This window comes from Gorilla gorilla, chromosome 6, assembly GCF_029281585.2.
Source record: "Gorilla gorilla gorilla isolate KB3781 chromosome 6, NHGRI_mGorGor1-v2.1_pri, whole genome shotgun sequence".
NCBI lineage: Eukaryota > Metazoa > Chordata > Mammalia > Primates > Hominidae > Gorilla > Gorilla gorilla.
The window spans coordinates 8,850,261-8,912,200 of NC_073230.2; the positions used below are offsets into that span (position 1 = coordinate 8,850,261).

At 60.7% G+C, this 61,940-nt stretch overlaps 1 protein-coding gene across 7 annotated transcripts; it reads right to left on the reverse strand.

Annotated features, from left to right (window-relative positions):
- Positions 1-25,262: 25,262 nt before the first annotated feature.
- On the reverse strand, positions 25,263-51,524 carry MICALL2 (MICAL like 2). 7 transcript variants are annotated; one of them, XM_019031617.4, is made up of 17 exons: positions 51,166-51,524; positions 42,224-42,272; positions 40,584-40,725; positions 39,525-39,715; positions 38,614-38,729; positions 36,003-36,779; positions 33,863-34,131; positions 32,233-32,326; positions 31,565-31,725; positions 30,372-30,527; positions 29,826-29,890; positions 29,634-29,757; positions 29,427-29,517; positions 29,240-29,313; positions 28,425-28,539; positions 26,828-26,869; positions 25,263-26,400 (listed from the first exon to the last, which is right to left on the reverse strand). In XM_019031617.4, the coding sequence occupies exons 1-17, from the start codon at positions 51,306-51,308 to the stop codon at positions 25,821-25,823; spliced, it is 3,189 nt and encodes a 1,062-aa protein (XP_018887162.1). In that variant the 5' UTR covers positions 51,309-51,524; the 3' UTR covers positions 25,263-25,820. The 7 variants fall into 7 exon arrangements, 6 of the variants coding, with proteins under 6 accessions (XP_018887162.1, XP_018887165.1, XP_018887164.1 ...); XM_019031620.4 differs by having other exon boundaries at positions 26,823-26,869; XM_019031619.3 differs by having other exon boundaries at positions 42,224-42,384; positions 51,166-51,280.
- Between the last annotated feature and the right edge of the window lie 10,416 nt (positions 51,525-61,940).

Below are 61,940 nucleotides of genomic sequence, written 5' to 3' on the forward strand. Positions count from 1 at the left end.
ATTATTATTTTTTGGCTGGAAACTCCAGCAGCCATTATATAAATTACGTATAATTGAATACATCAGAGGCTGTTTCCTTTAAACAATCATGTTTTCCCTTCCCCGAGAACGGGGCTGTCCTTCCCTAAGAACTCGGCTCAGGGTTACAATATGAGGGCATCCCGGTCCGTCGAGGAGGTAAGAGGCCTCTGGATCACCCAGGCCATGTCACCCATAGGCAGTGGCCCAAGGAGGGGACAAGAGGCTTTGAAATCAGACCACCAAGAGCTCCAACCCCGGCTGCACCACGAGCTCGCTGTGTGATCTTGGACAAGTTGCCTAACCTCTCTGAGCCTGTTTCCTCATTAGTAACAGCCTCTGCCTAAAGAGGATGATGTCCTGAGACTATGCCTGGGGATCCCTCAGAGTGGCACCCATGTGGAGTGTCCACTTGGCACACAGTGTTGACACCCAGGCCTTGGGTGTTTTAAGGGTACCTGGGACTTGTTTTAGTCTGATGTGGTGAGACATGCAGATGTGGAAATGCTGTCACGAGGAGGAAGTTATGATGCTCACGGTCCCCTGGAAACAGGAGACAGAGTTCTCAGGGCCACCCGGGAAGCACTAGGCTGCGTCAGAAGGCAGCCTCTGTAGATGGGGCGAGGGGGAAGAGCATTTCCTGGGGTTTCCTCGGAAAGAAAGAGGCCAGGCTGGGGAAGCAGGCTTAGGGCTGGGGGGCTGGGATAATGTTGGCAGGTTTTGCCTGTAGAGGCTGCCTCTAGCTGCCTGGTGCCTGGCCGTGAGTGATTGGGGCATCTGGATGGTGGCCCAGGGTGAGAGCCCACCGAGGAGGTGGCGGAGGTGGGCTGTGGACCGGGTTCTTGCACATATCAAAGGTAAGCTTTCGGGGAGCTGTTTGCTGTCTCTAGGAACAGGAGGCCCCTGAGTCCCCATTGCCCCAGGTGTCAGAGCATCAGAAACATGGAAAATGGCCAGGGACAGTGACTCGCGCCTGTCATCCCAGCACTTTGGGAGGGGGAAGGATTGCTTGAGCCCAGTAGTTTGAGACCAGCCTGGGCAACGTAGCAAGGCCCCCAATACAAAATTAGCCAGGCGTGCTGACATGCACCTGTGGTCCCAGCCACTCGGGAGGCCAAGGTGGGAGGATTGCTTTAGACGCATAAGCTGAGGCTGCAGTGAGCCATGATTGTGCCACTGCACACCAACCCGGGCGACAGAGCAAGACCCTGTCTCAACAAACAAACAAAAACCCAGAACAGAAGTTTATAGTTCCACAGTCTGGAGGCCAGAAGTCCAAAATCAAGGTGTTGGCAGGGCCCCGTCCCTCCAAGCACTCTAGGGGAGCAACTGTCCCAGGCCCCTCCCAGCTTTTGGTGGTGGTGATGATGCTTGGAGTTCCAGGGCTGGCAGCCGTTATCACTCCAGCCTCTGCTTCCACCCTCACGTGGCCCTCTCCTCCCCATGTGTCTGTCGACACGTGGTTTTTCCTCTTATAAGGACACCAATCATGTTGGATTAGGGCCCACCCTAATGAGCTCACATTAACTTGAAGACAGCTACAATTGCTCTGTTTCCAATAAGGCCACATTCACACGTATCAGGAGTTAGGACTTCAACATATTTTTGGGGGGACAATTCAACACATAACATGTGAATTATAGCACAAGAAAGCTACTTTTTTTTTTTTTTTTTTTTGAGACAGAGTCTCACTCTGTCGCCTAGGATGGAGTGCAGTGGCGTGATCTCGGCTCACTGCAAGCTCCGCCTCCTGGGTTCATGCCATTCTCCTGCCTCAGCCTCCCAAGTAGCTGGGACGACAGGCGCCCGCCACCACTCCCGGCTAATTTTTTTATATTTTTAGTAGGGACGCAGTTTCACCATGTTAGCAAGGATGGTCTCGATCTCTTGACCTCGTGATCCGCCAGCCTCGGCCTCCCAAAGTGCTGGAATTACACGTCTGAGCTACCGCTCCCGGCCAGAAAGCTACTCTTTAAAAAAGAAGTTTTGCTGATGAGGTGGCTCACGCTTATCATCCCAGCACTTTGGGAGGCTGGGGCAGGAGGATTGCTTGAGCCCAGGAATTCAAGACCAGCCTGGGCAACATAGTGAGACCCCATCTCTACAAAAATTTTAAAATTCGCCAGGTGTGATGGTGCACACCTGTGGTCCCAGCTACCTGGGAGGCTGAGGTGAGAAGGTCCCTTGAGCCCAGCAGGTTGAGGCTGCAGTAAGCCGAGATTGCACCACCGCACTCCAGCCTGGGTTAACAGCAAGACCCAGTCTCTAAATAAATATAAATAAAAAATAGGCTGGGTGCAGTGGCCCATGCCTGTAATCCCAGCACTTTGGGAGGCCAAGGCGGGCAGATCACATGAGGTCAGGAGTTTGAGACCAGCCTGGCCAACATGGCGAAACCCTGTCTCTACTAAAAATATAAAAATTAGCCAGGTGTGGTGGTCTGTGCCTGTAATCCCAGCTACTCGGGAGACTGAGGCAGGAGAATCGCTTGAACCCGGGAGGCGGAGGTTGCAGTGAGCCAACATCACACCACTACATTCCAGCCTGGGCGACAGAGCGAGACTCTGTCTCAAAAAATAATAATACTAAAAATAAAAATAAATAAAATAAAAATGAAAAGTTTTAACTAATAAACTATTAAAAGAGAGAGAGAGAAAAAAAAAAAACAGACCCCATTGTGGGGAGCACAGCATCCCAGTCCACCCTGAGTGACCTCCTAGAGCAGGTGGAGTTCGGCTCAGGGAAGGCTTTGTGGCTGTGGCTCCTGGGCTGATCTCTGGACTAACGTTCCGGGGAACAACAGTGATAATAATATCCCTGGCCCTGTCTATGTCCCCTCCCTCCCTGAATCACCCAGGCCTTCCTCTAAGCCAGCCCTGGCCTGGCCCTCAGCTCTAACCCTCAGCGCCCCTCCCCACAGCCCCCTGGGGGGCTCAGATTCCGCTTAGAGCCGCGGAGTCAGGCCTGTCACGTGCCCACATCCCCAACTTGTAAAGTAACAACCCGTCGCACGCACAACCTCTTTGCACCCAAAATGTTCTCTGATCTGTGTAAACTGCAATTGATGCTGTGCCGCTTGATATTAATATCTTTTGTTTGTGTGTCAGGGTTCTGCAGAATCTAATTAAGAAGTGTTCTCTGCGTATCCGGGGTGTTCGAACAATTGTGCGGCGCCGACAATGCAAGCTGTTGACCTGCACAGATAAACTGTGCGTGCGGAGGAATCGGGGGCGGCGGACGGGGTGGGGGGAGTGTACACGGCTGTTCTTTTCTGCTGGGGCGCCCGGCGGGCCCTGCCTGTGGTTCGCCCTGTGTGCGGGCGGTGTGGGCGTCTTTGCCGCAGGGTGCTTGTCGTGGCAAGGGTTCTTTGTGTGTACTTCTGCGTTGACATGCATCACACCCACGAGCACAAGTACATGCGCGAGGCCTCCCTGGGCAAGTGACTCCTGTCTCAACAGCCCTTTCCCAGTGTATGTGTGTACCTCCCTCACAACAGCCCTGTGAGGCAGCATCACTGGCCCATTGCACAGATGGGAGGTTGAGGCTGCTGGTGCCGGGGAAGTCACGTGTGGAAAGGCAGACGCTCCAAAGGGTACCAGATAAACCCACCTATTGGGCTCGCCCCGGACAGATTATGACACGGGAACAGAGCATGCAGTCCGTCCTCAGGGGTAGGCTAAGCACTGCAATCCCACCGGACAGACAGGAAAACTGAGGCCCAGAGAGGGCAGGAGCTTGCCCACCATACGCTGTGGACTGGAGGCAGAGCTGGGCCCTTCCTGACCCTCCAAGCCACACCCTGGGGTCCCTTTGGAGGGAATCACTTAAGCCCAGGTGGGACCCAGAGGCCAAGGCCAAGTGTCCCTCCATCTAAGGTAACCTGGCTGTCCAGGGTGGCTTCGGAAGCCCCTGGACCTGGGGTCTTAGCCCCACCCATGGGTAACCCTGGCCAATGCCCACCCCTCTCCAACCTCAGTGGCAACCCCTGGGAAGTAGCGAACACCACGCAGGCACTCGGTAGGTGCAGGTGCTGAGGTCGATGTCACAGCTCTGGGGTCAGGGCCGCTGCCCTGGGATGGGTCTGAGCTGTGCACGGCATTGCCTGGTGCCCTCCCAGCTCAAGGCCTTGCCTGACTACAGATGCTGTCCCTGCCTCGGGCCTGCCTGGCTGACAGCGGGCATCTGGACCAGCGCTGCAATGCTGCCAGGTAGAAGTGCTCCCTCCAGGCTGGGGGGACCTGCAACTCCCGCCGGGGAGTCCCTCAGACTTGGAGTGCTCTGAAGAAAGCAAGCCAGCGGCCAAGTGGGCTATGGGCCAGGTGCGGGAAGGCTCCAGACCCGGGGCTGCAGGGTTGGAGAAGGGGTGCAGCAAAGGCCTGGAGACAGCCTGAACCAGGGATTCAGGATGGAATGGGTCTGGGTCAGGGAGCCAGGGTGATCGTGGGCTACACAGGCCTGCGCGCGTGGGTGCACGTGCGTAATGGATGCACACGCATGCAGCTGGTGTGCGTGCAGTCGGGCGCACCTGTAACCGGTGTGCACCCCGCGTCTGGCGTGCACGTGGGAGCATCTGGCCCAGCGCCCAGCGGGGCCTCGCCCGCCGCTTTCTTAGGAAACGCCGCAGCGCCACCTGCCGGCTACGCGGTCTCAGCTGGACGCGGGTGGGGAGGGCGCCGGGCCACGAGGCCCCGCCCACAGCCGGAGGCCCCGCCCCTAAAGACTATCCTGGTGCCCCGCCTCCTCAGACTCCGCCCGATTCCAGGCCACGCCCCTTGTAGGCGTGACCGAGGACGCTGGTACCCGGACCTGGACTTCGCAGGGTCTTGGAGGGGCGGGCAGTGGGGGTCTCCGCTTTGGGTCTCCTGGCTGCAAAGCGAGGACAACTATGAGCCTTAAACGCACACCAGGAGTGTAATAAGAGCATCTGCTGCGTCACTGACTCTTCCCATTTACCGATGAGGAAACCAAGACGGAGAAGTCAAGTCACCTGCCCAGGGTCACGCAGGAGAAAGTCGTAGGCCGGCTTTGAGCCCAGCATCCTAGTTGCTGAGTCTCTGCAATCAACGACTGCCCCCAACTCCTAGTAAATTCATCTTTATTTGTTAATTAATAGTTATTTACGAGAATAAACCCATCCAACCTCCCACCCCTTGCAATAGGTATCTGGGAAGTGATGGAGACAGGCATTCTGAGCTGTCACCAGTATCTTACATGGCCAGAAATATGGAGTGCAGGGAGAGGATTCTCAGGATTTGGGGGCAAAATGAGTTAGGAGACCGCACTGGAGTGGGCAGCCACCTCCAGGGCAGGCTGGGAGGCCGGGGCCCTGGGCTGCAGTGAAAACTCACTGAGCAGCCTTCAGCAGGTGCTTGACTCCCCGTGGGCCTCAGTTTCCCCATCTGTACAATGGGTTGGGGCGGGGTGGGAGATAAAACATCACTTTTCTCAGTTCTTCCCCAAACCCCAGACAGTGCAGGATTCCAGGAATCCCTGAAGGTCTGAGCCACTGCAGGGACTGGGGGCTCAGGGTGGTCCAGCCCCGCGTGGGGTCCTTCCTGGTGCCTGTGGCTGTCTTTGGTGGGAATCGAGTGCCTCTGTCTATGGCAGCCGCATCTCCAGCCACGCCCCCCACCCCCCCGCCACCTCCCCCAGCATCTCACTCTAAAGGGGAGGCATCTTGGGTGGAGAGTACCGGGCTGCCAGGGACAGATGGCATTGGCCCGGGTGCCAACACAGCAGGAGCCCCCGGACCAGCCGGGCAGAATCCACTGCTGTCCAGAGCCTCTGCCAAGCGCAGTGGCAGGCCCTGAACTCAGGCTGCACCTGCTGGGTGGGGAGGCCTTGCCGGGGGACCCTGGGGCGGGGTGGAGAAAAGCAGCCTGGCTTGGCCACGTCCCTAACAAGCATGACCTTGGGCAAGTGCGTCCCTACCTTTGCCCAGCCTCCTCCCCGCCTGCCCCCCAACCAGGCCTGCTGTCCTGAGTCTCCTGTCCCTCCCCCAGGACACAGTCACACACAGCTCTACGCACACCTGGCTGTGCCCCCAGCTGGCTGTGTGGCCTTGGGAAAGTCGCTTCCCCTCTCTGAGCCTTGTTAGCCTCATCTGGAAAATGGGCCCAGGTGTGGAGCATAGGAAGGCAGATCTGCAGGCCGGTCTGCACACAGCAGAGTCTCAGGGGCCCTCATGTGCTGGTGATACGGGGGATGCCATGTTACTACTTCATACCATCCCCACAACCAGCCTGAGGCCCAGGTCAGGTTGCCTTCCATGGTCCCGTTGCAAAGCTGGGGAAACTGAGGCTCTGAGAGGGGAGCCTGAAGTGGGCCTGTCCCTGAAGACCACAGCAGGCTGGACATGCCGTGGGCAGGAGTGGCCACCCCCACTCACTACCACAGGGCACAGAGCACACACAGTCACACCCCCACACTGACGCATGCACATGCCCCTCGGGGCCACAGATAACAGCAGAAGCAGAGTCAGAAACTTCTGTTCTCCATCCTTGGGTGGGGGTACTGGGGGTGTCAGACCCTTCCCACAGCTCAATCCTCAACTCTCCCCAGGGTGAGAAGTCCTGAGACCACAAGGCTCAGCACTGACCATGATGTCCCTTTAGGCTATCACCATATGCCTGACCCCACCCCTCACACACACACCAAACACACACAGGGGTATCCAGGCTGACATCTGTCCACCCACTTGGTCTTGGTCAGGTGTGCTGCTAGGCTGAGCTAAGTCAGGTACCTGCTTGTGTGTGTTCAAATGCTGGGCAGCCAGGATAACCCTGTGAACATCCACTGCAATTGCTGGATGGGGATGGATGGATGAATGGATGGATGAGTGGGTGGGTGGATGGAGGGAGGGAGGGAGGGAGGGAGGGAGGGATGGATGGATGGACGGATAGGTGGATAGGTGGATGGATGAATGGATGGAGATGGATGGATGAGTGGGTGGATGAGTGGATGGATGAATTGATGGATGGATGGGTGGGTGGGTAGGTGGGTGGGTGGATAGGTGGGCGGGTGGATGGATGGATGAGTGGGTGGATGGGTGGGTGGATGGATGGATGAATGGATGCATGGATAAATGGGTGGGTTGATGGGTGGGTGGATAGGTGGGTGGGTGGATGGATGGATGAGTGGGTGGATGGGTGGGTGGATGGATGGGTGGGTGGATGAGTGGATGAGTGGATGGTTGGATGGATGGATAGGGAGGAATAGATGGGTGAGTGGGTGGGTGGATGGGTGGATGGACAAGTGGGTGGATGGATGGATGAGTGGATGAATGGGGATAGATGGGTGGGTGGAGGGGTGGATGAGTGGGTGGATGGACGGATGGGTGGGGTAGATGGGTAGGTGGGTGGGTGGCTGGATGAATAGATGGGAATGGATGGATGGGTGGATGGGTGGGTGGATGGATGAATAGATGGGAATGGACGGGTGGGTGGCTGGATGAATAGATGGGAATGGATGGATGGGTGGATGGATAGGTGGATGGGTGGGTGAGTGGATGGATGGGTGGGTGGATGGGTTAATGGGTGGGTGGATGGATGGATGGATGGATGGGTGGATGGGTAGGTGAGCGAGTGGCTGGATGAATAGACAGGGATAGGTGGATGGATGGATAGAGGGTTACATGGATGGATGGGTGGGTGAGTGGATGGATGGGTGGATGGATGGATGGATGGATGGATGGATGGATGGATGGATGGATGGGTGGATGGGTGGGTGGATGGATGGATGGATGGATGGATGGATGGATGGATGGGTGGATGGGTAGGTGAGCGAGTGGCTGGATGAATAGACAGGGATAGGTGGATGGATGGATAGACGGTTACATGGATGGATGTGTGGGTGGATAAATGTGTGGGAGGAGGCATGGATGGATGGATGGAGGATGGATGGATGGGTGAGTAATGGATTGATGGATGAGTAGAAAACAGAAATCAACAGAGGCTGAGGGCACTATGAGTAACCCCCCGTTGTTCAGTAGTGGAGAGGGGTTGCTTGCCGGCTGCAATGAGCCCCATTCATCGATGAGGAAACTGCAGGAGGCAGGAGGTAACTGGTGCAGGGCCACAGAGTGAGCTCTCGGTGGAGCCCAGGATCCTGTCCTCATGGAGGTCCCTGCCTGACCCTAGGTGGCACAAGGCACACCAGTGCCACACAGACCCTCAGAGACTCCAGCTGAGACCCTGGCCTCAGACAGCCCAGGCTCAAGTGCCATACACAGAAGGGGTGTCAGGGGCACCCTCACCTGCACTTCTTGCAGTCCCATCCAGGGCTCCCACCTCCGGATCTGTCCCTCCTCCCCAGCCCTCATTTCCAGCCTCAGTGGCCTTGGGGAACCAGCTGCCCCACCTGGCTCTCCAGAGCCCCTCTGACAACTGGAGCTGGACACGAGGTGGGAGGGTTCCCCAGCCCCAGGTAATTAAAGCGCATAGTTATGTAGAAGTTTGTAATTAAACACTCGCACATCTTCAGACATCCCAGCATGGCGCCTGATGAATTAATTACGAGGATGCCAGACCCTCAGGTTTTCCTCCTCACTGAGTATGGAGGGGTGGCCGTGAGCCTTCATGTCGGGCAAACGAGTGGGGGGCAGGATGTCAGGGGAGCAGAGCCAGCTTCCACAGCAGGCCCTTCTCCTGGCCCCTGGCTCTGCCAGCAGCCCACCCCCACCCAAGCACCTAGACCAGAAACCAGACATCCTCCCCAACCGCTCCAGACTCAAAGCCGTAAGTTCCAGACCCGACGTCCTTGACCAGCACCCACCTGGCCACCACCCCAACTCCTCCCTCAAGCCGCTCCCACACCCAAGTCTTGTCCACCCCACCACCCTAAGGCGCCCACTCTCCCACCCCCTTTCCGCCCCTTCCTGTTGCCCCTTCTCCCGCCTCCCCAGAACCCAGATCCGATGATGCGCTAGGAAGGGCACGTCACTTCTGTGGTCTCCCTCCCCAAGCCCAGAACCTCAGTCAGACCACGAGAAAAGCCTCAACAAATCCAAGTCCGGGGACATTCTGCAAAATACCTGAGCAGACTCCTCAAAACTGTCAAAGTCACAGAACAGAGGAGCCCCAGGAGATCTGAGCATGCTGTGTCGCGTGGGCTCCTGGAGGTGGAGCTGGAGCAGAAAACGGGTAATAGGAGGCACAGGAAATCGGGAGAGAGTGTGGGGTTTCACGATGAGTCATGTGCTGATGTGGGTTTCTTCGCTGTGACAAACGCACCAAAGTAATGTAAGATGTTAGCATTAGGGGAGACCGTACTGGTGTACAGGAATTCTCTGCACTGTCTTTTCTGTACATCTAAATATTTTAAAATAAAAAGGTTCTTTTAAAAAGGGAGTTTGGGCCAGGCACGGTGGCTCACGCCTGTAATCCCAGCACTTTGGGAGGCTGAGGCAGATCACCTGAGGTCAGGAGTTCGAGACCAGCCTGGTCAACATGGCGAAACCTCGTCTCTACTAAAAATACAAAAATTAGCCAGGCGTGGTGGTGGGCACCTGTAGTGCCAGCTACTTGGGAGGCTGAGGCAGGAGAATTGCTTGAACCCAGTAGGCGGAGGTTGCAGTGAGCTGAGATCGCGCCACTGCACTCCAGCCTGGGTGACAGAGCAAGACTCCGTCTCAACAAAAAGAAAAAAGAAAAAAGGGAGCTCGGGTAAGAGATCTGGTCCAAATAGGGCACAGTGTTCGCATCTGCTTAGTCCTGGTGATGGGTAAATGGCTGTTTACCCAACAGAATAACTGTTTCCTGTGCTTTTCTGCATTTGAAATGCTACCTAATTAAACATGTAAGAAAGAACAAACCCAGATGGAACGTCACCCCTGCCTGATACTCTCCAAAGGCTTAGTCTTTAGAATCACGTCCAAAATTCTCACCCTGCGGACAGAACAAGAACCACCTGGCCCTCCATTACCGCTCTGATGTCACACAGAGCCTGGCCAATCCCTAGGGCTCCCACAGTCTGCCCTCCACCACCATCTGACGTCACACAAAAACCTGGCCAATCCCTAGGGCCCCCACACTGCGCTCCACCCTCATCTGACTTCACTATAAAACCTGATCGACCCCTAGGGCTCCGCATTCTACGCTCCACCCACAACTGACGTCACACAAAAACCTGGCCAGTCCCTAGGGCCTGGCATCCTGTGCTCTACCCCGATCTGACGTCACACAAAAATCTGGCCAATCCCTAAGGCCTGGTACCCTGTGCTCCACCCCCCCAGTGACGTCACACAAAACCTGGCTAATTCCTAGGGCCCCTGCACTCTGCTCCACCCCCATCTGATGTCACACAAAAACCTGGCCAATGCCTAAGCCCCAGCACTCTGTGCTCCACCCTACTGACGTCACACACAGCCTGGCCAATCCCTAAGTTCTGGCACCCTGCGTTCCACCTGCCTCTGATGTCATCCAGAGCCCGGGGCCTTCCCAGTCTGCAGCTTCTGTGAGTCTGGTGCCGGGAACCCTGTGGGTCGCAGCCAGCACCCCCAGAGGGGTCACCACTGTGTGCCTCACTGAACGTGAGCCTAGTGGTTCACAAAGCCCGCCCCATCCACCCAGGTCAGGGCTCAGGGCTGCCTGTGAGGTGAGCTTCGTTCTCCCATTTCACAGATGGGGAAACTGAGGCAGAGGGCAAACGCATCTGCCCAGTCCATTGAAGTGCTAGCGTTCTTCCACACTGCTCCCAGCCCTGGCTTCTCGCCTGTAAACTGTCTCGGACCAAGAATCCTGCCTGTACGCCCAGCCTGGCTGAAACACAGTCTCAAGGCACTCAGTGTTCCGGGCCCTGCTACCCCTCCAGCTCCCATGCCCCCGTCTCCTCCTCCTCCTCGCCCTCCTCCTCCTCGCTGTCTCTGCACCACTTCCACCTGCCCGGGCCTTTGCACCTGCAGGTTCGTACCCTACAGGGTGTGGCCTGCCTTGCCCTGACAGCACAGCACTGCCCGGCCTCTGCTCTTCTCCACCTGCCATGGGCCTTTCATGGGACCTGAGGCCACACGCTCTGTACATGTGTGCGTCTGTGCATTGCCTGTTCCCCTCTGCTGGGAGGTAAGCAGGCCATGGTCTCCATTGCTATACCTGCTCGGAGCAGCCCTGGCAGGTAGTAAGCACCCTGTTCTTGGAAGAAGCCATGTCCAGGTGGTGGGGGCAGGTGTTGGGGGAGGCCTCTGATTCCAGCTAGGGCAGGGGCAAGGGTCTGGCAAGGCTGACCAGCATGCCCACCATGTGCCCCTCATCCCTGAATGCACCCACCTCCTCTGCTGGCAGGGCCAGGTCGCCGCCTCAGCTCCTCCAGGCCTGTTGGAGCGGCAGAGTCCAGAGCTGGCCAGGCTGCAGGAAACCCACTAGTATGGCCAGGTGGCTCCCCTGGTGGCTGCTTCCTGCCCAGCCCAACCTGGCTGCCACCAGCTCCCTCCACATGCCTGCTCCGTGCAACCCTGGAGGGTCCCTGAACTCCTCGGAGCCCCGGTTTCCTCCTCCAAACAGTGGAGGCTCCTGTGTCCCAGTCCTGGTCTGGAGGAAGTTCCCTTAGCTGGGCCTGGCTGCTGTTCTGGGAGTTCATGGTCTGGGGACATTGCTACCACCTTGCTTTACAGAGCATGACCCAGGCTCCTCCCAGCAGCACCTGTAGTCAGAACTCGCTCCAACACAGGTGAGGAAACAGAGGGCCAGGGGACAGAAAGGATGACTCAGTGACTCAGTGCCTCTCCCCATCTATTTCTCTCTCTCTCTTTTTTTTTTTTTTTTTTGAGACAGAGTCTCGCTCTGTCGCCCAGGCTGGAGTGCAGTGGTGCGATCTCGGCTCACTGCAAGCTCTGCCTCCCGGGTTCACACCATTCTTCTGCCTCAGCCTCCCGAGTAGCTGGGACTACAGGCGCCTGCCACCACGCCCGGCTAATTTTTTGTATTTTTAGTAGATGTGAGGTTTCACCGTGTCAGCCAGGATGCTCTTGATCTCCTGACCTCGTGATCCGCCTGCCTTGGCCTCCCAAAGTGCTGGGATTACAGGCCATGCCCGGCCCCATCTATTTCTCTTGTAAGAACAGGCACATACATTTGCACTCAGGAAAAACCTCCATGAGCAGGGTGCGGTGGCTCACGCCTGTAATCCCAGCACTTTGGGAGGCTGAGGTGAGTGGATCACTTGAGGTCAGGAGTTTGAGACCAGCCTGACCAACATGGTGAAACCCCATCTCTACCAACAATACAAAACTTAGCTGGGCGTGGTGGTGCGTGCCTGTATTCCCAGCTACTCGGGAGGCTGAGGCAGGAGAATTGGTTGAACCCAGCGGGTAGAGGTTGCAGTGAGCTGAGATCGCATCACTGCACTCCAGCCTGGGCAACAGAGCCGGACTCCATAAAAAAAAAAAAAAAAAAAAAAACCCATGCATGAACACACGTGCTTGCATGAACACCCACGTATAATCATGAGTGTGCACACACTCCAGGGTTGGGGGTAACCCAGGCCCTGAGCCTGGCCTCCGTGGCTTAGCATGCACATGTGTGTGATGTGACTGATATGTAACACGCATCCCATGGGCGTCCCGTGCCAGGAATTGAGGGGGCCACACCCTACTCAACGCGGGTGACAGTCTCCGGGCTCCGTGGCTCATGGATGGTGGAGGGTGTCGTTTCCCGCATGTGACACAGAGTGCGGACTGTGCAGAAGGCGGCTCTGTGCCTCGGAAGGCAGGGTGCAGAGGCGTGCAGCGTTCACCATGGGGATGCGGCCGGCTCCTGGGACAGGACCTGGAACGCGGATGTGGCCGGATGTTTAGTGGGTGCCACGCACGGTGTCTGACACGTCAGATGTGATGGATACCTCACACGAAAGACGTTGTATTTATCAACAAATCAATTCAGTGACACTTTGCTGAGCACCTGCTATGTGCCAGGCCCCGGGTATACAGCAGTGAGTGGACAGATCAAGTCCCTGCCCTCGTCAAGGGTGGTCAGGGAGGCCCACTGAAGACTTGGGGAGGTCGGGGGCGACCACTCCAGGACAGAATATTGTGGACAGCAGGGCCATCAGGCAGAGTGTGCCCGGGTTGTCCGAAACCTGCAGAGGCCAGTGCTGCCAGAGTAAGCAAACGACAGGGCGTCCCGAGGGCCGGGGGGCAGATGGCAGGCCTTAAAGCCACACAGGTGCCCCATGCCCTGACACAGCCCTGGCCTCTGGGTGACAAGCGCCTGAGGGGCTGTCCGTGGTCCCAGGACATGGGAGGCCAGGCTGCTAGAGTCTGAGGACCGGCGGGGTCCTGGGTGCCCTGGTGCCCCTGCACAAGGCTGGTTCCCCATCTTTGGAGGTTTGCTAACTGCCCCCCATGCCACAAGACTGGCTGGCCCCGCAGAGGGATGGGAGTGGCACAGAGTGAGACCTGAGGGGGTGGCCAACAGTCTTCAGCATCTGTGCAGCCCAACTCCCATTGTACCAAAGGGAAACTGAGGCTTGAAGAGGGTGAGGCCTGGCCCAGACCCTTCAGAAGTGGGACAAGCTGTTGGGATGAGCTCTTGGGTCCTCAGTCTCCCTGGCCAGGTGTGCACAGGTAAATAGGCAGGTGTGTGGCTCAGCTGGAGGGCAGGTGTCCCCGGGCTCAGCCAGAGCATTTGGGTGGCAAAAGCTTGGCCAAAGCCACAGCTCCCAGCCAGTCCCCGCTGAAGGCCCTGTGAGGCCAGCTGGGCCGGACACCCAGGCTCCCAGAAAGGGAAACTGAGGCTCAGAGAGGGCCGCCCCTCGCCTAAGGTGCTCCAGTGCAACTGAGTCAGACTGGGTCCTCAATCTTCCCACCCTGTCCCCCCACCCCAGCCTCTGTGACAGAAAGAGACCAGGGCCCTGGCCAGGGGCCGAATCCCACCCCAGCCTCACTCTGCCCCAACCCCCCAAGGAACAATTTACCTTTCGGAGCTGGTCCAAGATATTAATTAAGATAAATCTACCTCAATTTTGAGATTCTCTTATCATGTAATTTATCAAAATTATGTTAATTATTTCTGTAGGGCAGCAAAATTATTACCTCTTTTGTGTCTGATTTGTATTAATATTCATAATTTAATAATTCAGCATCTTGGCCATCTGGTCCGGGAACAGGCTCCCTTCCCTCCCTCAGTCTGAGCCAAAGCTTCCCCATCACCCCCGCCGGTGTCCCCAGGGCCCCACCCGCCCTGTCCCCAGTGTCTTCCCTCCGTCCAGCCCTGCAGACGCTGCCCCCTGCCCCCTGCCCCAGCCCTGGTGGCCCTGCCAGCCCCGAGGCACAAACAGGTACTCGCACAGGTACGTGCACGCACTCGCCACCCCCGCTTGGCAGGTGAGCCAAGCTGAATTGACATTTTCCACACTTTGTGAGTTTTACACTGTAATTTGACATAATTAATGCCTACATTACTGCTGATAATTTAGCTAGTTAATTAAACTCGGAGGAGATAATTAAGGAAAGGCTACTGCTTGGATTGCTAATTGTTTTTGTCATTATTTCAGGGGGCCGACAGCTGCTGGCTGAGTCATCCTGTTTTGTCAGCTGATGGGTCATGTGACATAGGGGTCCCCCGGGGGCCCCCCACTTCCAGAGGAGGGAGGAGCGCAGCCGGCTACCTGGCACTGCCTGGAGCCTCGCCAAGCGCTGCTGGCTGCTCTGGTCTGGCCTCACCCGCTCCAAGCAACGACAGCTTCCCGCGGTCCCTGGGGCCTTCTGAGCCCGGCTGAGAGCTCTGGCCGGAGGCACACCCAGGTCAGCCTAAGCCAAGGAGAAGGGGGCACCCCCAGCCCCTGCATCCAACCCCAAGACACGAAGTGGCACCTGGCGGCATCTCAGCCTTCTGCAGTGGTCAGATAAGAAGCAGAACTTTCTGAGCCTGCTGGAAGCAGAATGGATGAGCCCACATTGCAGAGAATGACAGGGAGACTGTGGGAGTAACAGAGAGGGAGAGAGAAGGGGGAGTGGGGAGAGGAACAGAGAGGGGGGAGAGAGAAACAGACCGAGAGAGAGGGAGAGAGACAGAGAGGGAGAGAGGGAGAGGGAGAGAGGGACAGAGAGGGGGGAGAGGGAGAGACAGACAGAGAGGGAGAGAGAAGGGGGAGTGGGGAGAGGAACAGAGAGGGGGGAGAGAGAGAAACAGACCGAGAGAGAGGGAGAGAGAGACAGAGAGGGAGAGAGGGAGAGGGAGAGAGGGACAGAGAGAGGGGGAGAGGGAGAGACAGACAGAGAGGGAGAGACAGAGACAGAGAGATGGAGGGAGAGACAGAGGGAGGGAGCAACAGAGGGACAGAGAGATGGAGGAAGAGAGAGACAGAGAGAGAGGGAGAGACAGAGACACAGAGGGAGAGACAGAGAGGGACAGAGAGACAGAGACAGAGGCAGAGACAGAAGGGGAGGGAGAGACAGAGACAGGGACGGAGAGACAGAGACAGAGGCAGAGACAGAAGGGGAGGGAGAGACAGAGACAGAGGCAGAGACAGAAGGGGAGGGAGAGACAGAGACAGGGAGGGAGAGACAGAGACAGAGGCAGAGACAGAAAGGGAGGGAGAGACAGAGGGAGGGAGAGACAGAGAGGGAGGGAGGGAGACAGACAGGGAGGGAGAGAGGGAGACAGACAGAGGGAGGGAGAGACAGAGAGGGAGGGAGAGACAGAGAGGGAGGGAGGGAGGGAGACAGACAGAGGGAGGGAGACAGGGAGACAGATAGAGGGAGGGAGAGACAGAGAGACAGAGAGGGAGGGAGAGACAGACTGAGCTGGGAGTGAGGGGGAAGAGGCGGCAGGAGCAGCACGTGGAGAAGCTGTCAAGCTCACCTTCCCCAGCCCCATCCCGCCCACCCTCCTGGGGACTGGTTGACTCAAGGTCAGAAGAAGGGGCTACGCCTGGGGAGGCGTGTCATTGTCACTGTTGTCCTCACTTCCATGGAAAACGGGGTCTTGCAAAGGTCCCACAACAGGGAGGTGGCCCCAGACCCAGTGCAGGCCCGGGGAGGGCCATGGCGCAGGAGGACGCAGGAGGCTGGCCCAGTGGCTCTGCCCTGGTCGGGGATGGAACGGCAACTCTGCTTCCTGGGCCTCAGCGTCCCCACTGACTTCAAGAGAGTGGACGGGGCTGGACAACCCCCAGGCCCCAGCACAGACGGTGTGGGGAGTTGAAGGACATCCCGTCGGCGTGACATCAATGGAAACCACTAGGGTGTTGACTTGGCTCTCAGGAAATTCAAGTCAAGGAGGCTTTCATGACCCTGGATTCATTATCCTTCCCAACAAGAAATCTACACATAAGAAGGTTCTAGACTGGCTAATTCCAGGCTCAGTGACACCAACAGGAGGTCAGCAAAGACCCAGCAGCCTTCCCTGTTTCTGCCCAGCTCATCTCTGCTTGGCAGCCTTACCATCCCTCATGGTCCCAAACTGGCTGCTGTGGCACCGTGAGTCCTGTGTACCACCATGGCACCCCAAATACCAGATGGCATCCAGCAAAGTTGGGGGCTGTGTCTCCCTCATAATCATACTATGTTCTTAATGGCAGGTTTCCAGCGGACTTAGAATCCCAAGACTTTCTTCTGCTGAGCCCTTGATTTTCTTTCCTCTGCTGGTACCAGCTGTAGCTTGGACCACAACAACTGCCTTTCTCACCACAGCAAAGCACCGCCTCATGGAACCCTTAATCAGTAGATTCTGACTTCAGAAAGAAGGGTTCCCTTAGCAAATCCCTAATTCCTGCCTTGAGTTTTCAGATTGGCTACCTTCAACCTAAACTCAACCCTCTCTCTTTTTTTTTTTTTTTTGGAGATGGAGTCTCACTGTGTCGCCCAGGCTGGAGTGCAGTGGCACGATCATGACTGACTGCAGCCTCAAACTCCCAGGCTCTAGCAATCCTCCCCTCTCAGCTTCCTGAGTAGCTGAGACTACAAGTGCATGCCACCATGCCTGGCTAATTTTTTTTTTTTTTTTTTTTTGACACAGAGTCTTGCTCTGTCACCCAGGCTGGAGTGCAGTGGCCTGATCTTGGCTCACTGCCATTTCCGCCTCCCGGGTTCAAGCGATTTTCCCAGCTCGATCTCCAAATAGCTGGGATTACAGGTGTGTGCCAGCATGCTTCGCTAATTTTTGTATTTGTAGTCGAGACAGGGTTTCTCCATGTTGGTCTCAAACTCCCGACCTCAGGTGATCCACCTGCCTCGGCCTCCCAAAGTGCTGAGATTACAGGCATGAGCCACCACACTTGGCCTAATTTTTTAAATTTTTTGTAGAAATGGGGTCTCACTATGTTGCCCAGGCTCATCTCAAACTCCTGGGCTCAAGTGATCCTCCTACCTTGGCCTCCCAGAGTGCTGGAATGACAGGCATGAGCTTCCGCACCTGGCCTCCTGCCCACATCTTGATCTCAGACTCTGGCCTCTAGAAGTCTAACTGTTCCTTGAAGCCCACCATTTTCGGTACTTTGTCACTGCAGCCAGACATCACTCATGCATCCCCAATATCCATTCCCCACCTCCCCTTTTAGCGGCCACAGCAAGCCCCAGAGGGAACTACATTCCCCAGCATCCCTTGCAGCCCTGCCTGGCCATGTGACTATATTCTGGCCAATGAGGATAGAGCAGGCCACACCTGGTGGGCCCTGGATGTCAGCGAGGGGGTTATATGTCCTTGGTTTCTGCCCCCTGGACCTTCACACCCACAGCCAGAGCTGGCGTCGAAGACCACCCTGGTCTCATGTCTCTCCACCTAACGCCCTCCGGGCCCCACCCCACCATCTTGCCCCTCTGACCTCTCCCAGCCTTTCCACTCGGATGGAGTCCATGCCTGGCCAGAACTTGCAACCCTCCCTGGCCTCAGGGCCCCTGCCTGGCTCAGCTGCAGCCCTCCCACCAGGCTGCCTCTCCCTCCCCTCAGCACCCTCCCCAGGGCCCCACGTCCCTGCAGAGCCCCGGCCCCCAGGACTGCCATTCTCTTTATGCCTCCACCAGGTCCTCGAGGACAGGAGCTGGTGGGTCTCTTGCCGGTGTGGGGCTGTGGTACCAGCGGGTGGCCTGGCATGGAGGAGATGCTCAATTAAAAGAACGGAACAAAGCGTCCGGGTGTGGTGGCTCACACCTGTAATCCCAGCACTTAGGGAAGCTGAGGCCAGTGGATCACCTGAGGTCAGGAGTTCGAGACCAGCCTGACCAACATGGCGAAACCCCATCTCTACTAAAAATACAAAAATTAGCTGGGCATGGTGGTGCACGCCTGTAATCCCAGCTACTCCGGAGGCTGAGGCAGGAGAATCGCTTGAACTCGGGAGGCGAAGGCTGCAGTGAACCAAGATCGTGCCATTGCACTCCAGCCTGGGTGACAGAGCGAGACTCCGTCTCGGGAACAAAAAGGATGGAATGAAGGATGAAAGGATGAACAAACATTTCCGGGAGAGCGCTGACAGCGACCGAGGCTGCCCACCTGGACCTTCAATGATGTGGCCGTGGGCGGCGTCCACGGGACAGAATCTCCCCGCGACCAGCACCCACTAGTTTCATCCCATGGGGGTGTGTGTGGGCCTGGGGGGATGGGGTCCTGGGCGGACAGGGTCCTGCTGTGAAGCTGGACTTAGCCTAGAGTGTAACAGGAAACCCCAGAGGGCTTCTGCAGGGGCCACCAAAACACTGAGCTCACTTGGGTAGGGAGGGGAGGGTGGGGAGACACGGAGAGTCCTGGAGTCGGGGGCTGGTGGAGGGGAACGCTCAGACCCAGGAAATCGCGTGGGAGAAAACGGACAGGATGTGGACGAGGGAGGGGCTACCATGATGGTGGACACCCAGAAATGGAGAGCAGGATCTCAGGAGATCCTGCAGTGTGCCAGAACACCCCCGTCCACAGAAATGGAACCCGAGCCACAATGAATGGGCCACACCTGTCATTTTCAATTTTCTAGTAGCTGCGTTAAAAAAAAAAGAAAAAGTAAAAAGAACGAAGTGAGAGCCAGGCATGGTGACTCATGCTTGCAGCCTCAGCTACCTGGGAGGCTGAGACAGGAGGATCACTTGAGCCCAGGAGTTTGAGATCAGCCTGGGCAACATAGCAAGACCCCAGTTCTACAAAAAAATGCCTGTAATCCCAGAATTTGGGAGGCTGAAGCAGGAAGATCGCTTGTGTCCAGCAGGTCAAGACCAGCCTGGGCAACAGAGTGAGACCCCATCTCTACAAGAAGTTAAAAAATTAGCCAGACGTGGTGATGCACGCCTATAGTCCCAGCCACTCGGGAGGCTAAGGTGGGAGGATCGCTTGTGTCCAGCAGGTCAAGGCTGCAGTGAGCTATGATCACACCACTGGACTCCAGCCTGGGCAACAGAGCAAGACCCTGTCCCAAAAATAAATAAATGAATAAATATATTTTTATAATTGCGAGCCTGATGGCTTCTTTTCATCTCAGAGACCTCGAAACCCCCAACAGCTGCTCTTGGCTACCAGGGAAAGGGCCTTGTTGAAGCACAAAACTGAAGCAGAAAGTCTTTGCTTCCACGCCTGCCCCTGCAGGCCGAGTCCCTGTCCTCTAGAGGCCACCTAGCGTCAGACTCAGCCTCCGTCCCGCTGGCCCCAAGGGTGGCTTTCTGGGACTGTGTCCCCGGGCCTGCCTCCTCTGCTGTCCTCAGCTTTCAATTTGCTGTGACTTGTGTGACTGCATCCTCCTCCCTCTTAAATATTTAAGGTGGCCGGGCAGAGTGGCTCACACCTGTCATCCCAACATTTTGGGAGGCCAAGGCCGGCAGATCACCTGAGGTCAGGAGTTCAAGACCAGCCTGGCCAACATGGTGAAACTCTTGTCTCTACTAAAAATACAAAAATTAGCCAGGTGTGGTGGCGCATACCTCTAATCCCAGCTACTCGGGAGGCTGAGGCAGGAGAATCACTTGAACCTGGGAGGCGGAGGTTGCAGTGAGCCGATATTGTGCCACTGTACTCCAGCCTGGGTGACAGAGCGAGACCGTCTCTCTCTCTCTATATATATATATAATATTTAAGGTCTATATATATATATAATATTTAAGGTGGCAATTCTTAAAATGGGAACATGCGTCTGCTGAAATCCCTCCACCGTCCCTGGTATATCCTCGGACCCTGATCCCAGCCACCGCCTGTGTGCAGATGAGGCCAAGTCCATCTTGCCAGGCACTGACCCCGGGCCTGCTGCTCCTGCTCACAAAACCAATCGCCCCTTTTCCGGAAAGTTCTCCCCCATAAGTCGAGACTAGAAATGGCCCATATGGAAATATAATGTTGTTAAAACCACTGATTAAGTTTTACACAACTGTGTGAGAGCAAACGAAAAGGTTTTAGCTTTTTAAGAGGAATGTGATATAATTTCAATTTGTGATAAGATGAGATGTTCTCGATATTGCAGTTTCAATTGGATTATATCCTAACGTGCTTTATAAAGTGTCAGGCCGGCTGCCGACGAAGGTGTGTGTGTGATTATCTTTATTAATAATCCGGTGGGCTGGTGTTTTTTCTATCTGTCTTCATCAGTGTTTCCAGCCCACCTGGGAGACCTCGTTAGCGCAGAATCCAAAACTGTGACCTGAGACGGCAGGGCTGTGATCGTCACGGCAGGCCGGCCCGGGGGGAAACACCTAGGTGGACCGACAGACAGATGGGGTGTCAGGACCCGTCACAGCCAGCCGGTCAAAGGCCTCTGCCGGGAGGGTCCCCGGGGAGCAGGGCCCTGGGAGTCCGAGCTCCAGACCAGTAGGGGCCAGGGCAGCTTCAGGGTGAGGGAGGTTCCCCCAGCAGGAGGTCCGCAGACAGGAGCAGGGCCCGGACGTATGATCTGGCTGTGCCCCTCCTGGCGGGGTCTGCAGGGCCGAGGGGGCCACCCAGAGCTCATGTCCACCTCCCACCTGATGCCCCAGCACCCGGGACCCCACAATTCCCCGAGCGCACACCCCTGAAACCCCTTTCGTGTCCTCCTGAGGCCTTCCCAGCCCTGGTGTGGAGGCTCCCAGGCCCGAGGTGGGAGGCTCCTCCCTCCTAAAGCTAAACAGGGCTTCCGGGGAGGAGAAGTGGGGGGAGCTTCGGGCTCAACTCTCTCCGGGGCCCCACAAAGGTGAGGGTGGGCCTGGCAGGGAATGGCCGCTGAGGAGCAAGCCTGCATGGCAGCCGTCAGCCTCCTGCGTCTTGGGCTCCAGAGGAGGCCCCTTCAGCCCTGCTGCGTCTTGGGCTCCAGAGGAGGCCCCTTCTCCATGATTCACCCAAGAAGCAAGGCATGGCTGTCCCTGGGGTCCCTGTGAGGCCTTGGAAGGACGTGGAGGGGCAGGAAGAAGCCAGAAGACCCAGGAAAAGCTCCTCCTTCCCAGACACCCTCACAGCGGCCGCTTGAGGTTGGAAGGAGGCCAGGCTGCAGAGGTGCAGGCCACAGACATTTCTACCTGGGGGTAACTGTGGGCTTCCCAGAGCGCCCCCCTAGGGAGCCCCCCAACTGGGGCCGTGCAGCAGAGGCACATGGGGGGCCCTCACTGGGAGGAGTCTGAGCTCTGCTCCCTGCCTCCTCCCAGATGGAGGCCAAGGCACAAAAACCAGGCCCTGCCCACTCCTGCCATGGGGCCCTGGGCACTCCGTGACTCAGTTTCCCCTCCTGTCACAGGGACAGGGTGTTGCCCACGACTCCCTAGTTTCTGTGAGGGGCTTCATGGCACAGGACGTAGCCATGCCCCCATCGGAGACCCCTCCAACTCTTGCCCCAGCCAGGAGCTGCCCCTCTGTCCCCACCCCAAGCTGGGCCCACCTTGGCAGGCTCAGGGACTGGGAAGGTCCCTCCCCTCTCTGGCCTCAACACCCTCCTCTGAAAACGGGTCTGGGGGTAGCTGAGGTGCTGTGGGAAGGGCCAAGCCAGTTCCTGTGTATCGGGGCGGGGCTGGAGCAGGAGGCCTGGGCAGGGCAGACAGGCCGGCAGGGGTGAGAGGGCCCCGCCGTGGAAGTGGCTGGGGTCTGCTCTGCGGGTCAATTCCCCGCTCCCTGCCGGGCAGACCAGCTATGACATTCCCAGGCCCGGCCGGGCTGTGCTCATCACTCGGGGCCAGGACCAGGCTCCCTCTCTGGGCCCCAGGGAACAGGGCAGCCCCCCATTCTGGGATGCCCGGAAAATCCCCCAAGAGACGTTGTGCTCTCTTCCCGAGTCCCTCCCTGTCCCTCCCCTGCTCAGCCCAAGTCTGGGTAGGGCAGGAGGTGCCTGGTGTGTGCCCGCGGGCAGTGGCTCCACTGCCCACCCCACGAGACCTGATTTAATCCTCCCACCCCGGGCAGGGCAGGGGCAGCCCCGGGGGTCCCACAAGTACGACTTGTGGGGGTCCCACAAGTCAGGCTGAAGCAGGTCTGTCTCCCTGGACCAGTGGACCAGGTAGCAACCCTGGGCCAGGTGCTAGCCCCCTTGACAGGTGAGAAGACTGAGTCCTGGAGTGGCATTGAGCCCTGGTGTCATTCATTCATTCAACAAATCCTCATCAGGCTCCTGCTGTGTGTCAGGCACTGTTCTAGGCGCTGAGGATGGCGTGGCACAAAGACGGAGGAGCCCGGACCTCCGGAGGATCCGTCACAGAGAGGAAGCCCAAACAAGCATCTGAACACAGGTGCGTTCCGAGTGTTGGCAATAAACCAGGGTGGCCGTGTGCTCACGCCTGTCATCCCAGCACTTTGGGAGGCCAAGGCAGGAGGATTGCTTGAGGCCAGGAGTTCAACACCAGCCTGGGCAACATGGCAAAACCGTGTCTCCACAAAAAAAAACTTTGAAAATTAGCCAGGCGTGGTGGCGTGTGCCGGGTGTCCCAGCTACTCGGGAGGCTGAAGTGGGAGGATCACTTGAGCCCAGGAGGTCAAGGCTGCAGGGAGCCGTGATCACGCCACTGCACCCCAGTCTGGGCAACAGAGTGAGACCCTGTCTCTAAAAAGAAAGAAAGAAATCAGGGTGAGGGGCAGGAGCCTCTCTGAAGAGGGCACAGTTAAGCAGAGACAGCAGGATGCCAGCTGTGTGGAGTGCAGGGGCCCCAGCAGCACGACCAGCAAATGCAAACGCCCGTGGCCAAGGCCCAGCAGCCGGAGCGGAGGGGGCAAGGGTGACGGAGGTGAGGCTGGAGGAACTCCTGGGAATCAGCCCAAGCCTGCCCTGGCTTCCCAAGGGGTGAACACAAGTCCCCACCAGCTGCCCCCACCCTCCCACAGACCAGTGCCCTGTAATGGCTGGGCTGGCCCCCTGTGCCCGGCCTGGAGGGGCCACTCAAGTCCAAGTCCAAATTCCAAGCATCCCAGTGGAGACTCTGCTTGGTCCAGCCTTGCCTCCTTCCTTGTCCCTCCTGACGCAGCCACACGGGGCCAGTGTCAGCTCCCCACCCCAGAGCTCACCAGGACCACACCGGTCCCTGAGCCCAGAACACTCCTCAATCCAGCCCTTGCTCCCCAGACCTGAGGCTGTAGTATTGAGGCCAGTGCAGATACAGGGGCCGACGGGCGTGTGAGTCAGGGAACAGTTCCTCCCCTTCTCTGCAGCCCCACCTACCCGCCCCCATATCCATTCAGGAAGACTGGCTGTTCCTGGCCATGTCTGTAGAGAGAAAGCCTCTGATGTGCATGGACTGCCTGCAACGTGAACAGGCACAACACGATGGCCCGGAGTCTCTGGCAGGTGTGGGTGACGTCCAGCCAGGCCACTGGGGAGCTGCGTGCCTCTGCCCTCCCTGAAAGTTGTGGGGGGGTCATCTAGGGTGGGTGGGGCCCGGGCTGAAACTCTTCCACACTGGGGTTGGGGCAGCCTCTGCAGGAGCCGGGCAGCGGCGCAGCCAGCCCCACCTGTGCCCGAGTGGCTGCTCGGGGGGTCCCATGCCCATCCTCACAGCCTCCTGCAGCACAGGCATCACAGGGCCTGGCCAACGCCCATGGCCCCAGGGCTGCGTTCCTGCCTGTCTCTCCATGATGGTGTCACCGGGGTCTGCAGGTGCTGGGCCCCTGGTGGACAGCAAGGACATCCCGTAGGGCTGGCTTAGTGCCTGGCGGACCCGACCACTTGTTGCAGGGGCTCTGATCACTGAGCACCAACTGTGTGCCCAGGCTGGAGCACATCTGACACCCCAGGGCTGCTTCTGAGGTCCCCAGATGCAGGGGGCTGATGGTGGGGGCGGAAGCTTCCTGGCCCTGCGGTGGGACAACCCCGGGTGTGAGTCCGCAGCAGGACCGAGCCCCAGGTGCCCACGCCCCTAACTTGCTGGACAACACTCCCTTCCCTTTCCGGTCTCAAAAATGCTACGCAGCCCCCTGCCCTGGCCCCGCCTCGCTTGCTGTGTGACGTGGGAGAGCCGTAGCCCTCTCCCAGCCTCAGTTTCCCTGTCTGAAAAACGGAGCTATTCCGGGCTCCCGGCTGCCCCTCTCCGCTAAGTGGCTCTCTGCCTCCCCCTGGTGGTGAAGAGGCCACACTGCCACGGGTCAGGCCTTAGGACGTGAGCATGGGGCTGAGATCCCAGGGGGACCCACAGGCTCAGCTCCGGGACCCGGTCCAGACCGCCCTCCACGGCGTCATGCTCCTAACACAGCAGAGGCCCTGGGGCTTCTGCTCAGAACCACCCCAGGCGCCCAGTGCCTGAGGAACGAGGCCACATCGCTGCACCTGGAGAGTCCCTGCCGGCCCAGGCCCTGACGGAGCCCCTCTCTCTCCATCACCTGCCCCGCCCCACCCCGCCTGACCCCGGCCCCGCCCCAACCTGCCCCACCACACATCTTCAAGCTCCCAGACCACTGCCCGCAATAGGGCACACCCTGCCCATCCACCAAGGGACCCCTACTCCTCGACACCCAGGTGAGACCCCCCTGCAGAAGTCTCCTGGGGGCTCCAGGGTCCCACTGCTGCCAGCCACTGCCTCCCAGTCCTCGGAGGGCACAGGGAGTTTCCACCAACACACTCGGTCCCAGTGGCCTGACTTCAAGAGAGGCCTCGGGGCCAGGCAGAGCACGACCCCGTTCCCCACTCACTGCTGTGTGCAGGTAACCCATGGCCTCATCTGGGGGAGCCCCTTTCCCTCCGCCCCGAGTGGCTGGCAGAAGCAGGGGGTACAGAGGGAGGCAGCGGGGGTCTCGCTGTCAGCAGAGGGCAAGAGAGCACCTCTGTGCTCCTCCACCCTCATCACTGCCTGAGGCACACCGCTGGGCCCCTCCGATCCTCACAAGTCCCCCAGGCGGCCTATGTCACCAAAGGCTCAGAGAGGGCAGTGCCCTAGCCTGAGGCCAAACAGCTGCCAGGAGCAGAGCTGTGACTGCAGAGGCTGTATTCCATCCGTGCACCCTGGCCCACCCTCTCTTCCATGCCCCACACCCAGCTCACGTTCCAGGAGTCCTGAGACCCTCGAAGGCACAGTGAAGGCCATGGAACGCCACAGGCCTGCCCAGCACAAGCTCCCCAGGGCCCACGCGCACACAGCAGGGGCTCCAGGCTCTGAACCTGCTCTGGCCCTGCTGGGACCCGTGGGGTCCCGACCCCACCAGCCAGCAGGTGGAGAGCACTGGTGCTTTGCCATGGCTGAGGGTTCCCCAGGACCATCGCAGAGGCTCCTACAGCAGCTGAAACAGCGCAGCAACGAGCAGCTGAGGCCCGCCCCTCCCCGCACAGATGGGCAGGCAAACTGAGGCTTACAGGGACGCTGCACTCCTGACTCAGCGCTCCTCCCATGACATCCACTCTCAGTGGGGGTCAGAAAGGATGGAGCACCCCACATCCCGCCCTGGCCACCAAGAAGTCTCCCTGACCAGGGGCCACTGCTCACAATCCCCCATCCCAGCCCCAGTCCTGGGAGAACGAGGTCACAGCTCTCAGGCCACGGATACATGGCGACCCAGCACCCAAAGTCTCCAGTCTGTACCGACGTCTCCTCTGAGGCTCCCACCAGCCCATCTGTGCCAGGAAGCTATGAAAGGGCCCACCTTCGAGGGCCAGGCCCTGAGAGGGTCGGCTCCTGCCCGAGGCCACACAGCACGTCCGTCCTGCAGGCAAGAGCTGGGAGGCAGGCGAGACCCCAGGCAGGTGCGGGGCCGCCCAGGGGCACCAAGGCAAACATGGAGGCACGTAGGAGGCCGGGGCCATGTGGTCGGTTTCTTTATTGAGACCACAGACGGTAGCGCAGGTCCCTGCTGTCCACATGCCCTTTGTAGGGACAGGAGGCCCTTCCTGAGTCCAAGTCCGAATGCCGGGTCCGGGCCGAGCCCACGGCCCCGAGTCCAAGTCCGGGTGCTGGGTCCGGGCCAAGCCCACGGCCCCGAGTCCAAGTCCAGATGCCGGGTCCGGGTCCGGGCCGAGCCCACGGCCCCACTAGCTACTATTGGGAGGGGCTGCTTTTGCTTTTTGGTGACCAGATCTTGGACAATCGGAACTTGGACTTCTTCCTCTGGAGGCCTAGGGGACAGGTGGACAGTGAGGCCGTGCTCATCGCCGCAGCCGCACAGCCGTGGCCCACACAAGTCCCCCTGCCAGAAACATCCTTCCCTTCCACTGGCCACAGTCCACCCTGGGCCTCCGAGCCTGCAGGAAGCCCTGTGCCCTCCCACGTGAGAACCTGCCCCAACTGGGTGCCCCGGAGGGCTGGTCCCCACCATGACCACACGGTCACCAGCTGCCCCTGGCTCTCTTAGTGGCGGGAGGGACCTCTCACCCTCAGGGTGAACCTGCCTGTCCTGTCACCAAGGCTGAAGGGGGGCGCGGCACCCGCCCCCCCACCTGGACGCCCGGTCCACCCAGCCAGCCAGCCCAGCCCTCAGCATCCCCGGCCCACCCAGCCAGCCAGCCCGCCCAGCCCCTAGCATCCCTGGCCCAGTCACCCAGCTTCTCAATCATGTCCCGCAGCATCTGATCCTCCTCTTGTTCCCTGAAACGGGACCAGGTGGCCGTAAGCGACAACGGCAATGGCAAGGTGCCCTGGAAGGGCCCCCAGACAGTCTCCAGCAGTGGCACCCCAGCCCTGAGTCCCGCCTGGACCCATGCCACCTGCCCCTTCCTGCTGACAGGCCACACCTTGGGACCCTGCCCCCACCAATGCCAGGTCCCTGCCCTCTCCAGAGCCAGCCCCTCAACAGTGACATGGTACAGGAGGGCCCTGGGCCGACCACACAGGTGACCTGGGACAGGAGGGCCCTGGGCCGACCACACAGGTGACCTGGGACAGGAGGGCCTGGGCCGACCACCCCGGTGACCTGGGACAGGAGGGCCTGGGACGACCACACCGGTGACCTGGGACAGGAGGGCCTGGGCCGACCCATGCCAAGGCCCCTTCACACTCCCAGAGGGTCTCATAGAGGTGGACTTCAGATGCCGACCCGGCGTGCCATGTGCTGGACCCCTCATGAGACGAGACAGGAAAGCTGTCGGGGACAGTCACACAGTCCGTGCAGGAGCCAGGAGACGCACGTGGCCTTGGAAGTTCAAGTTAAAAACTAAGACTTTGGCCGGGTGCAGCGGCTCACGCCTGTAATCCCAGCACTTTGGGAGGCTGAGGCGGGCAGATCACGAGGTCAGGAGATCGAGACCATCCTGGCTAACATGGGGAAAACCCGTCTCTACTAAAAATATAAAAAAGTTAGCCGGGTGTGTTGGTGGGCGCCTGTAGTCCCAGCTACTTGGGAAGCTGAGGCAGGAGAATGGCGTGAACCTGGGAGGCAGAGCTTGCAGTGAGCCGAGATTGCGCCACTGCACTCCAGCCTGGGCGAAAGAGCAAGACTCCGTCTCAAAAAAAAATACAAAAAACAAAACAAAACAAACAAACAAAAAAAAACTAAGACTTTATGGCCAGTTACGGTGGCTCACGCCTGTAATTCCAGCACTTTGGGAGGCCAAGGAGGGCAGATCACCTGAGGTCAGGAGTTCAAGACCAGCCTAGCCAACATGGTGAAACCCTGTCTCTAACAAAAATACAAAAAATTAGCCGGGCATGGTGGTGCGAGCTTGCTACTCAGGAGGCTGAGGCAGGAGAATCGCTTGAACTCGGCAGACGGAGGTTGCAGTGAGCCAAGATCGCACCACTACACTCCAGCCTGGGCAACAGGAGCGAAACTTCGTCTCAAAAAAAACAAAAACAAAAACAAAAAATTAGCCGGGTGTGGTGGTGTGCGCCTGTAATCCCAGCTACTCGAGAAGCTGAGGCAAGAGAATCATTTGAACCTGGAAGGTGGAGGTTGCAGTGAGCCAAGATCGCACCACTGCACTCCAGCCTGGTGACAGACCAAGACTCTGTCTCAAAAAAAAAAAAAAAAAAGACTTTAAAAAGTTCCCGATGGCCACATGTGGCCCCTGGCTACTGTACCAGTCAGCATAGACAATAACCGCCTGGTCAGAAAGTTCTATGGGGCTGGCTGACCCTGAGGGCCGGGAGCATGGACCAGGCGACCTGGCCTGGCTGGGAGGGGCCCGAGGCACCTGCCCCTCACCGGAGCCGGTCCTCGTCCAGCGAGTCCACGATGTCACTGCGGTCGTTCACGGTGCTCACGTACCGCTCCAGCAGCTCCTGCTCCCGCCGCCGCTCCTGCAGTGACTTCAGAGCCTCTGTGGGGATGGCTCTGTCAGCAGGAGCACCCCCCTACGACTGCCATGCCCCTCACAGGACACAATGTCCCCACCACCCAAGCGCCAGGCTCCTCTTTTGGAGGAGGAAGGTGGGGTCTTGGGGGGATCCGGAGCAGAATGAATGAGTGAATGAATGAATGAATGAGTGAATGAGTGAATGAAGGAAGGAACGGCCACGTCAGAGCCCGTGTGCTGGGATCCTTCCCCATCATCTCGCAGAAACACCACTTGCTGCAGAGATATGGACACTGAGGCTCAGGACATCGCTGTCCCTGCAGCACAGCAAGGAAAGGGCAGAGGCAGACGGCCAGGGCCTGTGCCCTCAGCCAGGGCACCCTGCATCACAAGACAAATTCCCGTGGCTCACCCTGACTGCTGCTACACTAAATGCCTTGTGCGAATTGATTCGTTTAATCCTCACAACAGCTGTGTGAGGTGGGTGCTACAAGCATCCTCACTTTGCAGGGGATGAAACCCAAGCACAGCAAGGTTAAGTGCCTTGGCTGAGGACACACAGCCAGGAGGTGGGAGAGCTGAAACTCAAACGTGGGCCCGCCTGGCTCCAGGGAAGGTCTCACCACCAGGACAGTCAGGTGGCCTCACAGAGCCGGCCCCCAGACACCCTGGGCTCCGCGGCATCCCTGGCTGGGGCCCCTTGGCTGGCGCGCGGGGGACGCACCGGGCTTGGCCATGAGCCGGCGCAGCTCGTCCTCAATGTCCAGCTGCTGCTCCTCCAGACGCTGGGCCTTGGACCTGCCGCACAGACACGCGTCTGAGGCCTGACTCGCAGCCCGTCCCCCGCCTGGCCCACCCAGACCGCAACGAGGTCCTGGCCTTCGAGGAGGGGCCCACGGCTGGGCTCTCACTTGTACATCAGCTCTGACTCCTGTCTCAGCAGAAGCTGCTTCTCGTGAATGAGCCAGAACCAGTCCACCATGAGGCTATCCTCAGCGTCATCTGGGGAGAGGAGCCAGCTGGGGCAGGGGGGCCTGCCAGAGTTCATGGCCCCCAGCCCCAGGACTGAGGGTGTCTGTGGGAGTCGGGCTGGCCCGGGGCCAGGCCGAGGCGCTCACCTCCCTCGGCCGCCCGCAGTCGCTTCTCCAGCTCCACGCCGCGGAGCTCCAGGGCGTCCAGCCGCCTCTCGATGTCCTGCAGCTGCCTCTGTATCTCCTCCGGGGAGAGGTAGTCGGGGTGCAGCTGGGAACGGAGGGGCGGTGAGGATGCCGGAGGGCTGGGCCCCTGCCCGGCTCCCCACCACTACTCACCCTGACTGGGGAGGTCACCGTCTCGCCAGGCAGAGCAGGGACATTGGCCGGGGACAAGGGTCTCCCTGGAGAAGGAGCAGGGTGAGCCTCTGGGGCCTCGTCCACCAGGCCCAACGTGACCAGGACACAGCTTGGAAGGAGCCTGACCTCAGCACAGCTGGCCCCAGCCCTGCCTCCCTAATGCCCCGCACGCCCACTGGGCTGCCCTGACCCAGCCCCACAGACACCTGAGTGGCCTCCAGGCCCAGCCCCACCCTGCACCCTGCCCTCCTCCAGGTCAGCAACACCCCAGCCACCCCAGTCCCTCAAGCTGCCAGGAGCAGACATTCCATCATCGTCATGAGTCTGTAACAAGGTGCTCTGAAACAGCTAGGGTCTCTATTCATGAGCGCGGGCCTGGGGCGCAGGGCTGGGTCCTTCCTCCAGGCTTTCCCTCCATTCTAGGTCCTGTGAATGCATCCTCCAAAGCCCCAGCAGGCATTGCCTCCTCAGAGGAAGGCTCCCTTCACGTACACCCCAAACAGCAGCGGTGTCTCTGGGGCTGACCTGGTTTGCCCTGAAGGTGGGGTTTCTTCTCCTCCTCCTTCCAGCTCTGCACTCGGGCTTCCTGGCCAGGGGGCTCCGGCCGAAGCCAGTTGTCAGAAACGTCAAGGCTGGCAGGGACGGCCAGTCTCCTGCGGCGGGGTGGGGAGGGGGACCTGGCTGCCCCCAGGTGGGGAGACAGAGCCACGCTTCAGAGCAGGGCCACTGGGAGCCTGGGGTCTGTCCGGGCACAGCCAACAGCTCGCTGGGTAGCCCGGCCATCCCCATGCCCTGGGCCTCCCGACAGGCACAGGGTTGGCATCACAAGCCCTACACCCACGTCCTGCCCAACCTGGCCATGTCTCCCCAGGGGGCTAACCCAGGGGGCTGCTGGCTGCTCAAGGTCACACAGGAAGTGGCACGAGAGCTGGATATGGATCCAGTGCAGCTGTGAGTGCTGGGAATACATACAGAGATGTGTGTGCAAACACATGCATCACACACGAACACGGGTGCACACATGGACACACATGCATCACATGCATGAAACAGATCCACACATGGATACATGCATCACACACATGAACACGGGTGGCACATGAACACACATGAACACGGGTGGCACATGCACACACATACATCACACATGAACACGGGTGTACATATGAACACACATGCATCACATGTATGAACACATGCACACACGGACACATGCATCACAAACGGTTGCACACACATGCATCACACGGATGTACACGTGGACACATGCATCACATGAACACAGATGTACACATGAGCACACATGCATCACACGCACGGACACACACACATGCATCACATACATGAACACAGACACATGGACATGCATCACACGTGCACATGCACCACACACATGAACAGATGTACACATGCACACACATGCATCACACACGGACACACATGCACCACACACATGAACACAGATGTACCCAAGGACACATGCATCACACATGAACACAGATACAGGCATCACATACATGAACACACATGCACACATGCATCACACACATGCACACATGTACACACAAGCCTGCCCAGGACTACCAGCTTCTCTGGCTGACCAGAGCACCTCTCCGCACACCCCAGGAGGTGGCACTACAGGTCCAGTCCCGGGGCCCCCACCCAAGGGGGAGGGCAAGCTAGGCACCCGGGGGCCCCTGGGTCCCGTCCAGGAGTACCTGGGAGGCTGGGTCCTGGGCTGGCTGGGCGTGAGGTCCTGTCAGGCCTCACGGGGGTCAGGGTGATGTGGACACTCCCAGCAAAGCTGCCTGAGACCTTCCTGGGGGCCTCCCCCGCCCTCGGCTCTGCCAGGGCCTGTGGTTCCTTGGGCTTCAGAGTCCTGGGCAGAAGGCATGAGGTCGGAACCCGAACCACCAGCCCCAGGCCTGGCCCACCTGGAGGGGCTCCCAGGCCATATGCAGACCAGCCCGAGGGAGCAGGTGGCCTTCTGAGCAAATGCCACCTCCCAGCCCACCGACTACACCTGCTGGGACCCTCCTGCAAACACACGTGTCCACTGCTACCTGCCGTGGTGCAAAGCAGATTCCAGGCGTGAGCTCCGGGCCCCACGGGACCCACACATGGGGAGACTCCACCCCAGCTGCAGGCATGGTGCGTGAACCCACACGGGTGCTGCCATGCCCAGGTGAGACACGCAACAACGCTGCCCCCAAACCAGGGACAGCGGCCCCCATGTCCCTCAGGCAGGGGTGACCTGGCCTCTGCTACTCACAGGGAGGTGCGTCCATTCCTGGATAGGCGTGTCAATCGGTCGATTACATACTCACTGCATTTATTAAGCACCTATGGTGTACCAGGCCCTGGGCCAGCCCCACCCATCCCTAACCTCTCAGCTGGGCTTCTCCTGTCCACGGGCTTCAGATTCGCTCTCCATCCTGCCGGCCCGTCCTCCTGGCCTTCCTGGGGGCTGGCGCTCATGTCTGGGTGGGAGGCAAGGGGTCTGGGTGTGAGGAAGGAGTGCTGGGAATGGGGTGTCTCCAAGGGTGGCTGTGCCTCCCCCTGCCATCTTCCCATAGCCACTCCACCCTCAGACACCCCCACAGCCAGCCAGCCGGGGGGCATCAGGAGCACCAGGCAGGGAGTCAGGGGAGGGGCTCCCAGCTGGGTCTCCTGTGCTGTGTGTCCCTGGGGGAAGCTCTCCCTGCCTCTGGGCCTCAACTTCCCCTTCTGCCGAATGGGTGGGGACATGGCCGGGTGAGCCCCGTGGACTCTGATCCTCTGTCCACCTGTGCAAGGGGAACACCTGAGCCACGGCTGCCCGTCTGCAGGCTTTCTTGGCTCCTGGGTCCTGCAGGATCCAGGGCGTGGCTTTAACAATGAGAACTCAGCCGAAGAGAAGGATCTGGAAAAACCCTTTGCAGCCCAGCTTGTTCTCTGAGCCCAGCTGGATAAAGCCATGGGAACCTCTAGCTTTTTTCTACGCACACCCAGGTGGCAGGGACGGCCAGTTTCCTGCAGTGGGGCGGGGAGGGGGACTCGGCTGCCCCCAGGTTGGGAGACAGAGCCGTGCATCAAAGCAGGGCTGCCAGGAGCCTGGGGTCTGTCCTGGCACAGCTGACAGCTCACTGCGTAGCCTGGCCATCCCCGTGCCCTGGGCCTCCCAGCTGGCACAGGGTTGGCCTCACAAGCCCTAAGCCCACGTCCTGCCCAGCCTGGCCATGATCACCCAGGGGGCTAACCCCTGGTGGGTGACGGCCAGTTGCCTAGAAGAAAGCTCGCTCCCTGTTCCCGAAAACACGTGAGGCCATAAAACAGGACTGTGTGGTCCAGGGAGCCCCCAGGAAGAGCTCCCAGCCTAGGAGGCACCAGAGCCCTCAGGTCACAGGGCATCATCACCAGACCACCACCGGGGGGGACGGAGCACAGGGCGCTGTCACCTGGACACCACCAGGGGGGACAGGGCACACTGGGACACCAGCGGAGGGGACGGGGCATAGGGCACCGTCACTGGGACACCACAGGGGGGACGGGGCATAGGGCACCATCTCCGGTATGTGGTGACACAGAGTGCCACAGCCAACAGTGCGACATCGTCAAACAAAGCAACAGGCAGGAAGCACAAAACACCATGGGAGAACAGGAGGCCCCACAGACCACGGCCAAGCCAGGCCACTGCGAGCCACCGGATGTAACTGCCAGACCGAGCTGAGCGGGACGCTGCAGGGCTGGGCTGCAGGCACCTGCAGGACGTGCGGATGGGGTGGGCTGGGTGCTGGCAAACAGCATAGCCCTGAAGACATTTGCAGCCACCACACAGACAGTGCGCCAGGACCCCAGGAGGCTGTGAGCGGGTGTCATGGAGGATAGAGACGAGACGGAGAGGAAGGCGGGCGGGGCTGATGATGAAACCGCACACACTGCAGAGTGCGGCCAGGGGAGAGTCCCAGAGCTGCGGGCCCCCGCGGCCTCCTGTCTCCCAGCCCCTTACTCATCCTGCGTTAAGGTGGTGCTTTTACCCTTTGCCGTCGGGGCCTCTGGCTTCGGCCTGGAGCCAGCACCCACCCTGCCGACCCCTGAGGATTCAGCCAAGTTCCTCCTGCCTGCCGGGGGCAACGAGGATCCCTGAGAGGTACTGCTCATGCTCAGGGGGGCTGGCGGTTCCATCCTCGAAGGGAGGCCAAGCGCCCGGGGAGACGAGGACTGTAACGGCTTGGCTAAGGGACTTGCTTGTGGTGCTTCGGTTTTGGGCTGAGAACTGGGAACAGGGGCAGTGGCTGGGGAGGGCCTGTAAGTAAAAGAGCACGCATCAGGCACAGCTGGATCCAGGCGCCCTCCCACCATCACCCGAGGCTGCCCCTCTGCCTCCCTGCAGCTCGCTCCCAATGCCCAGCCTCCGGACGGACTCCCACCATCACCGCAGGCCACCCTCCCCCTCCCCCACCATTGCGCCAGGCCACCCCTCTGCCTCCCCCACCATTGCACCAGGCTGCCCCTCTGCCTCCCTGCAGCTCGCTCCCAATGACCACCCTGGCAAGGCACAGGCCACAGACACCTGTTTCTGGCATGAGCATATGCTGTGGCTGATTCTCCTCTCCAGTGTTGGCTGAGATTAAAATATCCACCCCCTAAACACACCACCCACCCAGGCTGGAGGCACCTGGGGCTTTGTCAGAGCCTGGGCCGGCCTGGGCTGCCAGGTTCAGTCCCATGTGACACAGTCTCTCTGGCCCCGCCAGACACACAGACACAGGGCCAGACACAAGGCCTCCATGCCTTCCTGCCTTCCCTCGGGCACACGCCGGGAGTGAGGCTGCCAGAGCCTGAGGTGGGGGCACCAGGTGCCTCCCCACCCCCGAGCCAGTGCCTCCATGTCCCCACCCCCCTCGACAACCAGTTTCCCTCCCCTCTTTCCCTTTACACTGGGCTCAGGTGTGCCAGGCCGGCTTCCCCAGAGGAGCTGGGATCCTCCCCAGCCACACACGCCCCCCGCCCCACCACCTAGGAAGCACTCCCTGGAGCACCGCCGCCACTCATCCTCAGTCCCTAGGATGCCCTGGACACCCCCCAGTACCAGGAGGAGCAGAGCGAACTCGCTCTTCTCCTGTCTGTGACCACCCCAGAGGCTCTGAGCACCCCCTGCTGACCAGTGTGGGGGCAGGAGGCAGTTCTGAGCAGGGGACGCCTGCACCCCACGATACGGGGCAGGAAACGGCGTTGTCAGCCAGGCTGCGACAAGCATTCTTACTCGCTAAGTGACTGTACTTGGTCGAATAGTGACCCCTAAAAGTCATGTCCACTGGGAAGCTCAGAGTGTGACCTTATCTGTAAACCGTCTTGGCAGTTATGATCATGTTAAGATGCACTCACGCTGGGTTAGGGTGGACCCTAGTCCAACAACCATGTCCTTAGAAGAGACAGAAGAGGAGAAGACAGACAGAGAGAAGGCCACATGGAAACGGAGGCAGAGACTGGAGGGAGGCGACCACAAGCCAAGAACGCTCAGAGCCGCTGGGAGCTGGAAGAGACAAGGACAGGTCCACCCCTAGTGCCCTGCAAGGGGACGCGGCCCTTCCCCCGCCTCAAGGTCGGACTTCTGGCCCGCAGAGCTGTGAGGGGGTGGATTTCTACTGTGTAAGCCACCCAGTGAGGGGGTCTTTGGAAACTGATGCAGCGCCCCCCCTCTACCCGTCCATGTCATCTGCTCAGGGTCCAGGCACAGGCAGGCGCGGGCCCCAGGCATGGAAGGTCAGGGCCCAGCTGGACTCAGTCAGACAAGGTGATGCTCAGCCCAGCCAGCGTGGGTCCTGCTCGCAACCTGTACCCGCATCCATGAAATGGGCGTAGGACCCTTGGGTTCCAAGGGAGTGCGGCACAGGGGGCTCCGGAGCGGCAGTGCCACCGCACCCATGACGCCCCGAGCACATGCAGACAGCAGCTTTTCCATAAGGACCTGGCTTCCACCACCCTGACCACAGGCACTGCCACCCTGGCTCCTCCTCCCCATTCCCCAGAGGAGGAAACAGGCTGGGGGAAGTGCAGTCCCCAGGGCCACACAGCCAGGGAGGTGCAGCGCCCCCAACCCCTCTGGCCTCCGGGGGCCCCGCTGGCTGGTGCATAGAGGCCATACCCGGGGTCCCTCGGTCCCCACACGCTCACCTGCCAGGCGCCGGAGCGCCAGCCTCTTCCAGCGCTGAGAGGGCCTGCTTGAGGAAGTTCCGCGCCTGCTCCTTGCTGCTGTCCTTGGATAGAGCAAGTGACGGGGTGGGACCTCTGCCAGCAAGGCTGGTGCCGGGGGGCAGTGCTGATGTTTGGAAAAACTTATTCCTGGCCTGCTGGGTCCTGGAGGCGGACAGGGTCCAGGCTGGGGGGTCCACCGTGGCTGCAGATGTGGAGCTTGAACTGAGCGTGGTTTGAGGAGCTGCCACTCGGGGGGCTCCCCCGCCCTGGGGTGTGGCCGGGCGAGGGTCTGGGGCACTCGGGGGCACAGCGGGATGGGAGGCAGCCGCTGCTGTGCATGGGGCAGCTGACGACCAGCCCATCGGGGAGCTGTTGGTCACACGAGGGCGGACTTTCCCCTCCGTGGGAGTGGGGGCCAGGCGGCTCTCAGAGGGCCTGGCTGGGCTCCTCACGTGGACGGACGTGGCGCTGGTGGCTGCAGGGTTGGGTGCAGCTGGAACGGAAGCCCTGCTAGGCGAGTTGCCCGCAGCAGGCTCCCAGGCCGACGGCCTGGCCTTGTTTGCCTCCTGGGCCTTCTGTGGGGAACAGGAGGTCCTGGAATCCACACCCATGGCCCCTGGCTGTCGGGGGACCAGACCCGTCAACTTGGGGCTTGCAGAGGCGGCTGCGGGGAGGTGGCTGGTGCAGACGAAGGTGCCCGGCTCTCCTGTGGCCCTGTAGGCCCCCGAGTGCAGCGTGCAGGAGCACTGCTTACACCTGGGGGAGGAAAGGCACAGGAGCCCCAGCTCGGCACCGCCCACCCCGCCACGCATTCACCACGTGCTCCTGAGGGCAGGCATTGCGGACTCCTGTGTCCACTTGTGAGGTTGCTGAACGCCCGCCCCGCCACGCATTCACCACGTGCTCCTGAGAACAGGCATTGCGGACTCCTGTGTCCACTTGTGAGGTTGCTGAACGCCCGCCCCGCCACGCATTCACCATGTGCTCCTGAAAGCAGGCATTGCGGACTCCCGTGTTCCACTCACGAGGTTGCCGATTCATTCAACAAACGCCTCTTCTCAGGGTCCTTAACCACTTACATCACAGACCCCACCAAAAACCTCGTTTGGGGTGCAAACCCCAGAGGGTGCTCGTGCAGGTCAGCAGACACACACCCACAGGCCACCCCAGGCCCCACCTCGGGGCTGACCCACCCTGGCCTCACAGCGTGGGGGATGGAACTGGGGGGACCGGCCCACCCCAGCCTTGCAGAGCTGGGGACAGAAGTAGGGGGAACAGCGCTTGTTTCCTAGGAGCCCCCACCCGGGGTGCAGGGTGGCAGGGAGGGGCTGGGGATGGCCACTGAGTACAACACCCCAGTGGGAAGGGCTGAGGCACAGGAGGGAGACTGAGGCAGTGTGTGTGGAAGGACAGTCGGGAGGGCATCTCGACGGGGGCACTGGAGGAGGCATCTGGATGGGGGCACAGGGGGACACTGGGGCTTAGGGGCATCAGGTCCTGGGTGTCTGGGAACAGTAGAACATCTTGGGCTATCAGCAACAGAGCGGGGGGTGGGGAAGAGGGTGAGGAGGCGGAGCAGTAGGGAGAGAAGAGTGAAGAGGGAGAGGAGGGGGGAGGAGGGGGAAAAAGGGGGAGGAGGTGGAGCAGTAGGGGAAGGAGAGTGAGGAGGGGAAGGATGGGGAGGGGGAGGAGGGAGAAGAGGAGGAGGGGGAGGAAGAGGAGGAGGGGGAGGAAGAGGAGGAGGGGGAGGAAGAGGAGGGGGAGGAGAGTGAAAAGGGGAGGAGAAGGGTGAGGACAGGGAAGAGGGGGAAAGGAGGGTGAGGAGGAGGGAGAGAAGGGAGAGAAAGGGGGAGAGGAGGGTAAGGAGGAGGGAGAGAAGGGAGAGAAAGGGGGAGAGGAGGGTAAGGAGGAGGGAGAGAAGGGAGAGGAGGAAGAGGAGGGGGAGGAGGGGGAGGATAGAGAGGAGAAGGAAAGAGAGGGAGAAGAGGGAGAAGGGGAGGAGAGGGGGGAGGAGGCAGGAGGGGGAGGAGGCAGGAGGGGGAGGAGGCAGGAGGGGGAGGAGGCAGGAGGGGGAGGAGGGGGAGGAGGGGGAGGAGGAGGAGGGGGAGGGGGGAGGAAGGGTGAGGAGAGGGGGAGGAGGAGGAGGGGAGACGGGGAGGGGGAGGGGGGAGGAGGGGAGAGGGGAGAGGGACGAGGAGGGGGGAGGAGGGGAAGAGGAGGGGGAGGAGGGGGAGGATAGAGAGGAGAAGGAAAGAGAGGGAGAAGAGGGAGAAGGGGAGGAGAGGGGGGAGGAGGCAGGAGGGGGAGGAGAGAGGAGGGGGAGGAGGGGGAGGAGGGGGAGGGGTGAGGAGGAGGAGGGGGAGAGGGGAGGAAGGGTGAGGAGAGGGGGAGGAGGAGGGGAGACGGGGAGGGGGAGGGGGGAGGAGGGGAGAGGGGAGAGGGACGAGGAGGGGGGAGGAGGGGAAGAGGAGGGGGAGGAGGGGAAGAGGAGGAGGAGGAGGAGGAGGCCGGGTGGGAGGCGATGGGAGCTGTGGGAGGGTTCTGGGAGGGGAGGTGCACACACAGGCGTGCGGGCAGAGGGCAGCCCCACCTGAAGCAGCTCCGGTGGTAAAGCCTCCCGTCGGCCAGGTGCCGCTGTACCAGGTGCACGTGCTTGCCGCAGACCCCGCAGGTGCTGCTGACCAAGCTGCCCGCCAATGCCTGGTCCTGGGGAAGATGCCAGCACCTCTCTGAGCAGCCGTCCACCCAGCCCTCCCTCCTGGTGGCAGCCCACAGGTGGCCGGAAGAGCCCATCTTACAGATGGAGAACTGGCCGGGAGAGGAGCCGCCAGCAGGGCTGCGGTCGGGGTCACACCCAGGTGGGCGGCAGCCCCAGTCCAGGGCCCCTAGCCCAGCCCTGGGGAGAGAGCCGGCGCCCGATGCTAGTGGTCCTTTGGTGGGGCTGGGGGCCAGGGGACAGATTCCAGGCCTCCTGCCCCATCTAGGGGCAAGGATCCCATCCAATTCCCACCATCCCGGGAGCCTGGAGTGGCAGTCCAGGCGTAGCAGGGGCTGCCAACCACCAGCTATTTGCCCACCGCCTTCCACCCCAACTCCGCTTCTGAGAAGTGGGGGTGCCTGGGTTCACTCTGCAGAGCCGGCCTTGGGTACAGGGCATAGCCCAACAACCCTTCTCTCCCCAGGAGGGAGGTATGCTGGGCCCATCTAGGTTCAAGCTCTGTCCCACCTTTGTGCTCTCCCTGGGACTCAGTTTACCCATCTGTACAAAGTGGGATCACAACCCCTGGCTTGATGGAGCCCTGGAGAGCCGGTCCCGGCGGCTCTTGCTAAGGCTGAGCCCTGGACTGGGGGAGCCGCACCCCACTCTGGGTTCTGTGGCTTAGAGGCCACACCCCTCTCTGGGTCCCGTGGCTTAGGGGCTGCACGTAGTCCCACAAGCCCCTTCTGCACCCGCCGGTGGAAAACCCAGGGAACCAGGCGGAGGGTGGGGTGGGAGCTTACAGTCTTGGGGGGTGGGCCCCCTGCACCCTCATTCCTCCTCTGGACCACAGGGTTTGTCTGGGCTGGAGATAGTGGAAGCTTCCGGGCTGGGGCAGGCGAAGGCAGCTTGGCCGCCTGGACTGGAGCCTTCTTCCCTGACGGCTCCTCCTCAGAGTCCTCCGAGGCCCTCTTCACGCCTGCCATGCCCCCAACTGGAGGAATCAAGCAGGGATCGGGAGGGTCCCAGGCCTGGCTCTGAAAGGGTCTAGTCCCTCCAGAGGTCCCAGTGCCCAGCACAGGCCTTGGTACCAGGCCTTGGTGCCAGGGGGGGACCTGGGGGCCCAGGGCTGGGGAGAGGTAACCCAGAGGGCACTTTTTCTGGCACAGCCCCGGGTCGGTCCCCACTCCTTCCCTCCCCACTCAGAGCCCCAGCTGGAGTCAGGGAAAAGGGACTTTTCTGTTTCTCCAGCAGGCAGGGCAGGCCCTGTGCCCAGAATGGTTCTGGGGATTTCTAAACCCTAGAAGAGGAATGTGGGGGTGGGGGGTGGGGAGCTGAGCTCTACACACACAAAGGCCGGGCCTGTCCCTCCCCTGCCCAGTTCTATCCGGGGGCCCCACCCTGCCAGGCCAGCCTGGCTTCCATAGGGTCCAAAATCAGGACAGATGAAGGTAGGCCCAGGAGCTGCCCCTGGTCAGCCAAGCCACCCCAGTGGGCACAGAAGCTCAGGGGTCCAGATGGGCAAACTGAGGCCCATGAGGGGCGGGGCGGCAGGAGCTGCTGGTGTACCTGGCACCTTGGGGAAGCAGCTGGGGCAGCTCTCCTGCAGCAGGATGAGGGCCCCGGTCCCTCCTGGTGAAGACACAGCCTGGAGCTTTGCATGGGGCCAGGGTTGGGGGTAGGGCGCCCACCAAGGCCTCTTGCTGCTTCACAGCCAGTGCACAGCCCCGGTGCCCATGCCAGGGGCCATTCTTAGGGGGGGGGGGCTGGGCGTGGACCCCAAAAAGTCCACAGGCCTAGGAGCCGGGCCAAGGGTGGGGGGCCTGGTCCTGCCTGGCTTGGCGGGCGAGGCAGGGACTCACTGGGGGAGCGGCCGTGGAAGTAGTTGTAATACTGGGACACGTAGGTCAGGATGCTCAGCCGGTCAGGCACCTTCAGGGCCACCATGTCCTCGGCATCCAGCAAGGCTGGGATGCCCAGGTGCTCCTCGGCCACGCGGAAGGCCTGCGAAAGGTGGGAGGGGGTCAGCGGGGCAGCTGGGAGCCCCCTCCTCCTCCACCAGGCCACAGCTCACCTCGACTCAAAGACACAGTCTTGGAGCCCAAAGAGGCATGGGTTGGAGGCCGGAGCTGAGTTCCACTCGCGTGGCCTCCCAGCCTCAGCTTACCCATCATTGCAGCGGGGATCACGGTCTCATCTGCACAGGACTGAGGTCATCAGGCTGGTGGGCACTCAAGGCCCTGTCCAGGTGAAACCTCAGGGGATCCTGCCCTTCACCGGGAGAATCCCAGGCCCCACCCAACCCAGACTTATGCAGTCTTGAAACAGCTCCCTCCAGAGGCAGGGCTGACATTGCTGAGCCCTCCCCGGGGGCCAGAAGGGACACAAAGGTCGCCATGTCAGGGCTTCCAGGCAACAGGTGGGGGCCGCTAGAGGCTGAGACAGGGACACGATAACCCACGCTGTCCAGCCCAGCACCCGCTGGCCAGGCATGGCTGTGAGCATGGGAAATGTGGCCGGCACACCTGAGGAACTGGACTTATTTATTTATTTTTATTTATTATTATGTTTTTGGAGACAGAGTCTCACTCAGTTGTCCAGGCTGGAGTGCAGTGTCAGCTCACTGCAACCTCCACCTTCCGGATTCAAGCAATTCTCCTGCCTCAGCCTCCTGAACAGCTGGGATTACAGGTGCACACCACCACGCCCCACTAATTGTTGGTATTTTTAGTAGAGACGAGGTTTCACCATGAACTTGTAATTTTAGTTCATTTTAATTAAGTTAAAGCTTAAATTCAAATTGTCCCTGTGCTGAGCAGGGCAGTGCCGGCCGGGCAGGTATGACTGTCTTCAGTGCTGACCACTGTCCCCGCTGAAGGCCAGCTCCGGGGGCAGGGACGTGGCCGGGGCCTGCCCGGCACAGCACAGGACACGCCTGCAGGGCGCGTGGTGAGTCTGCCGGTGCCTCTGCCCACGAGGGAGCGTGGTGCTTATTCTGCAGCAGGGAAACTGAGGCTGCACACAGGGAAGGGCCTGGAAGCTGGGGCGGGCAGGGCAGGGCTGGAATCCTGGCAGGGCCGGAAGGCAGGTCGCATGTGGTGGGAGTGGCAACAGGCCCACTGGGACCCATCCACAGCCCCCCACAGCCACCCCCAGACCCTTGTTCTGCCTGAGGCAGACTGGGCTGAGCCCCCTGCAGTGAAGTAGGGTCCCCAGCCACCTCCTGGCACCTTGCTCCCCAGCTGAGGAAAAGAGGGGACCAGTATGCCCTGGGTGCCAAGATAAGAGGCTATTTCTAGAACGCTAGGGTCACCCAGCCCAGGACACATTGCAGGGCTGGTCAGGGAGCCCCCGATTCCCAGGCAGGACTCCCAAGGCAGGTGCAGGGCCTGGGGGGAGTCCCTCGGTCCCTCGGACTTGGGTGGGGCTCAGCTGGCTGGCTAAGCCAGCTGTGAGGCCGGGGCGGGGAAGGAGGACGGGGGCCGGTGCGGGGGCCACTCACCAGTTTATTGTTTTCATAAATATTTTCCTTCTTGAGAGCATTGAAGTTTCTGGAAGATAAAAACATGATGTCCAAAGCAGCTCAGAGTCCACGAAGGGAAGGGCTGGAGGGCCTCAGAGGTCATCTTGCCCAAACAGAGAAACCGAGGTCAGGATGGGGGGCTGTGAAGGAATGAGGTGGCACAGGAACACAGGTGGGCAGAGGCCAGGGCTCCCGGCCCTGCTCCGGCCACGGTGATGCTGCTGGGACCGTGGTACGACATCAGATGGCCCCAGCTTCACCTCCTGTACCCTGGACAGGCCGCCCCTCACCAGTGCTCCTGCCACAGTCAGAGGTGGCAGGAAGCAGGCCTGGGAGGTGAGGTCACCAGCCCAGGGTGGTCCAGCACAGCTCAGCTCGGAGGGGGCTCTTCCCATCACAACGCTTGGTGACCAGGTGGGTCGCAGAGGCCTGATGCCCCCGGAGGACCACAGGGAACGGAGGAGAGAGGCTCCCAGGGCAGGGGACGACGCCATATGCAGAGAGGGCCAGTCACGCTGCCCCCGAGGGCAGGACAGGCCCCGGATCCACCTCGTCCCACACGTCATCGCTTCTGTTGTTGGAAGGGTGACTTCTGTTCACCCTGCAGTGAAGGGTGTCCTTCTCAGCGCTTCACAAATACCAACCTAAGGCTCACACCCGACCTGTGCAGCAGACACCGGTTATGTCTGCATCTCACAGAGACAGCGGCTCGGGGACCTGCCCCAGGTCACACAGCGGGGAGACAGCCGCCAAGCCCACTGAGGTTACATGGTTCTCTCTTTGGGTGGTGGAGTGCCTTCCTAGGTGCTCAGCGAGGGCCCAGCCTCACCCGACTCGCACACTAGACCACAGGGATGCAAGGGTCCCAGGAAGTTCCCGAGGTGAGGTCCCCGGCCAGCCTGGAGAGCAGGGCCCTCCTGGGGACGCCAAGAGGACAGCCCCACGTGACCTCCAGCTGGTCCTGGGACTCCTGATGGGCACCTTGGGAGGATACCCTGGGCAGAAAACACACCAAGATCCCACACAGGAGGCCCCAGCCCAGCCCCAGGCCCTCCGACAAAAACCACCAGGCTCCCAGCACGGGCTGCGGCTTCTGGGAGGGAGGGCTGGTTAAATCATGATCTGGAAGCCGGGTGCAGTGGCTCACACCTGTAGTCCCAGCTACTCAGGAGGCCAAGGCAGAAGGATTGCTTGAGCCCAGGAATTCAACATCAGCCTGGGTAACACACTGAGACCCCGTCTCACAAAAACAAAAATATAGTGATCGTGACCCGTCTGTCCACGTTGCTGCCTGTGGGGTCCCGGACAGCAGCTGCTGCCATGTCAGCGTGAACTGGACTGTTCTAGAAGCTTCCTGGTCCCACAGAGGGAGCTGGGGCTGCAAGCCGTGTCCTGCCTCACCCCGGCCTGCATGTCTGACCCCAGCCAGCCTCGGTCTCAGGGCCTCAGTCTCCCTGTCTGGGAGGACAACCGCAGCTCCTGGTGGCGAATCTGACGGCCGTAGCTGCAGCAAACAGGAAGGCTGGGCAGGTCTCAAACGGAGAAGTGGGGGCCGAGACCCCTGTGGCCACGCAGCCTGGGTGGCCTAGTTCTGAGCCCAGCCTGCACAGCCCTTGCCAGGCCCTGACCCCCATAAGAATGCTCCGAGGCCCGGACAGTGAGCCCATTTCACCTGTTTCACAGATGGGGAAACTCAGGCCGGGCAGCAGCCACACGGTGGGGTGGGGGCAGTGGGATGGGGGCTGCAGGCTGCCCACCTCTCTCCTTAGGAAGCCCCCGCCCCGTCCGCCTGCAGCCCCGCCGTCCATCAATCTGCTGGGATCCTTGGGAACCCTCCACCGTTTCCAGCTTGGACCCTCTCCCAGGTAACAGGTTTCAGACGGCAGGACCACCCGTCTGCACAGGCGGAGCTTCTGCACGCCGGACAAGAAGGGGCGCAGACTCCTCTCCGTGTGGACAGATGACGAGGAGCCCCCTCCCTGGGCTCAGTGGCAGGGAAAGGGGTTTCCGTCTGCTCCGGCCTGGGCTGATGCCTCTGTCTGCCTGGACTTGTCCCCCGATAGGGTGTGACTCAAGGGCATGTGGGTGGCTGTCTATGCCCAGGGACTCTGCAGCCATGCTGGGCGTCAGCCTCAGCCCCCAGGGCTTAGGAGCCGGCTCTCCCTCCCTCTCTGCCCGCCCCCAGCCCTTTGAAAGCTCAAGCTCTTCTGCAGACCTTCCCTAGGGTCACTGACCAAAGCGGCCATCTCCCCGGAAAGAATGCCCGGACAGCCGGGAGGGCAGTGTCACAAGTCTGTTTTTCTCTAAACAAGCAGGAGGAGGAGGCCGTCTGCCTCCCGCACTTGTTTCCGTCCACCCCAGGGGCCAGCAGCGGCTCTGTCCAGTGGGTTTCCCTGCAGGGCCATCTCACCCCCAGACCCACAGTCAGGCCCTCAGAGCTCCAGGCAGATCAGAGCACCCCAGGCCCTCTGGACACACCAGAGCCAGTGCCCACAAGGCACAGGTCTGGGCTGCTAGTTCAAGCATCGCGGCCTCAGGATGAGGTTCAAGCTGCATTCCGGGCATTTGAGGCCTATTCAACTGGGCTGCACCACCCTGGCTGGTCCCACAGCCACCACCCTCCTGCCCCAAGCTCCTTCCCCAGGGCCGGCCCTCCAGCCTCCAGACCACGGCTCCACACTCCTGGCACAGAACAGCTTTTCCCCCACTCCACCCGATGCACCGGCCAGGCCCTCCCCAGATGCACCTTGCTGTCCCCGAGCTCACACCCCCGGGGCCCCTGAGCAGCTGAGCTCAGGGGCCCGATGCTGGCAGAAATCGCCGCCAGAACCGTCTCGCAAGCCCCACCAAGATCGCCAGGTGGAAACCCCACTCGTGTCTCCAGGAGCCCCCCAAGAAAATGACACATTGGAGCCCTAACCTCCAATTCCCCCACGTGACCTTATTTGGAGACAGGGTCTTTCTGGAGGTTGGAGAATTCATTTTGTCTCCTTTGGAGATAAGAGAATTCCAACAGGGTTCTTAGCAGGGAGCCCTGGTCCCATGGCTGGTGTCCTCATAAAAGGGAAATGTGGATGCAGATACAAACTGACAGGGAAGAGGATGTGAAGGCACAGGGCGAAGACGGCCACCCCAGAGCCAAGGAGAGAGGCCGGGAAGATCCTCCCTCCCGCCCCCAGGAGGGCCCAGCCCTACCCACACCTCCGTCCGGGACTTTGGCCTGCAGAACTGCGGGAGGACACTTTCCGTTGTTGAAACCGCCCGTTTGGGGGACCTTGCGAGGGCAGCTCGAGCAGGTGGACACCCCTGTCCTTGCCGGACAAAAATGCATCAGCTTCCCCCCACTCAGCAAGTGACCAGCTACCCATGGTGAGACGGCTGGAACCGGGACACAGCCCCAGCCACCGCTGCAAACCTGCGGGCTGTGGGATGGGGGCTGCAGGTTGCCCACCTCCGAGACATGGCACCCTCCGAGGTTTAATCTTCTCTTATTTGAAGCCTCAGAATTAAAATCAGGTATACTATGGCCCGGCTCCAAGACACACACCGTGGGGCCAGGCACACAGTCGGTGCCCTATAAATGCTTGTGATGCATTTGTTCTGTGCTTGGTGAGATTTCTGTGGCAGTAACTTATTCTTTCAACACTGGCTGAAGGAATGAATTTGCCGTCTGTGTGTCGGTCACAAGATTTGCCCTGGCCAACTCTCCACCGTGCGTGCCCCTGCCCGGCCACACCTGCCCCCACCAACCCCTCTAACTGACCCACGACCATCAACTTCAGCCCATGGAGTCCAGCTGGCCTCTGCCCCGGCGCCTCTGGGGGCTCTTGGGAATGTATAGCCCCCTCCAAATTCCTGGGTGGCCGACATCACACTGTTTACTTCCTGGAACAAGATTCGGCCATGGAGTGGGGAGGGTCGGGGGGGGGGGGTGCAGGACTTGGAAGGGAAGGAGCCCCAGCCGAGGCACATCCAGCACATCAGGAGAGAATCCCACGGAGAAGGGAGCAGAGGGAGTGGGGAGAGGCAGGTGGACGGACAGAGAGAGCTGGAGAGAGAAAGGAAGACCCCAGCGGAGATGGTGGAGGGAAGCCCAAGAGAGACAGGGACCAGATGGCACAGTCGGGATGGCAGAGAGGGGACTCGAGGAAGGAGCAAACCTCAGAGACAGCGAGGACATGGCCAGGCAGAGCTCAGGAGAGGAGGGGGTGGGCAGGGGGCGGTGACGACTGGGGAGGGGAGGCCGCAGAGCCCCCACCTTGCACACTGGGCCTCTGGAAGGAAAGTGTGGGGCCCTGGGCAGTCCCCCTGCAGTAGGTGGACAGGCAGCCCCCTCCCGCACCCGTCCTGGAGGGTTCCGGCCAGAGGCGGCCGCAGAGGTCTGGCTACAGGCCCTGGGGCAGGAACAGAAGGCCTCTGTCCACAAGCAGCTTCCTGCTGACCCAACCCCGCGTGGGAGAGGAGGTCAGCCCACCCTCGGCCCTGGCCCAGGAAGTGAGGGCACTGCCTGGGAGCTTCTGGGTGGGGGCCTCTGCGTGAGTCTCTCCCCTGGCCCCCAACAATAGTGGTGTCTCAGGGAGCCCCGCCACCCTTGGGAGCCACTGCTGGAGGGCTCCATGCACTGCACAGCAGCCGCCCCAGCCACCCCCACTTCCTGGCCCAGCCCTGAGCCCGCCTCCAGAGCTGCAGGGACCAGGGAAAACTTAAGGGACCCTGCCCTGGAACTGAGGGTGCAGCAGAGACCCAACTTCATGACACCCTCCCAAGGCCTGGCCACAAATCCGACAAATGCTCCCAGCCACGAACCCCAAGAAGGAGGCCGCAGTGTTCTCCCACCTGCTGGATGGCTTCCTGCGCCACGCACAATGCCTGCCCTCCCTCCAGCCCTGCTCCCTCCCAGCCCAGACACGCTGTGCCCCCTGCCCCATCTGCCCGAGGGCTGTGCCCGGAGACCTGCTTGGGCCCAGGAGTGAAAGGAGCCAGCGCATGGCAGAGCTGCTCCAGCCCCGACAGGCTGACTGGCTGAGGGAGGTGAGGCGGGAGGTGGGGCTGTCTGTTCTGGGTTTCTGGGTGGTTTCTGAGCTCACCTGGCTGCCCAGCTGCCCTGTGACACCAGTATGGAAACAGCGCCCGGGGGCAGGCGCCCTGAGGCCTGGCTGCAGAGAACCCACAGCCGCAGGTGAGACGGGGCAGGCGGGCACAGGCAGGCTGACCAGGCAGGGGACCCGCCCACCCTGCCACCTCCTGGTGGGCGTGGCTGGGCGATCCTGTTTCCTGGCCGTAAAGAGGAGATTCACGGACACCTCTCTGTACCTGTGGGGCTCCTCAGTGTGGTCACACGTGGCTCAAGGAGCCGGAACATGGTACACAGGAACATCCGGATCCCCGCCCCCTCCACCCGGGGTCGGTGGGGCAGAGGCAGAACCAGGAGCCCGGGTGCCCCACCTGGCTGGCCTGGCGCCCGAGCTGGTTCCTTCACAGCTGCTCTCCCTGAGGGCCAAGCGGAAGCGCTCTCTGCGTGCAGCAGGAAGGACTAAGGCCAGACAAAGGGAAGGACTTCCTGGTGGCAGAGCTACAGACACGGAGACAGGACGTCCACCCTTCTGCTGTCAAGGGGTCTTCACTGGAAGGAGAGGGGAATGAGGTGGCAAGGGCGGGGCCTCACACAGAGTCTGACCTCAGAGCTGCCTTGAGAGGACAACCGGTCTGTGCCTGTCCCTCACACGCGTTTCCTCCCTTTCCGAAGACTATTGGGGACAGGAGGGACAGCCAAGGGCTAGATGAGGAGACCTCCACCCCAGCCACCACCTCATCCAGAGGCACGGCAGGGAGCAGAGGCTGAGGGCACGGGATGGGGGTGATGAAGGCACAGAGGCAGGCACGTCCAAAGAGCCAGGGGCCAGGCACAGCGGCTCATGTCTGTAATCCCAGCGCTTCGGGAGGCTGAGGCAGGAGGATCACTTGAGGCCAGGAGTTCAAGACCAGCCTGGGCAATATAGCCAGAACCCATCTCAATTAAAAAAAGAAACAATATGCTGAGTGAAAGTTGCCAGACACAGGCCAGACACAGTGGCTCGCGCCCATAACCCCAGAACTTTGGGAGGCTGAAGCGGGCAGATGGATCACTTGAGGTCAGGAGTTCGACACCAGCCTGGCCAACATGGCAAAACCCCGTCTCTACAAAAAATACGAAAATCGGCTGGGTGTGGTGGTGCACCCCTTTAACCCCAGCTACTTGGGAGGCTGAGGCAGGAGGATCACTTGAACCTGGGAGGCGGAGGTTGCAGTGAGCTGAGATCGCACCACTGCACTCCAGCCTGGGCGACAGAGCGAGACTCTGTCTCAAATAAATAAATAAATAGATAAAATTAAATTAAAAATAAGAAAATTAGCCAGGCATGGTCCCAGCTACTCGGGAGGTTGAGGTGGGAGGATTGCTTGAGTCCAGGTGTTCAAGAATGCAGTGAGCTAAGACGGTGCCACTGCACTCCAGCCTGCGCGACAGAGCGAGACTCCAACTCTGGAATAAAAGCAAAGGGCCCAGGCACCCATACAAGCGCATGTCTCCACACCCTGGTGCACACCCGACCCCCATGACACTCCGGGTTTTCCATCAGCCAGGGTCTACAGAGGCCCCCACGCCCCAACACCCATGGAAGCCTGTACTAGCTTCTTCCTACTGCTGTAACAAATTGCCACAAACTCTGGGGCTTAAAACACCAGGAATTTGTTTTCTCACGGCTCTGGAGGCCGGACTCCGACATCAAGGTGTGGGCTGGGCCTTGCTGCCTAAGGGGGTTCTCGGGGAGGGTCCTTCCTGCCTCTTCCAGCCCAGGACACCCTTGGCTTGTGGCTGCACCTCTCTGATCTCTGCCTCCAAGGGCACATGGCCTTCTCCTCTGTCCTTCTGCACATGGGTACCTACTAAGCTCCTACCATATCTACTGAACCCCAACTGAAAGGCCCTTATCTGCAGAGCTCCAACCATGTGCTGGTATCTACCGAGCCCAGTTCCAGGCACCAGGGGTGCAGCAGTGAACAAAACAGAGCCCCCACCCTCTGGAGCTGACAGTCCAGTGGGGAGAGAACCAAGTCAGCCACAGCTTGGGCAACTCCATACCCACCGGAGCTGGGGGCAGAGGGCCTCCTCTCTCTCCCGCCTCCTTCCTGTTCTGGCCTCTGCACTCTCTGGAGCCACCCTGGGCTTTTATTCATTTACCTGTTCCCTGTCTGTCTCTGTGACCGGAACATTGCTCCCTGCATCTGGAGGCTGAGGGGAACTGGCACAGGACTCAATGCTGGGTACACAGCAGGTGCTCAATAACTGTCAGTGCACTGAGGAGATACACAGCAACCACCGTGCCAGTGCATGCACATGCACCTGTGCTCACCCCGGGGCACTGCACACAGGCACGTCTGAACCGGCAGGGAGTACAGAGAAGCTCCCCAGGACCAGAGGGCCCCAAATCTCCAGCGACACCAGTGATCCATGAAGCTGGTGGCCAGCAGCCGGTGGCAACGCCTCTCCCCACCCCGAAGGCTTTTAGGGCTGGCCCCAGCTTGGATGCCTGGGCTCAGCCACCAACCAGCCTCATCCAGGACCCTGCAGCCCCGGGGGTGGGGTCTCGCCTGCCTTCCTCCCCATTCCGGGTCCTTCTCCCAGTCTCCAGGTCCCTGGACCTCTCCTTCAAAGCTCAGCGTCAGGCTTTCCATGTGGAAGCACGCACCTTGTACCCAGCTTCTTCTGACTGCAAGGGCAACAGAGGCACGTTCCTGGCGAGGGAGAGCGGCTGCTGCCCAAACGCCACATGGAAGCCCCTGGCGGCTCCACGAATGCATGTCACAACCACAGGGCAGGGGCCGAGGCTGTTGCTCAAGACCCCAGCTTCCTGCAGAGAGTGGGACTGGCAGGACAGTGTCCAGGGGCACAGGGGAGGAGCCCCGGATCTGCGCAACGGGCTGGGGCTGTGTGACCTGAGCAAGGACCCCTCCTCTTAGCCTCGGTTCTCCGGTCTGCACAGCTGCGGCCTGACAGAGGCCCCAGGTGCTGCCTGTGGCTCCTCCCAACCCCGAGACCTTCCCACCAAAAACACACTCAGGAGAATGCTTTGCCCAGAAGGTGCCTGGGCTGCAGGTGGCCTTTGAGGGCCCCCCTTCCTGAGCCTCTGGCCCCCAGCCCCGACACACAGATCTCTGTCCCAGCAAGCCTGGTCCCAGTCATTTAGCCAAAGAGCGTTTGCTGAGTGAATAAACAATGGAGCAGGTCCAGGCTCGGGCCAAGATTCAGCCCTGCCCAGCTACACATGCCAAGACCCTCCTGGGGGCAGACAGCCTAGCCCTCATCCCCTGCCACCTCCTGCTGCTCCCAGAGATGGGGGCTGTTCTCCATCTCAGGCCCTATCACCCGGGGCCTCAGAGGCCCGGCTGGCAGCAGCACCTGGGGTCTGGGGGCTTCCTGCCCTGCACTGGCCGCTCCCCCACAGTGGCCCTGGCCACATCCCCCCAGGGGCCTGAACAGGCGGGGGGAGGGTCAGTGCCCATACGAGGGCTATCCAGGGACCCCATCTGGTGGCCAGGCCCCTGGGCAGTGAGAGCCTCGGAGGGCCCAAAGAGGCAGCTCTGCTGGCCTTTCCCAGGGACACAGAGGGGGACTGGACTGAAGCCAGGGCCCAGGGGCCGCCCTGAGTCACGTCTGACTCAGCCGGCGGGCGGGGGATGCCACGGCTCTGGCCCAGCTGCATTCGGTGTCCGGGCACACTGAGGCCACTGGGGACAGCCTCGGGGGCCTGCACGGTGGGCTGTGCCTGCCCAGTCCCACGCCTCAGCTCCCCATCCCCGAGCCGCCCGGGCCTCAGTTTCCCCGCCCGTGTCGGCGCGCAGCCGAACAGCAGAAGGGTCAAAGGGCGCCAGGCAGGACTTACATGAGGTCGGGCCGGTGGCGGTGCAGGATGGCGCAGAAGGCCAGGCCGTCGCGGAACGACGTGGTCATGTTGCAGATATTCACGTCGCGATAGCCCTCGCACTGCTGCCGGCACCACTGTTGCAGCGCCCTGATGGCCGCCATGTGGGCGGCGCGCCCGCCGCGCGGCGGAACCGCCCTCCGACACCTTCCCGCGGCTGTGCCGCTACCGCCCGGCCGGCGGGACAGACGCTGGGACCGCTACGACACCGCCAGACCCACGGCGCCCAGCCCCAGCTGACCCGGACTGAGGGCGACGAGTGCCGGGTCCCTAAGAGAAGCCGAGCCCGGCCCCGCCCCCGCCGGCCCCGCCTCCTTGTAGGCCCCGCCCCCAGCCGCCAAGTCCTGCCTCCGGATAGGCCCCGTCCTCACACCTCCCAGCCCCGGCATAGGCTCCCGCCCAGGCAGGCCCCACCTCCCGACAGGCCCCGCCCCCAGCCGCCGGGTCCTGCCTCCTGATAGGCCCCGTTCCCACGCCTCCTGGCCCCGGCACAGGCTCCCGCTCCAGGCAGGCCCCGACTCCGGACAGGCCCCGCCCCCAGCCTCCAGGTTTTGCCTCCCGAGAGGCCCCGCCCCACGCCGCCCGGCTCCGGTACGCGCTCGCGCCCTAGGCACGTCCCGCCTCCTGGTAAGTCCCGCCCCCACGCTGTCAGGTCCCGCCCGACAGGCCCCGCCCCCACGCCGCCTGGCCCCGCCCCAGGCCCCGCCCCGCCGCTGCGGGCCGAGACCCCCAACCGGTGAGGGGGCGCGGTCTGCTAGGGGGTCCTGGCATTCTGGACCCCTGCGGAGACCTGGCATTTTCTTTTTCGCCGCCCCACCTCCCACCACCATCTCACCCCACCGCCATGGAGAAGAGGCAGGAAAGGCCGTTGACAAATAGGGACACTGAGGCTCGAACAGCCCTGCCCTGTCTAGGGCCTCAGCCCTGGGCAGCCCAGCCTCCCGGGGAGCAGGAGGCGCCTTGTGTTTCAGGGTTTCAAAGGATGTCCGCATCTGGTTTCTCTTTCCAGGCCGCTACATGCCAGTGGGGGTTCCAGGCAAGGCAGAGGTGAGGCCTGGGCATTGCCAGAGGAGAAACTGAGGCCAGGAAGGGGGCCGTGGAGCCGGAGTTGCACAGCTGGCCCGTGCTTTTCTTCTGGGGGCTTGTGGGCAGGATCTGTTCCTGGGGCAGGAGATTCCTCAGGCTGACTTGCAGGGTAGTTCCCAATTTTCCACTTTGAGGTGTGACAGAAGAAATAAGGAAAGTCCCTCTGGTGGGGCCCTAAATTATCCCGGGCTGGCCCCTGGCCCCATTATCCTTGGGGAACCTTGTCTGTGGCCACGGGGACTGGACGAGGGCGGAATCACTGACACCAGCCATGTGAGGGGGGCCTACCCTCCTGGCTGTGGGGCCAGGGCTTGTCCGGGCAGGGCCTGCAGGAAGGAAGGTGTTTTCCCGCAGTAGCCCCTGGCAGGGAGTCAGGGCAGCTTCTCTGTGCCCCTTGGGAGGAGGAGAAACTGAGGTCTTCCAACCCCAGCCCCTGGTGCTGTTCCAGGTCTTTTCTGAGGCTGGTCCCTGGTGAGACACCGTAGTGTTCATGGCCAGCTGCCTAAGTGTCAGTGAGGCCTGTGTGTAGGTGGTGAGCTCCCCGTCACCAGGGGCATGCAAGCAGCTGCTAGGCAGGGAGCCCTTGTGGCCTGGGAATGTGGCTGGCCCTAACCGCTGCTCCGCCAGAGTCCCTGACCTGCGGATGTCAGGGGATATCGTGCCAGCACAGCCGGAGCCGGTCCTGGCACCAGGTTTTCTTGACTCCCAGGGCAACGGTTAGGAGAACCGGAAGAGCTGGAAAAGAAGGGAAAGATCAAGAAGCAGAAGCAGCGGGGCAGTGGGCGGGGGGAATTAGTGGGGGATGGGGGACACAGGGGTGGACAGGCGTTAGGGCCCAGCTTCCTTAAAAGGAGTGGTGTGGGAGGTGGCCTGGGTTTCACTTTTATCGTGAACTTTTACCACTGCACACTTAAAAAGCCATCTCACTGCTCACCCCGTGGCCCATCCTGCGCGGCCCCCTCTGGCACCAGTGAGCTGGGGGCAGCATTTGTGACGTTTGCCCACCAGCACCTCACACACCATGTCCCTCCAGGGTCCCCAAAGCCAGGAGCCAGTACACCCCCAAACAAATGGTCCTTTCTCCCCACTGCCCACGGCTGCCACCCTCTCATCCAGACGACCTGTCCCCCCGCCTCTGCCCACAGGGCTGCCTCCTGCCCCTCCGGCCACCACAGTCCACCCTCCCCAGCAGCCCGAGGGATCTTTCTAGAAGGCCTGACCAAGCCCTTCCCCTGCCGGGAGCCTCCCAGGCTGTCCTTCGAATAAAGTCCAGGTTGCTTATCAGACTTTCCGCAGGCTTATCACGCTGCATCTCCCCGGCCGCACCCTGCCACGCTGACCCCAGAGCTTCGCGCCCGCACCGGCCCCCAGCACCCGCCCCTCCTCCTCATCCTCCAAGACCCCCACCCTGAAGCCCCTTGGAGCCACCAAAGGCTCCCAGGGTCCCCATCTGTGCTCCCCAGGGCTGCCATGTGGACTCTTTGCACACGCCTCCCCCGTCCAACACAGAGCCTCCACCCGAGGAACCCGCTGCCTTCCGGCCTCACTGGGAAACTGCCTTCTCTCGGGCTCAGTTTCCTCATCTGCAAAGTGACATCATAGTCCCCTTCCACCAAGGGCTACCCCACGGCCAGGCACGCAATAAATGCAGCATGATGTACCCAGGGGTGGGGAACAGGTAAGAGTGGTGTGAGCTCAACAGGCCCCAGGATGGGGGCTCAGATGGGGGCCCAGACTTCAGGCCCTTTAGAAATGATGACGACCTCAGCCTGAGACTAACAGAGAGAAAAAGGGGAGAAAGAGACAGACAGAGAAAGAGAGGGGAGAAAGAAACAGGAGAGGAGAGGAGAGACAGAAGATAGAGCAAGAGCCTCCCTAGGAAGGACCACGAGAACTGAGACCTGGAGGCTAAGTAGGAATCACTTTGTTGGAGAGGAAGGGGAAAGGGCAAAGGGAACAGGAGTTGCAAAGGCCCTGCGGCAGGAAGGAAGACTCGAAGATAGGCTGGTGTCGCTGGTGCAAGGGACTGGGAGGAGGTGCAGGGGCTGCGGGAGGAAGGGGTGCAGGCAGCAGGGCCCAGCTAGGCCCCTACTCCAACTTCTCCCACCAATTTCCATGCCTACATTGTCATTTGATACTTACAGCCACCCTTTAAAAGTGGCTCTGGGCCAGGGGTGGTGGCTCATGCCTGTAATTCCAGCATTTTGGGAGGCTGAGTTGAGACGATCACCCAAGGTCAGGAGTTTGAGACCGGCCTGGCCAACATGGTGAAACCCCGTCTCTACTAAAAATACCAAATTAGCCGGGCATGGTGGCACATGCCTGTAGTCCCAGCTACCTGCAAGGCTGAGGCAGGAGAATCACTTGAATCCGGGAGGTGGAGGTTGCAGTGAGCTGAGATCACACCACTACACTCCAGCCTGGGTGACACAGCAAGACTCTGTCCCCACCCCGCCGCTCGCTGCCCCAAAAAAAAGTGGCTCTGGGCCAGGTGTTGTGGCTCATGCTTGTAGTCCCAGCTACTCAGGAGGCTGAGGCGGGAGATCACATGAGAACAGAAGGCTGCAGTGAGCTGTGATCACACCAGTGCACTCCAGCCTGGGTGACAGAGACATTAATGTGTGTGTGTGTACACACACATATATGGGTGTGGGTTGGCTGTGGGTTTAAAACCCAAGATTGGCTGGGTGCAGGGGATCATGCCAGTCATCCCAACACTTTGGGAGGCTGAAGTGGGAGGTTTGCTTGAGGCTAGGAGTTCAAGACCAGCCTGGGCAACATAGCAAGACCCCACCTCTACAAAAAATACAAAAATATTAGTCGAGTGTGGTGGTGTACACCTGTAGTCCCACCTATCCGGGAGGCTGAGGCAGGAGGATTGATGGAGGCTGAGAGGTCGAGCCTGCAATGAGCTGTGATCATGTCACTGCACGCCAGCCCGCATGACAAAACAAGACCCTATCTGTTTATGATCTACAAAATAAATGGCTCTATTGATTCTGCACCTCAAAAAACTGAGGTTCTGAGAGGAAAGGAGGAGACTGGAGGGAGGGGAGGAGACAGGAGGGGAGGAGGAAGGGGAGAAGGCCCCCCGTTTCGGCCTGCCCTCTCAGGCAGCGGCCCTGACTCTGACACCAGGTGAGGCCTGGGAGAAGGTCAGCCCAGCTGGTGTCCTGCCCAAGTGTATACCCTGGTCCAGGACAGGACTTCCAGGCCAGATGACCTCAGTTTCCCCACTTCCAGCCTCCATGTGTTCTGAACCCCTCAAAGATGATGGAGGCAGGGAGAAAGGGGTCTCTCAGCCCATCAGGGTGGCAGAGCCTGTGCTGGGGACCCAGGGAGGACATGGCCTGAGGCATCGCTCATTTCAGTCCAAAACATCCACCTCGGCTTGCATTAGCTTAGCTCCTGGGTCCCCAAGAGGGGCTACAGAGGTGGGGACCCAGGTGCCACACCCGGAGGGGTGGGGCGGGCTTATGAGGGGTTGACTCCTTCCACCAGTGGATTCAACCCTGAACGTCACCTGACCAAGGCTGTTGGGCCAAGCTGGAACAGAATCGGCTCCTTGAGTCTGGGAGGCGGAGGCGGTTCGGGAATGCAGAGGGCGTGAGAGAGAACCAAGGGAGGTGTCCTGGCTGAGTGGCGTTTCCCGCGGGACTTCTCAGAGCCTTCATCGCCTGATACGCACCTCCACTCTTCCAGGGAGAGGACACACTGCACAGTGGCTCCCAAACTGACTTGCCCACAGGACCCCTGCGGACGGTTGTGGGGGACCACGTCAGCCCCCCCGCAGAGCATGGAAGGGACGTTGCCCTCCCCACCCCCAAGGCTGCCATCAACCAATGCCATCCCTACCGCCCCCGGCAGGACAGGGAGCGGGAAGCTGTGACACCCCATTTTAAGGGGAAACCCATTAATTAATTAGGCTCCATGAATAATGCAAGCCACCTTGGGTGTATTAATAGCATATTTATATGGTGTGCTATGGGGAGTATACATTCTCGTCTGAACACCTCACAAATAATTCACGACACCGCTCCTTCCCCAGCCTCCAGGAGAGCCTGGCCGGTGCTGCGGCTGGGGCCGGTGGGCTGCTTCCCACAGCCAAATTTTACATTTCATTATAAATGGCTTTGCTGGGCATGTCGGTAACTCGTGCATTTCCATCCACTTTATTATTAACGGCTTTGCTGAACTGTAGCAGCCCAACGCCCCGCACAGTGCGTTATAAATATTTGATCCGGCATCTATGGTCTGCCATTTATCATTTATAACGGGTTACAAAAACATTATAAAACATTTACTGCACATTTATAGATCATTTTCGACTACCACCAAAATGTGTTATAAATACATTATTAATCCTCTCCATGCCATTTATAGGAATCCCTTGTAACGGGGCCCAGCCCCCCCCCCCCGCCCCTCCCCCCCACCTTCGAGGAGCACAGAGCTTGCAAGGGGGCTGACAGATATCGCTGGGTGGTGGGACCGGGGCAGAGAAGCCAGCCTGCCTCTGATTGCTGTGTGTCCTTGGCCGGATCATGGCACCTCTCTGTTCAGAGGAGAAAGAGAACAGCGCAGATGCCTGGCCCTCAGCACCTGCTGTGTGTCACACAGGTTGTTCACTGCCCCCAAGTCTCAGGCAGTTTTTTGTTTTTTATTTTTTTGAGACGGAGTCTCACTCTGTCGCTGAGACTGGAGTGCAGTGGCGCGATCTTGGCTCATCGCAACCTCTGCCTCCCGGGTTTCAAAGGATTCTCCTGCCTCAGCCTCCCAAGTAGCTGGGATTACAGGCATGCACCACCACACCCAGCTGATTTTTGTATTTTTAGTACAGACGGGGTTTCACTATGTTGGCCAGGGTGGTCTCAAACTCCTGACCTCAGGTGATCCACCCGCCTCGGTCTCCCAAAGTGCTGGGATTACAGGTGTGAGCCACCGCACCCAGCCTTGTTTTTATTTTCTGAGATGAAGTCTTGCTCTTTCACCCAGGCTGAAGTGCTGTGGCACTATCTCAGTGATCTCGGCTCACTGCAGCCTCCGCCTCTCGGGTTCAAGTGATTCTCCCACCTCAGCATCCGAGTAGCTGGGATTACAGGCGCGCACCACCATGCCCAGTGCATTTTTAGTAGAGACGGGGTTTTGCCATGTTGGCCAGGCTGGTCTTGAACTCCTGACTTCAGCTGATCTGCCCACCTCGGCCTCCCGAAGTGCTGGGATTACAGGCGTGAGTCACCACACCCGGCCTCAGGCATTACCTTGATGCCCACTTCACAGGTGAGGAATCAAGCTCAGAAAAGGGCAGCGATTTGTCTAAGGCCAGTGGGGAGCAGGCGTTAGAACCCTGGGGTCGGTCCTGCCTCGTGTCACCCACCTGCCCAGGCCTGCAGCCACAGGCTATGGCCCCCGCTGACAGGACTCTGGATGGGGCCCCCGGGGTCCTGGCTGGAACGCTGACTGGGGATGAAGGAGGCCTAAAGGGTGTTTGGGATCCAGCAGCCCCTCCACCGTATCCCAGCTCTGGAGGCCCCCGGGCCCTGTGTCCCCAAGGACTCTGTGTTCCCCGGAGCCGGGGCGCCAGCAGTAGCCTGGTGTGCAGAGCACTGCGGTCAGCACCACCCTCACCAGGCCCCTGCATTTTCCATCTTAGGGAGGGCGCATGGCTGCCTCCTGGATCCCTCCCCTCCCAGGGCCCGTCTCCCTACTACGGGATGAGTGCCCGAGGAGCCCTCTGTGTGCCAGGCCTGTCCCCTGTGCCCCCTGAGGCTTGCAGACTCCTACAGGCCTGGCTTCACAGCAGGAGGACACCAGTGGGAAAAGAGGGCTGTGGGCGCCGGACCCTTCCCTTCGCCTGCCCTGCTGGTGGTCAGCCAGAGCCCTGTGCCCCACTACAAGTGGATGGGCCCAACTCCTCCCCACCGCTCAAGACCCAGCCCGCCATGCCACCTTCCCCCAACAGCCCTTCCTAACTTCCACAGAGAGGGTGCCCACCACACCCTAGCAGAGGCCTACTGGGGTCCAACCCTGAGTCCCCGGTGAGCCCAGCAGGGCCCGCCATGGGGTGTCCTTTTGGGCCTGGCCCAGTGAGGGGGTTTGGAAAGAAATGGGACGTCCAGTTCTGCCTGCCCATGCTCAGCTTCCTACAGGCCACCTCCCCGGACAGAGGGGCTGCTGTCCCCGGAGGAGGCTTCAGCCATACCCTTCTCTTCAGAAGCACCTGGAATGACCCCAACTGCTGGCTGGGCCTGGGCCTAATTGGGTCAGGGGTCTGGGTTGCTCTGAGGAAGGGAGCTGGGGGAGGCCCAGGCCCCCCAAGCAGCTCCTGCCCTGCACCCTACCTGCCACATGACCTCGGGCCACTGTCTGGGCTTCCCAGGGTGAATGGGGGAGACACCTCATGGGGAGACCTGCACTCCTGCTGCCGAGGGCACTCAGGCCCCAGGTGCCCACACTCAGCCTGTGGCTGCCACCGTCTGGCCTGTTTGAAGGTCAGGGTCCATCCCCAGCCAGAGCTGAAAATGAAACCCAGAAGCACTTGTTTTGAGACTGAAGCAGCAGGTGAGCTTGTCACTATGGCATCCCCCGGCCCCGCCCCGTCCCCGCCTGGAGAAGGCAGCCCGGGACTGCCGGGAACCACTGGGAGGGGCTGGGACCCTGCCTGGCCTGGCTCAGACATACTCCTGGGCCTCCCTCCACTCCTGAAAGGAAGGGAACTGTGAGTCTGGGCTGGACCCTCTGAGTCCTGGGCTCTAGTGGTCACCCTGGGCGAGGGGCTCACAGCCACAGCCACACAGGAAGGTGCTGATCCCAGATCCTCCACTGTTCCAGAACAGATGGCCCGGGACCTGCCAGCAGCCACCCAGTGGCACAGGGGTCCTGCTGGGTGCCCCACACGGCTGGTTCCCAGGGTCCCTGGGCCCAGTGGCCATGGTGAGGAACTTGGGGAGCCGGAGGGAGAGGCCAGGCGTGGATCGTGGCCTGACCCAGGGCTCCCTGGTCCATCTCACAGCCCCCTGTCCACCCTGGGGTCGGCACCATCATTCCAACACCCACACTTCTGCTCACACCGGCCCCTGCCAGGTGCCCGCTGCAGGCACAGATTCCAAACTACCCATTTCTTTGTCCAGGCACAGTCAAGTTTCCCTCTCAGGCGTCTTCCCCATCTTTCCCAGCACAGATCGCAGAGGCCTCTCACCTCTGGGACACAGAACCTGGGGTCCACCCCGGCAGCCAAGGCCAGACATGCCCCCTGGGGCTCCCTTTATGGTGGGGACAGGCCTGGGACACCCTCTAGAGGTTATGGAAGCCCTTGGCCAGGTAGAGGCTAAGTTTGCCCCACAGGTGCCACAATTGTCAGCCCTAAGGCCCTGGGCCAGGCAGAGACTGTTTGCCCCACGGGTGTCGTAATTGTGAGCCACCAAGGCCCTGGGCCCTGGGGTCATCACCCTGGGGTGGGTGGGTGGGGTCTTGGGCACGCCTGGCACATCCTGGCCCCAATTGGCACACACACCAGAGCTGATACCCCTCACCTGAGCCCTTGCCACCCGCCAGGCCAGCTACTTCCCCCAGATGCCTCTGCTTAGCTTAACCTCTGCTGCCTCCTGGGCGGGAGTGAACACAGGCCCAGGCAGCAAGAGGCCCAGAGGGTCCCAGGCCCCAGGATCAGGGCCCTGCCCTCAGCACCCTCCCCATCCTCCTTCCCCATGCCTGGTCCACGACCCCAGCCAACATCCTGGGGCTCTACCTGTCACAGGCTGCTCTGAGCCAGATACACGCACCCCCGTGAAGGGCCCAGGCTTGCATCCAGCTGGGACACACGGACTGGCCTCCGGGCCTGGCAGCAGTGTCCTTCCGTTTCCCTGTCCTCAACCCAGGCACTGGATTCTGGGCCCACAGAGCTCAGGCCTCCCTCCCTCCCTGATCAGACCCTGAGGCGGGCAGGCCTCGGCTGGAAGGACCCCCACCCCACAGCCTGGCTGGAGTGATGTCAGGAGAGCAGAGAACCAGAGGCTGGCGAGGCTGCAGCAGGCTCCGGACTGTGGGGTGTGGAAAGCCAGACTGGAGGAGGTTCCCCAGGAGCCCATAGAGGGTGTAACGTCGGGTAAGGGTGGCTCCTGGCTGGAGGGGACGCGGCGACACAGCTGGGGTGCTGAACCTGGGGAGAAGGGTCGGGATCCCGAAGGTGTGGACTGGCAAAGGCCCCACATCCAGGCCCGGGAGAGGCAGCCTGGCCCTCAGGAGGCTGGGGTTTGGGTGTGGGGCATACAGCAGGCACTGGGGCCGGAGGGCTTGGTGGGCCCGTGCTCACTCGGTCTCAGATGAGATCGGGTCATGTCCCCGCCAAGCCCTAGCACGCTTCTGTCCTCTAAGACTCGGATGGACACGGGCCCTGACCTTGATCCCTGAGCCGGCACAGCCTGCACACACCCACCCCCTATGAGGATGCCTCCCTGCATCCACACCCCACCCCCGGGGGCTGGGGAGGCATCCACATCCTTGCCCTGCATCTGCTGAGCCTCCAGGGCCCCTTCCCACTGCACAAACCTTGGGCCCTGCTTCTACTCAGCCCAGCCCCACCCTGGGGCAGCCCATGGCTCCAGGGCCCCAGGGCTCAAATCTTGGCCCTGCCCCTTATCCGCGCAGAGGTAGGAGAGCCAACAGCAGAGCAGGAAGGGCCTCACCCCACACCCAGGCCTGTGCTAGGCGCTCCTCACTGCTGTCCCTGTCCCTAACCCTAACACACATTCAGACCCAGGGCAGAGGTGCCGGCACCAGGGGCATGAAGGCAAGCCACTAAGGGCAAGGGTCGGGGAGGGCGGCCACACACAGCTGGGATGGAGGCCGCTCGGCGGCCCATGGGCCTCCAAGTCACTCCCAGAGCAGCCTCCCAGTCCCCCAGAGCCACAGGAGCCAGCTGTGGACAGGCACGTCTGGTGACAGACCCGGCACTGGCTCACCCCACCCGGGACCTGGTCCCCGGACCTGTGCAGCCTGGAAGAATCCGAGGGCGGGCAGGCAGGTGCAGGAGTGCCCAGGGGCCCGGGCAGGTGGTGCAGGTGTGCAGGCCAGGGGCTGGGCTGGGAGGCTGTGGGCCTGGAGCCCAGCTGCCCCCTTGCTGGGTGCTGTCGCGGGGCATCCCCCAAGGCCACAGCATCACTAGAACCTTGAGGCCTCGCGCCACCTGGGCTTGCAGGAGGGCCTGGGTCGGCTTCTTAGACACAGTGGCCTGGGTGGAGGGCACCTGGGGCCTGGCTGACCTGGGAGCACTCATGGGGAACCGGGAGAGCACGGGTCCCATCTGTGTGCTGGAAAGACCCCGGTGCGGCGAGGACAGAGGGGTGGGCGGCCCTAACCCCAACCTGGCTGGGAGGGAGGAGAGTGCACTGCAGGCCAGCAAACAAGGCCCCACGCCAAGCTCCGCCCCGCATGCACTACGACCCTCCCAGACCCTCCCCTGAGAGTGGGTGCCGGCAAAGGCAGGATGAGCAGCACCGCCGGCTACTTGGACTGTTCTGGAATGGGACCCCAACTCAGCTCCCACAGGGGGACGCCCACAGTTGAGGCTCTCAGGGCCTTGTTGATCCTTTTAGTGCAGGAGAGAGAGACCAGTCAGCTGGGCCAGTACCCCACGCAGCCTGACAAGGCTGGAC

What these genes read in the sequence shown, in the direction of transcription:
- MICALL2 (XM_019031617.4), bottom strand. Translation starts at nt 51,308, where the DNA reads ATGGCGGCCATCAGGGCGCTGCAACAGTGGTGCCGGCAGCAGTGCGAG. An exon ending in CTTCCACGGCCGCTCCCCCA is followed by an intron (nt 39,716 to 40,583) that starts GTGAGTCCCTGC and finishes TGATTCCTCCAG; the next exon opens with TTGGGGGCATGGCAGGCGTG. An exon ending in ACTGCGGGCGGCCGAGGGAG is followed by an intron (nt 29,518 to 29,633) that starts GTGAGCGCCTCG and finishes TCCTCTCCCCAG; the next exon opens with ATGACGCTGAGGATAGCCTC.